This window comes from Chroicocephalus ridibundus, chromosome 2, assembly GCF_963924245.1.
Source record: "Chroicocephalus ridibundus chromosome 2, bChrRid1.1, whole genome shotgun sequence".
NCBI classification, from domain to species: domain Eukaryota; kingdom Metazoa; phylum Chordata; class Aves; order Charadriiformes; family Laridae; genus Chroicocephalus; species Chroicocephalus ridibundus.
Window position 1 is genome coordinate 611,134 of NC_086285.1, and position 60,948 is coordinate 672,081.

General features: G+C 62.7%; 5 protein-coding genes across 8 annotated transcripts; 3 read left to right on the forward strand and 2 right to left on the reverse strand.

Annotated features, from left to right (window-relative positions):
• Window positions 1-2,129: 2,129 nt before the first annotated feature.
• LOC134510945 (GTPase IMAP family member 1-like) lies at window positions 2,130-4,993 on the forward strand. Of its 2 annotated transcripts, XM_063324165.1 has the most exons (3): window positions 2,130-2,306; window positions 2,349-3,224; window positions 3,632-4,993. In XM_063324165.1, the coding sequence occupies exons 2-3, from the start codon at window positions 3,034-3,036 to the stop codon at window positions 4,473-4,475; spliced, it is 1,035 nt and encodes a 344-aa protein (XP_063180235.1). In that variant the 5' UTR covers window positions 2,130-2,306; window positions 2,349-3,033; the 3' UTR covers window positions 4,476-4,993. The 2 variants fall into 2 exon arrangements, with proteins under 2 accessions (XP_063180235.1, XP_063180234.1); XM_063324164.1 differs by having other exon boundaries at window positions 2,130-3,224.
• Window positions 4,994-11,145: 6,152 nt separating this feature from the next.
• Window positions 11,146-15,864, forward strand: LOC134510941 (uncharacterized). The gene is given in 6 exon segments (XM_063324159.1): window positions 11,146-11,223; window positions 12,465-12,591; window positions 13,391-13,504; window positions 13,983-14,087; window positions 14,418-15,520; window positions 15,522-15,864. Coding segments are annotated over 6 exon segments (1,560 nt in total). The 5' UTR covers window positions 11,146-11,205; the 3' UTR covers window positions 15,615-15,864.
• Window positions 15,865-28,684: 12,820 nt separating this feature from the next.
• On the forward strand, window positions 28,685-39,445 carry LOC134510933 (zinc finger protein 777-like). The gene is made up of 7 exons (XM_063324147.1): window positions 28,685-28,774; window positions 29,801-30,088; window positions 30,984-31,110; window positions 32,137-32,325; window positions 33,376-33,696; window positions 34,389-34,505; window positions 36,452-39,445. The coding sequence occupies exons 1-7, from the start codon at window positions 28,751-28,753 to the stop codon at window positions 37,519-37,521; spliced, it is 2,136 nt and encodes a 711-aa protein (XP_063180217.1). The 5' UTR covers window positions 28,685-28,750; the 3' UTR covers window positions 37,522-39,445.
• A 1,628-nt stretch (window positions 39,446-41,073) lies between these two features.
• Window positions 41,074-48,888, reverse strand: LOC134510938 (zinc finger protein 398-like). Its single transcript, XM_063324154.1, is given in 6 exon segments — window positions 41,074-42,639; window positions 43,402-43,521; window positions 46,175-46,301; window positions 48,284-48,616; window positions 48,618-48,671; window positions 48,865-48,888. Coding segments are annotated over 6 exon segments (1,707 nt in total). The 3' UTR covers window positions 41,074-41,590.
• A 1,901-nt stretch (window positions 48,889-50,789) lies between these two features.
• On the reverse strand, window positions 50,790-57,963 carry LOC134510940 (zinc finger protein 268-like). 3 transcript variants are annotated; one of them, XM_063324157.1, is made up of 6 exons: window positions 57,796-57,963; window positions 55,801-55,927; window positions 53,518-53,631; window positions 53,070-53,192; window positions 52,838-52,972; window positions 50,790-52,296 (listed from the first exon to the last, which is right to left on the reverse strand). In XM_063324157.1, the coding sequence occupies exons 1-6, from the start codon at window positions 57,940-57,942 to the stop codon at window positions 51,386-51,388; spliced, it is 1,557 nt and encodes a 518-aa protein (XP_063180227.1). In that variant the 5' UTR covers window positions 57,943-57,963; the 3' UTR covers window positions 50,790-51,385. The 3 variants fall into 3 exon arrangements, with proteins under 3 accessions (XP_063180227.1, XP_063180226.1, XP_063180228.1); XM_063324156.1 differs by having other exon boundaries at window positions 50,790-52,299; XM_063324158.1 differs by lacking the exons at window positions 55,801-55,927; window positions 57,796-57,963 and adding an exon at window positions 55,586-55,718 and having other exon boundaries at window positions 50,790-52,299.
• Window positions 57,964-60,948: the final 2,985 nt, after the last annotated feature.

Consider the following 60,948-nt stretch of genomic DNA (forward strand, 5'->3'; position numbering starts at 1 on the left):
GAACCGGGAGGGGGGGGGGTTTCGGGGGGCAGGCGCAGCCACTGCTGGGGTGCATCCATGGAGGCCGTCCCTCGGCGAGGACGGAGCCGCTGGCACACCGGCCTGAGCAGCTCGGCGCCGCCGGCGAGGCACGGGACGCGTGGCCTCGCTCCCCGAGGCACCGGCTCCACGCGGCCGCGGCGTTTGCCCCCATCTCCCGCTCGTTTTTCCACCATCTCCAGGCTGCCGAAGCCCCCACGTCGCTGGCGGGATGGTGGCGGAGCGAGACCCCCCCCGGCTCAGCCTCCCCTGCCAGCCCCTCGCGGGCGCCCGTCCCGGCCTCTCCTTGCCAGGATCGCCGAATCCCGCCCCAGGGATCGGCAGAGCCGGTGCTGCGCCTCCGCCGTCCCAAGGGAGGGATGTAACCAGGACAGACGGTGGCCGGGAGCTGGGAGACCCCCAACGCCGGCCCTACCCAAGCTTGGGGACCACTCCGCCGGCTCGCGCCGGGGCTGCGGTGGGCACGAGGTTTCCCTCGCGGCACGTCCCGGTGCCCTCCGGTCGTCTCTGCCCCGCAAACGCCGGCAGCGCGGCCGCCATCCCCTCCCTGCCCTGTCCCTCCCGGCTGCCGGGCTCTGCCTTCCCCCCGGCCCCGTCACCGGTTTTATGGCGGCGGTTCCCCTTTGCCCGACGCCCACCCACGCCGCCGGTGGGGAAAAACGGGGCCCCCGCACAGCACCGGCATCCCGGGTTGTCCCCAGACGTGGGGGGCAGCCCCATGTCCCCGGGTCCCTGGGACCGTCTGGCCCTCGATCTCTAGATCCTCGGCATCCCTTAGTCCCTGGATCCCTTCGTCTCCGAGGTCCGTGGGTCCCTGTGTCCCCACGTCCCTGTGTCCTGAGTCCCAGTGTCCCTGACACCCCATGTCCCAACGTCCCGGGTCCTGATGTCCCCGACATCCAGCATCCCGATGTCCCCGTGTCCTGGGTACCGACATCCCTGTGCCCCGGGTCCCAAAGTACCTGACACCCAGTGTCCCGACGGCCCAAAGTCTCGGGTCCCAATGTCCATGTGTCCTGCGTCCTGATGTCCCTGACACCCGCTGTCCCCATGTCCTGGTGTCCCCTACACCCGCTGTCCCCGACACCCGCTGTCCCCGTGCCCCAGCCCGACCGTTCCCCACGCCGAGACCGGGTGTCACAGCTCCGGGAGCTCCGTGGCCGGTGCTGCCCCCCCCCCGGCCCCGGGCTCCCTGGGGTCCAGGGAAGGTGCCAGCGCGTCCTGACACCTTCGAGCACCCGGACGTGGCCACGTCCCCACGGCAGGTCCCAGGGGGCCGCGGAGGCTCCGGGCCCAGGGGGAGGCGGGAGGTGGGTCACGTCTGCGTGGATGGGAAACGGGGGAACTTCCCTCCCCGCTGCCCCGGCTGCAGAAGTGACAAACACTTGTGACCCCCCCCGGGGACGTTTCGGGGGAAAACCCCCCGGTGTCACAGGACGGGACACCTGCGGGTGCCGGCGGGACGTCACCCCCCCCCCCCCGGCGCGGGGACCCAGCGCGGGGGGCAAGGTCTCGCTTTCTCCTGCCCACCCGCTTCGTTTCCAGTAACGGGCCGAAAATCGGCCTCTTCCCCATTTCTCTGTGGTTCGGTGCTTTCGCCGCACGTGGCCGGGGCCCTCCCCGTCCCGCCAGGCCAGCGGAGCCGCGGGGGGCTGGAAGCCCCCAGAGGGTGACGGGGGCAGGGGGGGGTCAGGACATGCCAGACCCCCGGCGGTGCCCGAGGCCGAGCAGGTCTCCTCCGTGGTGGGACACGGATGCCATGCGGTGGCTGCCCGGCAGAGCCGTGCTGGAGGGGCACAGCCCCACGGCAGCACCGCTCGCCCCCTGGGGACATGCAGGACCCCCCCTTTCCCCCTTTTCCACTGATGGTGGCATTCAGAGGTACCAGGAGCGTGGCACAGACACCCATGGTGGCATGTAGAGGTACCGGGACCATGGCACGGACACCCATGGTGGCATGTAGAGGTACCAGGAGCATGGCACGGACACCAAGGGTGACATGCAGAGGTACCGGGACCATGGCATGGGCACTGATGGTGGCATGTAGAGGTACCAGGAGCATGGCACGGACACCCATGGTGGCATGTAGAGGTACTGGGAGCATGGCACGGACACCAATGGTGGCATTCAGAAGTACCGGGAGTGTGGCATGGACACCTGGACACCCACGGTGGCATTCAGAGGTACCAGGAACGTGGCACAGATATTTACGGTGGCATTCCGAGGTACTGGGAGCATGGCACGGATGCCAATGGTGGCATGTAGAGGTACCAGGAGCATGGCACGGACAGCCATGGTGGCATTCAGAGGTACCAGGAGCATGGCACAGACACCCGGGCACCCATGGTGGCATGTAGAGGTACCAGGAGCATGGCACGGACACTGATGGTGGCACGCAGAGGTACCAGGAGGACGGCATGGACACCCATGGTGACATGCAGAGGTACCGGGAGCATGGCATGGACACCCACAGTGGCATTCAGAGGTACTGGGAGCACGGCACGGACACCTGGACACCCATGGTGGCATTCAGAGGTACTGGGAGCATGGCACGGATGCCAATGGTGGCATGTAGAGGTACCAGGAGCATGGCACGGACACCGATGGTGACACGCAGAGGTACCGGCAGTGAACCGGCACTCCGGGGCACACCAGTCCTGCCCACCCCACAACTTTGGCTTCTAATCATCACGTCAGCCGCGCGGCCGGGGCTTTGTGGTCGGCGCAGGGTCACGCTTCAGGGCGAGCGGAGGGGCAGGCAGGAAGCGGGGGGCCGTCTGACGAACCTTCCCCCCGTCTGCCACGTGCTCCGGCTCTGCCCTTTTTAGACCCCGTCTTCCCGCAGCCCCGGCAGCGTTTCGGCAGCCTCGCGCCGTGGGGAGCAGCCGGCGCCCCGAAGGGTCTTCGTGCCGCCCCGGCTTCAACCCGAGGACTTCGCCACAGGCTGCCACCGCCGTCGCCGCGCGTGGTGGCTCCAGCAGCCTCCGAGGGGACATGGTCTCTGCCACCCTCCAGCTCTCCGCCGGCACCCCCAAGAAGGAGCCCGAGCCCCAGGACAAGCCTTGCCCCCATGGGCAGAGCAAGACCCCGTCCGGCCTCGCTCCGAGCGCCGGCAGAGGGGCACCAGGAGAAGGGAAGGACTCCACGGCTGCGGGGGGGAAGCCCCGGCTGGGCGCAGCACCAAGGTACGGGGTTGGAAGGGGCAGGGGAGGGAGACGTGCGAGGCTTCACACTGCCTGGAAGGGATGGGGTTTTTTTTTGGGGGGGGGGGGATGGCGGTGGGGGGGAGGAAGGGAGGCCAGGCGTGCCCGGGCAGCCAGCGGAGCCGCGCGAGGAGGGAGCTGGTTTCTCCTCGCTGAACTCTTGCCTGCGCAAAGCCTGTTTGGCAAGCGGGAATACCCAGGGGGGAGCAGGTTGGGCAAGACGGCACGCTTCAAGGGTCCCCAAGGGATGGTACCGGCGTCCCCACACCCCCCCCCCACACCCCGACAGCCCTGGGGAGGGTCTCCTGAGGGGACAGTCCCGGGGACGCGGCCTGGGCAACACCGTGGCACTAACGGGAGTCGTGTACGTCTGTTTTTTGTCCGTGCAGCGTGGCCGTGGCCATCCAGCGCGTTCCCATTCCCGTGCTGCCCGGGGACAGCGAGGGCTCAGGGCTGAGGCTCCTCCTGGTCGGGAGGAGCAGGGCAGGGAAAAGCTCCACCGGGAACATCCTCCTCGGAGAACGCGTGTTCAGGTCCAACTTTGGCACCCAGACGGTGACCTCGAGCTGCTCCCAAGCGCAAGGGCGCTGGGGCGACGAGGACGTCACGGTCATTGACACGGCCGATATCCTCAATCCGAGAATTGCCATCGGCCAGGCGTACAAAGAAATTAGTCATTGCGTCAGGCTGTCCTCCCCGGGCCCCCACGCGCTGCTGCTGGTAACCAAGCTGGGCCAATTCTTCGAGGAGGACACGAAGGCCGTGCAGAGGCTGCAGGACATTTTTGGAGTCCACGTTTTGAGGCACACCATCGTCTTACTCGCTCACGCAGAAGAGGCGGCGGAGGGCTCGCTGCAGGAGCACCTGTGCTCTGACAGCAGCAACGCGCTCCTGGACCTGATCCTGCAGTGCGGGAGAAGGTACTGCAGCTTCCACACCAGAGCAGTCGGTGCCCGACGGGACCAGCAGGTCGCCAAGCTGATGGCAATGGTCTACCAGGTGGTGCGGGAGAACGGGGGCAAGTGGTACGGCAACGCCATGTTCCTGGAGCCCTCTTTAACGCAGGAGAAAGTGGAGTATCACATGGGGAGGCACAAAGCGGAGAGGAAAATGATGGAGCGATCCTCAGCTCTGCCATGCCGCATGCTTGTGGGTTTCAAGGTACTTTTCTTTGTTTTTGCTATGGTTTTCCTGAATTTCCTTCTTGTTCCCAAGTCCCGTATTTTGTGGTGATGACGAATCAGAGAGACATAGGAACATGGAGGCTGGCAGGGACCTCTAGAGATCGGCCAGCCCAAGCCCTGCTCGAGCAGGGTCCCCCAGAACTGGTTGCTCAGGACCACGAACCCGTTGGGTTTTGGACACCTCCAGGGATGGAGACACCACCACCTCCTTGGGCAGCCTGTGCCAGCGCTGCGTCACCCTCAGTGAAAAAGCTTCCTGACGCTTAAATGGAATTCCACACGTTTCCGTTTGCGCCCACCCCGTCTCGTCCCGACACCGGGCACCACTTGGTCCCCATCAGGTGCGGGCAGGATCCCCTCGGCTTCCTCTTCTCCAGTCCCGGCCTCTCCCCATCTGTCAGATGCTTCGATAGCCCGGTCCTCTTTGATGGACCCGCTCCAGCGTGTCCACCTCCGTCTGGGACACGCACTCCGCTCCACGGACACGCGCCGCGCTCCAGCCCAGGGAGTCCTCATGTAATCACCACGTATTTCCGAGGGAGATTATAAACTAAATAAACTTCTCTTGGAGAAGCCACCGGTCGCTTGCTTGTGATGCGTGACGGGGACACGAGGGCTGGTTGGGGAGGAAGAGGAGGGATGGCCAAAGCCCTTCTCCACCGGGCGGGGAGCGCGAGAGCGGCTGTGGGAGCTGAGATGTTCCTCGGGTCAAAGCGGCGCCTGCCCCAGGGCACGGTGTTGGGACCCGTCACCCTTCCCCTGCCACCGGTGTCCATCGGGGAGCTGCAGCTGGGGTCAGCCGGGAAGGGGACGCTGTGTTGCCCTCCCCAGGTCAACGCAGGCAGCCTGGGCTCTTCCATCAACGCCCGAGGTTGAGGTCTCTCCTTGGTGTCTCGGGGCTTTCAGCTCTGCCCTGCGGTGCCGGTCCCAGGGGTACGGGCGTGGGAGAAGACAGAACGTTCCAGGTTCCACAGCTCATCCGGGTTTCCTCTGCGATGCGGCTTCATCTTAGACTGGCTTAGACCGGAGATTAGGAAAAAAAATCTTCCCGGAAAGAGTGGTCGGACACGGGAACAGGCTGCCCAGGGAGGTGGTGGAGTCGCCATCCCTGGATGTGTTTAGGAGTGGTTTAGATGCGGTGTTGGGGGATGCGGTGCAGGGGAGAACTCTGTAGAGTGGGGTCGGTGGCTGGGCTCGACGATCCCGAGGGTCTTTTCCAACCTGAACGATTCTACGATTCTGTGATTCATTACCGCAGCCTCACCAGAGCCACAGGTGCCTTTGAGGGTCAGCAAAAGGTTCTGCAGAGCCGGGAGCGTCAGCAAAGCACCAGGGTAAAAGAGTGTGGGGGGACACCCTTCCGGAGGGACCCACTGCAGGGTGGGCAAGCGATGGGTCTGTGGCATCCGCGGCGGCTCCCGGAGCAGCACCGGGGACGTTCGCTGCTCCTGAGACCGGGAAAGTCCAGCAGGAAACCAGCCCAGGGCGTCAGCCCTCTACCAAAAGTCCCGCGAACAGGTTTTTCCCCTGGATGCAGCGATAACGAAGATAATTGCAGATAACGAAGCTCAGGGCGGGCGAAGGGAAGCACAGATAACCTCGGCTTTTTCACAAAAGGCAGCTCCCCTTTCTCATCCCCACCCCATCCTCTCTGAACATCTCATCCCGACCGGGTTCTCCGAGAGGGAGGATGTCCTTCGGCTGCCCGGCGGCTCAGGACGTCCCCCTCGCAGCGCGGCGCCTGCCGAGTCCGCAGGGCTGAAACTCCTCCGTTCCCCGGGGAGCGGGCACCCACCGCCTCCCGGGGCTCCGCGCCGCGGCCAGAAACAGCTGAATAAGGAACCGGCCACAGCCCCCCGTCGCAACGGGGAAACGCCACCGTAAAACCTGACAGAACAAACCGTAACTAATAAAAAAAAACAAAACAAAACAAAACAAAACAAACAACCCCCCCCAAAAAAAAAACAAAAACAAAATCGGGACAAGAATTGCATTTCTAAACCCTGCAAGACAAGGTCAGCCCTGACACGGTCGGGCAGTTGGAGGAGATGATCGTTGCGGGTCCCTGCCAACGGAACCATTCTATTCTACCCTGTTCGTTTCTGCTTCTGTTTATTCTATTCTAATTTGCCTTCTGCAAAATAAGCAAAGAATTAAAAATGGCGTAAATAGTGCGAAAGCACGTGAAAGACTCGTGCGACGACTTCAGAGGAAAATCGATTTAACTTCACGGGAGTTAACATAAAGGAATTTCTTTCCAAAAACGTTCAGGCAGGACAGAAAACCGTTTTTTTTTCATCCTTTTGAGACCGATATTCGTAAGGTGACGTTAATGCTCCTGTAATGACCCGCTGCGCGCTACCAGGGCAGACAAACATGAAAACACGGAGTTTATTAAACTACCATTATGGAAACGCAATAAAAATTTCCATCCCTGTTGACTTTCAGCTCTCGTTTGGAAAGAAATATCGGCCAAGCCTTATTCATGGAAACCATAACCCACACCCTAAAAGCAGGTATTACAACTTCTTCTTTTTTTTTTTTTTTTTTTCTCTTTTCTTTTCCCTCCACCCTGGGATAACAGCGGCAGAATTTAAAAGGATTTACCAAAGGCAGCCGGGCGCTTTGTCCCGCCGTTTGAATTTTGCGGCTTCTGGTGGTTGTGGATTTTTTTTCTTCTCCAGACACACGGGCCGGAGCTGAAGCGCCGCCGGTGAAGCGCGGCGGGGCCTGTTAGCGAGAGCCCGCGCGTGGGAGGAGGTCTCTCTGAACTGCAAATCAGCCGCGCCGAGCAAACAGCCTTGTGTCGGCTCTCCCCGCTCTCTAACAGCGACGAAAATCGCAGAAGCAGGGAAAATATCACCTCCTCCCTGCGGGATGCGCTTTCAGTTGGGGGAACTTCTTCTCCCCACCGCTGCGCGCCCGCAGCCCACGCGTCAGCTCCGTCTTCCCCCTCCAGGGCTCCCGATTTTCCTGGCTCATCGGACCGAACAGGTTGTTACTAGAACAAGGTTTGGCTTCCAAGTTGCCAGGTTGGGCGTCCACAAAATAGAAAAGCTATTCATGAAGCGGCCGCGCCTCCGGTAAAGGCTGGGCACTGGAAAACGCTCTCATTTCCCACGTGAAAACACCGAATCCTGAGGTCCATCTAGTGGCTGGTCCCCGAAGACAGAGCTGGGGGCAATCGTGCTGTTAGGGGGTCCCAAGGAAGGGGCCGAGCGGGGTGCTGACGGGAAGAAGAGGGTGCAGCCATTGAACATCATCCCCCACGGCACCAGGGATGGGGCTTGGCACCGTGGGCACGCTCCGGTCTCCTGATGGTGGTGGCCAGCCGTGGTCCTGCTGCCACAGGGATAAAGAGGAGCCGGGCAGCGGGGGGCTGCGGCGCAGACGGAGCAGTCGATGAGGCAGAAGGGGAGAATATGGCCCAGTTGCCAGAGCAGAAGGAACGGGAGGGCGACTGGATCCTTTCCACTGCCTCTGTCGCAACCAGGGGATGATCCAAAATCCTCCCTACGTGGAGAGATCCCTGCAACCCATGGGAAGCCTGCCTGAAAAATACCTGGAAAATCTGGTGGAGGAGGAGGAGTAGGAGGCAAGGAGTTCTGTGTTTGTGTAGAGAGCGGCGGAGGGAGCTGGGGGTGTTCAGCCTGGAGAAAAGGGGGCTGAGGGGAGACCTTCTCGCTCTCCACAGCTCCCTGAAAGGAGGGAGTAGCCAGGGGGGGGTCGGGCTCTTCTCCCAAGGAACAGGCCATGGGACAAGAGGAAACGGCCTCAAGTTGCGCCAGGGGAGGTTTAGGATGGATATTAGGACAAATTTCTTCCCGGAAAGGGTTGTGGAGCGTTGGAAGAGGCCGCCCAGGGCGGTGGTGGAGTCGCCATCCCTGGGGGGATTTAAAAGCCGGGCAGACGCGGTGCTGAGGGACATGGGGTAGTGGTGGGCTCGGCAGGGCTGGGCTAACGGTTGGACTCCATGATCTTAAGGGCCCTTTCCAACCTAAACGATCCTATAATTCCATGGTTCTATAAACATACCAAGATCCTGATTCAAAACAGAGCGTCGGTGCCCAAAGGTGACACGCTGATACACCGACCGCGCCTGGCGGCACCACCCTCCTGCCCAGATGTTCCTTCCGAGCCTCCACGGTGCTCCTGCAGAGTGATCCAAACGTTCCCAGGCTCCACTTGGGTGGGCAGAACTGCCCCTGCACCACCTGCCGAGGGCACAACGGAAGCACTCGCCGCACCAGGAACCAGGGGGTGTGACTCCCTCTCCGCAAGGGGCCCCTCATTCCGCCGGGTTTATTCGCCAGAGTACCGGGATCCAAAGCCCAGCTACGACACGGCCCTGCTGGGTGAATTTGCCTCAGGCTGCTGCGAAAGAGCTTTGAGCCGTGGAGAGATAACGAAGGCAAAAATTAGCCCCCGAGGCAGCGCTGTTGAGACGGGATCTTTGGTAAATCAAGGTGTCAAGAAGAAAAGTACCATCACGGGGAGACAGAGAATCCGAGGAAAACAAACAGCTGACGAAGGCGGTCGTTCGCGTAAGGAGCTGGTCAGGAATCCTTGGGTCGAGAGCGCTGCTGACAGAGCTGGGGGGCAGGTGGCAGCTCAGCGACACTGAGGGTCTGTTCCAGGGAGCTGCAGACACCGATCCCTCCTCACTGACGGCGCCCGGACGCCGGAGAGTCCCCGGGTGCCAGCTCGGGGGTGGTGGGCACACACGTGTACCCTGACAGCTTAGAATCACGGAATCATAGAATCATCCGGGTTGGAAGGGACGGCTTAGAAACAACCAAAACCAACACCGGAGCGCGTTTGCTGCCGAAAGAACAAAGTTAAATGCCTAACAAGCAGTTTGGGTTGGGACGTGGTTGAGACGTCCCAGAAGGTGCCTGACCATGAGCAGGATGTGAAAGGAAACCACGTGTCTTACGTGTTCTTTTGCAGTCGCCGACTTAGCCATAAGACAGCAAAAAATGCAACTTCTGGACCGAAGTCGAGCCAAGAGTGTATCCCAACGGAATCCTGGGCAATTGTAACGCTAAAACACACACCCTCTACGAACAATGAGCGTGCTCACCAGGTAGCCGAAACCCTAAATGTTTTAAACGTGAGCTCAGATGCGTACGTACAGTTCGGAGCAGCGAACGAACCGTTATTAACCAATCCGCCGTTATTTTATCCCTACAAATATCGGGCGGTTCGAAACGTGGGGCGCGCTGGCTGTTGTTAAAACGTCGTTAAGCCCCATTCTGCAGCACCGAAATAAAACCGAGTCTCTCGGGCCAGCGGGCGGATGGGCCCTCCCGCAGCGGGCGAGGAACCCTCATTTCGGGATAGCAGTATCCCGACATTCCCACCCCAAACCCGAGACACAGCGCTACACCAGCGGACAGTAAGGAAGTCGGATCCATCCGCAGGGCACAGGAGCTGGGGGGGTGGGGGTGTCACCCCACCACCGTCCGCCGATCCCCTGCCACACCTTCACCTTAAAACCCCCCATTGACGCCCCCCCCCCCCCCGTAATTCACCATAAAGAAACAATTATCGACCCTTATCAGAAAATATGGTCGCTAATCGTGAGTATCATTGCCGAATAATTAGCAATAAGGTAAAAATCACCTTAAAAACCCCCCGTTGACAGGGCTCCCCCGCCTGTAATTCACCATAAAGAGCTAATTAGCAACGCTTATCAGAAAATATCATTGCTATTAACGACGATCGTTGCTAAATAATTAGCCATGAAGTAAAAATCACCCCAAGACACCCCCGCCCGCATTGGCAGGCCACCCTGCCCGTAATTTGCCACGAAGCGCTTATTATCAACCTTTATCAGAAAATACGATGGCTAATAATGACTATCACTGCTAAATAATTAGCGATGAGGTAAAAATCACCTTAAAACCCCCCACTGGTGCCCCCCCCCCCCGCCCCGTTAACTCACAGTAAGGAGCTAATTATCAATCCTTATCACAAATATGACTGCTAATAACGACTATCACTGCTAAATAATTAGCAATGAGGTAAAAATCACCCCAAGAGCCCCCCCCATCGGCGGGCCTCCCTGCCCGTAATTCACCATAAAGACCTTATTATCAATCCTTATCAGAAAACACGATTGCTAATAAGGACTATCATAGCTAAATAATTAGCAGAGGTAAAAATCACCGTAAAATCCCCCACGGACTGGGCCCCCCCGGCCCGTAATTCGCCATAAAGAGCTTATTATCCATCCTTATCAGTAAATATGACTGCCGATAATGACTATCACTGCCCAGTAATTAGCGATGAGGTAAAAATGACCTCAAAAAACCCCCATGGACAACCCCCTCCGCCCATAATTCACCGTAAAGAAACAACTGTCAATCCTTATCGCAAAACATGGCTGCTAATAACGACCCTGATCGATAAATCACGAGTAATGAGGGGCAAATCCGGGAGGAGGGGGAGGTGGGGCATCCCGCACCGGAAGCCGCCCCGAACGGACCAATGGGAGCGGCGCTGCCGGTCACGTGGTGCTGCTCAAAATGGCGGCGCCCACATCGCCGCGCTTGGGCGGGCGGCGGGGGAGGGGGGCGGTCACGTGACAGCAGACCACACTTCCGGCCGGCCCTTGACCACATCCGGGAGAGGCGGGGCTGCGGCCGGAAGCGCTTGGTGGGGGGGGGGGGGAGAGCGGAAAGCGTCGGGGCGCTACGTCACGCGGCCTACTTCCGGCCCGTACCGGAAGCGCCGCCTGCAGGCCCCGGCGGGGAGCGGGGCCTCCCCCGGGCAACATGGCGGGGTGGAGGCAGGTAGGAGCCGCCATGACACTTCTCCCCGCCGGCCCCTCCACGGTGTCTCCCCCCCTCCGCCCCCCCGCACTGCTGCCCCCCAACCCTGCATCCCCCTCCCTGCATCCCCTTCCCTTCCCCCGGCGCCATTTTCCCCCGCCATCTCTCTCCCTGGATGTGGCGGAGCGGAGCTGCAGCTCCTCCGTACCTGCCCCACGGCGTTGGTGGGGTGGGCCGTGGGGGGGGGGGGGTTACTGCGGGCAGCCGTGAAAATAAACCCGAGCTGCGGGCGAAGCGTCTCCCTGAGGTGTCGTTCTGCGAAGATCCAGAATCATCAAATCCTAGAAGAGTTTGGGTGGGAATTGTTGGAAGAATTTGGCCTTTAAAGGTCATCCAGTCCCACGGGCAGGGGCGTTCGCAAAGCTGTGGGGGGGGGGAACTGGCCATGGGCTGGCAACGTGCGCTGGCAGCCCAGAACCCCCCCGCAGCCTGGGCTGCATCCCCAGCAGCGTGGGCAGGGGGGCGAGGGGGGGATTCTGCCCCTCTGCTCCGCTCTGGGGAGACCCCCCTGCAGTGCTGCCTCCAGCGCTGGGGCCTCAGCACAGGAGAGACACGGAGCTGTTGGAGCGGGGCCAGAGGAGGCCCCGGAGCTGCTGGGAGGGCTGGAGCCCCTCTGCTGTGGGGACAGGCTGAGAGAGCTGGGGGGGTTCAGCCTGGAGAAGAGAAGGCTCCGGGGAGACCTTCCAGCCCCTTCCAGTCCCTCAAGGGGCTCCAGGAAAGCTGGGGAGGGACTCTGGAGCAGGGAGGGGAGCCATGGGACGAGGGGGAAGGGTTTTCCACTGACAGAGGGGAGACTGAGATGAGATGTGAGGCAGAAATTGTTGGCTGTGAGGGGGGTGAGCCCCTGGCCCAGGTTGCCCAGAGAAGCTGTGGCTGCCCCATCCCTGGAGGGGTTCAAGGCCAGGTTGGACGGGGCTTGGAGCCACCTGGGCTGGTGGGAGGTGTCCCTGCCCAGGGCAGGGGGGTTGGATCAAGATGGTCTTTAAGGTCCCTTGCGACCCAGACCAGTCTGTGATTCTATAATCTTGGACTAGAGCAGGTTGCTCTGGAAGAGGCCGTCCATTGGTGCCCCAAACCTCGCGTTTTGGTAGCTCTGCCGCTGGTGGTAAATGGCACCTGGAAAATAAAAGTTAGACAAAACCCTCCTCCCCTGCGGCTGCGGGTCCCCACGTGTGACTGAGGGCGCGATGCTTGTCTGGCAGGAACTGGTGACCTTCGAGGACATCGCCATCTATCTGAGCCGCACAGAGTACGATGCCATTGAGGAGGAGCAGAGGGAGCTGTACCGCAGCGTCATGCTGGACAACTACAAGCTCTTGATGTCCTTGGGTAAACCTGCAGTTTTAATGCCGGGGGGGGGCACAGGAGGGGCTTCCGTCATATTTGACTCCATCCGAACCATGCGACTTCCAGCACTTTTGAGGGGCCGATCGGCGTGTTTTGACCTACGGCAACAGGGTTGGGGACAACTCCTCCAGGCACCTGCAGTCCCGGTGTCCTGCAGTCTCTTTGGGAGACCCAAACGCAGGATTATTTGGGTCTCTCTGAACTCACGGCCTCCTCGGAAAATGGAACCGTGGGCGAGCAGCCCGTCCTGAGGTCAGGCAGGGACTTTTGGGGGGGGGGTTCTGGCCACGGGTCGACGACTCTGGTCCCTCCCGCGGGCGCTCAGGCTCCAGCTGGGCAATAGTAGCACGTACGAGGTGCAGGGGAGCAGAGGCGTCAGAGTTCCCTGCACTGAGGAGGTCCCTTCAGAGGACTTGCCCACAGCCACCGGGACGGGACGGAGATCGTCGGTTACCTGGGAGGACATCCCACACCTAGGAGTTTCTCCCAGGATGAGCAGCAGATAATGCCTCGCTGGGCAACCTGCCAGCAGAGTTGGGAGTCAGTTCCCGTGCTCCCATCAGGGCTCTGCCCTTCTCCTTGGGGATAAACTCATCACTGCCAGCAGCTCCAATGTCTCTCTCCCTTTTTTTTCCCCTGTTCCGGTGGTGTTTCTGCTTGGGCTCTTCTTGTCAGGGTGAAGTGCAGCTTGGTGTGTGTCAGAGAAGACCTTTATTTTCTCACGTTAACAGTTTATTCCTACAGTCCGTGTTAGAACAACACCCTCTGCTCCAACCCCCAGGTTACCCAGGCCCCAAACCCGACATTTTATACCGGCTGGAGAACGGGGAAGAGCCGTGGGTCTGCACGTCGCCGACCCCGGTGAGGTGGGATGGACCCGACAGCCCCTCTCCAGGTGAGCAGGAACGACCCAACCCCCGTAGGACCACTTCCCTCCACAGGGATTGGTGGCACCTTCCAAAGGCCGCCCCAAGCTCCTCTGCTCTGTAGCTCCAACCAGCGTGTCTCGGGGGTTCCCACTTGCCCTCCTGCCCAAATCCCTCCCCTCCTCGCTGCCTGTTTTGAGGCGTCTTCCCCCATGTCCCTCTGGCCTTGCAGCCCTCGCCGCGCAGGGCAGCAGCAGTGCCGAAGGGAAACGGAGGCTGCCCGTCTCCCTGCAGGGAGGGCAGCTCCACAGAGACGTTGCTGATCTGCTGCTGCTCGTCCCCCTTGACCCACGGAGGATCCTCCCTCCGGTTCAGTCACCTGTGAGCAGGGTTGTTGTGGCTTTCTGGCTCCTGGTGGCGGATGGGCCTTTCTCCTCTGGCTCCGTGTCTGTGGCACGGAAGGGCTTCCCCAACCAGGGAGGTGACGTCCGTCTGGTTTCCCTGCAGGATACGAGGAGGACAGGAGCCGGCTGGAGGAGCCTCTCTCAGACTGGTGGCCTGGTGCTAGTGAGCACCGTGTGCCGGAGGAGGGGACGGAGACCCCCTGCCAAGGTGAGTCCCGGTCCTTCCCTTTCCTCACCTCTGCAGCGAAGAGCCCGAGGCAGACTCCAGCCCCGTCCCTGTCCCCAGCTGCCTGTACCGCACCCGCTCATCGCTGCCAGCGCTTCTCCCACCCTCGTGCAGGCAGCATCTCCGGGCAGGGCTTCACTCTCCTGCCCATCCAGGCGGAGATCGGGAATGCGGAGCCCAGGTGTTCCCTGAACTGGGGAGAATGGATTTTTCTTCCTGGCTGTCAGCGTCTTCTCCCCCAGTCCCTCTCTCCCTGTCCCATCCTGATGCCCCAGCCAGGAAGAAAGCGAACTCTTTCCAACCTTCTCTCAGCAGGAGGACGGTGCACGCAGTGGCGTCTCCGGTCTAGGAGACTGCTGAAGAAGTTCGGGTGTCTCGGGGACAGGAGTGAGTTGCCGGCTGAGGTGGCTAGCACAGGAGTGGGGCCAGCTGAAAGCCGAGACCAGGCACAGACGGTCTTGTGGCCTGGGAAGGAAGGAGAAGTAGAGGATAAACGAGAGGTCACAGCAAACGTCAGCCAAAGCAGAGGATTGCCGCTTCATCCAGTGCCGGAACAGCAGAACAAAAAGGCAAATCCTCAGGAATACCGGCGTGGTGACCGCAGGGAGAAGTTTCAAAGGGGTGCCCCAAAAAGTCAATGCCCGTCGTTGCAGGGAAATTCGGAACTGTCTGTCGAGGAGCTGAATGAGACCATTTTCAAAGACCACTGTTACTGCGTGTTGAGCGAGGCACCGCTCGTGTGTTGCACCCTGCGTCCGTGTCCTCTGAGAGAACACGACTACTGCGGAAACCACAAGGACGGCGTCTGGGCCCTTAAGGACCACGATTACTGTCACGTGCAGGGGATTCGTTCCCAGGGCAGAGTTAATAAAATCGTTCATCTCACCGGCAAGGCTCGGGCCGTGCTTCGCAGGCTGGCAGCACGAAAATCCCGCATCGGGCGAATCGTCAGGAAAGCCAGGCGAATTTTGTGGCATTACAGACCTTGGGTCAACAAGAGGCTGGAGTTCCCTGAGAGTTTGTTTAGCACCTCTGAACCTCCCGTCCTTCCTGCCCAGGCAGAAGATGACCCCACGAAGGGAACCCCTGGGGCGTTTTGTTCTCCTGCAAAGCGGGAGGCTGCGTCCCCCCAGCCTCGGAGTGAGGGAAGCTCCCAAGGGACGACGGCGGAAGCATTTTGCGTCCCTGTGGTGTCTTCTGAACTGGTGGCTGCTCCCCCACCCTCAAACGCAGCCACAGAGGTGAAGAGAGAAGCGACGCGCCCCGAGGCATCCATACGCTGCGAGGCGCAGAGGGCCCAGCTTAAGCTGCTCCATAGCCCGGACGCCAAGCAAAACGACGAAGGACAAGAAGCCGTTAATTCCGATTACGTATCGCTGCATGACGCCTATAAAATGGTGATGCGGACCGTCGACCAACACGCCGGACTCCGTTTGCCGGAACTTCGAGCTCGGCGACTACTCGCAGCGTAAGGATCTCTGGCCCCTCGTCATTCAGACGGGCAGCTGAGCCGCGGCAGGACGGCGGCGGCGACGCTCGGCTCTCTCGAGGCGAACGCTCGGCACCTTCTTCCCTGCAGCAAAACCCCCCTGGAGCCATCTGAGAGAAGAAACGCCGTGAAGGGCGTGCAGAGGCGGATTAATGGGTATAAAACGCGATATGCGGCACCCGCTGGGGAAGCTGGGATCATCTGGGAGGTTTTGGGGAAAAGGCCAAGAGAAAAGGCAGGATTGGTTTGGATAAAAGGAGGAAACAGGGGAAAACGGAGCCAAGCAGGGAGGACGGGCAGCCGTGTGGGAGCAGGTAGCCGGTCGGTACGTTTTCTGGCCGGGCTGTGCCTGATCGCTGCAGTCTTTTCCTGCATTCTTCTCAATAAAGTATTACAATTCTTCTAATTAAAATAGTTTAAATTACTGTCGGTGTTGTCGCAGACGCTGGTCTGTCCCATCGGCCGCGCTCGCAAACAGCCGCTCACGGGGCCCAGCGGGGGAGGAGGAATCCCCTGGCGTCTTCGGGCCACGGAGCCCCGCTGCCGTCTGTGCATCACTCTGACGGGCGCAGGCAGCGTGCCCGCCTTTGCGGGTTTCCCCACTATTCATTTAAGCAAAGCGAACGGAGAGAGATTTTTCGGGTACAAAATTCAAGGGGGGCTTTATTTCTTGATGAAAATTTGCCGCTGTGGCTTACAAAAGCAGTCGGGGATGTGCCGTACAGAACCCTGCAGCGTTCGCTGTCTAAAACTGCTGAAGAAAAGACCCGTTCAGTTTTCTAGCGTAACTAGGACGAATTTGTAGTATTTTGTGTCAGGAACAGTGTGGCCAGCAGGAGTGGGGCAGCGACGGTCCCCCTGTCCTGGGCACTGGTGAGGCCCCACCTCGAGGGCAGCGTCCAGTTTTGGGCCCCTCACGCCAAGAAAAGACACGGAGGGGCTGGAGCGAGTCCGGAGAAGGGCACCGGAGCTGGTGAGGGGTCTGGAGCAGGAGTCTGGTGAGGAGCGGCTGAGGGAGCTGGGGGTGTTCAGCCTGGAGAAAAGGGGGCTGAGGGGAGACCTTCTCGCTCTCCACAGCCCCCTGAAAGGAGGGGGCAGCCAGGGGGGGTCGGTCTCTTCTCCCAAGGAACAGGCCATGGGACAAGGGGAAACGGCCTCAAGTTGCGCCAGGGGAGGTTTAGAATGGAAATTGGGAAAAATTTCTTCCTGGAAAGGGCTGTCAAGCATTGGAAGAGGCTGCCCAGGGCGGTGGTGGAGTCGCCATCCCTGGGGGGATTCAAAAGCCGGGCAGACGCGGTGCTGAGGGACGTGGGGTAGCGGTGGGCTCGGCAGGGCTGGGCTAACGGTTGGACTCGAGAATCTTAAAGGTCTCCTCCACCCTGTGAATCTGTTCTTCCCCGAGGCACCGGACACCTCTCTCCACGGTGGTCCACTCGCCTGGGTAACAGACCAACGTCACTGATAGCTTTCCCTCACCCCCGACAGGAGTCGCCTCCAGAGGCCGAGGGTTTGTGTCCCTTCCCCAGTTCGCCGTCCCCCAACAGGGACCGCAGCGGCGGGGCTGCCCTAACGTCCCATTCCAGCCGAACACCCCCAGCTCCCTCAGCCGCTCCTCACCAGACTCCCGCTCCAGACCCCTCACCAGCTCCTCTGCCCTTCTCCGGACTCGCTCCAGCCCCTCCGTGTCTTTTTTTGTCCCGAGAGGCCCAAAACCGAACACAACAGTGGAGGTTCTGAAGAGAATCCTCCCGGACCCCCACAGCCCCCGCTCCCCCCGCGCGAGAGGCCTTGTGTCGCTGAACTTGGCCCTCAGCCGGCCCCTCGCAGGCGCCGCCCGGAAGCCCGGGGCCGGGCCGTGCTCTTGGCGGTCGGGAGAGCCCGGTGGAGGCCGCCCGGAGCCGCCTGTGTCCGGGGCGGGATGGCGGCGCGGAGCCCGGCCCCGCCGGGCCGTACAAAATGGCGGCGCCGGACACGGTGAAGGGGGGAGGGGGTAAGAGCCAGCCAATGGGGGCGGCCGGCGGGCATCACGTGGGGCGGGGGCGCGGCGCGGGGGGTTATGGGGCAGCCGCCACAGCTTCCGGGTTACGGGAGGCGGGCGGGGCTAATATCCGGAAGTGCGTAAGCGGATGTTTACAAGGGAGGACACGCCCTTTCCGCCGCCGTTGCCGTGGTAACGAGGGACGCGGCCTGGTGCTGCCGGCAGAGGCGGGGCCGTCTCTCCCCTTCCCCCTCCGCCCCCCGGGGCTGCAGCGGGACCGGCCGGGGGATCGGACCTCCCCCGGCAGCGACGGGCCCCTGGGAGCGGGGCCTGCACCGGGGTCGGGGCAACCCCCGGCCCCAGCCCAGGGTGGGGACGCGGGGATGGAGAGCGGCCCCGAGGGAAGGGCTTTGTTACCAAAGACAGGCCTCTGCTGTGTTTGTAACCGTATGCGAACTGAAAGGTTGTTTGTTTCTTCCTGACCTTCTTACTGTGTGAGAAAACAGCTAATTGCTGACCTTATTGCGTGAGAAAACAGCTAATTACTGACTTTCCTACCGCATGAGGAAACAGCTAATTACTGACCTTCCTACTGTGCGAGAAAATAGCTAATTACCGACCTTACTGCGTCAGAAAGTCGTTAGTCGCTGAGCTGGTGTTGCAGATAGTGATAACGAGGAGGCAGCCAGGAGTCGCTCACCGCCAAGGACGGGATCACAAGAAGGAATTGATCACTTCAAGGTTCTTTTATGCGTCAGGTATGCGCTCCTGGACCAATTGGGACGGAGCTGGGGCTTCTTCAAGGAGCATCCCCACCAGCCCCGAGATGTTGGCAAACTTACAGTAAATTTTTACTGCCCCGAGGTGGCTCAGCACCTCAAAAGGATGATGTGAGGGAGGGTCTCCTCACCCAAACGACCACCGAGACCCTCACGCTCGCGCAGAAGTGTTTTGCCGACGCAGCAAAACTTAATACTCACGTGCAAAAAGGCGATTCGGTCATCCTAATGAATCTATAGGGTGGAGTTATGTGTTAAGTGGGCGGAAATATGAGAATATTTAGTGTATAAATAACGGGTGAATATCCCCGGTGAGGTGTGCTGGATTTGTGGGTTTTCCCCCTTGCACCCGACGTCGAATGAAGCGATACCTTCTCTCTAAACGACTTTTGGTTTTGAGAGCTTTGATTTCAGGTAACAGCTTGGGGGTGCTGGGGGGGGGGGGGAAGGGAAAAGCCGGCGGTGGGCCGGCAACGTGCGCTGGCGGCCCAGAAACCCCCCCCTGCACCGCAAGTGTTGGGCGGAGGAAACGTCCCTCAGCACGGAGAAGGGCTGGGTCGATCGGGGAGGAACGGGTGAGGTGGGGCGACGTCCTGATACCGTAAAAGCGGCCAATAAAACTCTTAGAGGTTTGATTGGAAACTCTTAGAAAGCAGGCGGGCAGGGGATCGCTCCGCCTGGTGTGCCCCCGCCGAGGTGCTCGACTACAAAAGTTACACGCGACCAGAATATACGTATTCATTACATTTCCAAGAAGTGATTAGCATATTCATCCTATCTCCTGGAGCTCATTAATGTACGAAAATGTCCTTGACGCAGGCGCACGCGTGTCCGTTGGTGGTCTTCCAGGGTCCTCTGGTGGTCGTCGATAGTCTTCCTCGCCGCGTCCCACTGATTGAACGCAGTCTTCGCGCACGCTCGGTTCATCTTTCGGCTTCGTTCACAACTCTTCTTTTTTGCAAAAACTGGCTTGGTCCAGCGTCTCTCCCTTATCTACTCTACTCAAGGACACAACGTCTCAAGAATTCCTTTTATCTCACGGAACCCAGCAGACGTTTAACCCACCCGCTTCCAAACTTTGCTACCTTATTCCAGGAAGGAGGGAACAACGTGTTCTTTTTAGCTCGGTATCAATCCCGGATCCACTCGAGGAGTTTGGGAAGCGGAGAGAGGGGATTTACGGGTGTCGGCGCTCTGTGGGTTTATCCGAATAAACAACTATATCCGAGTACTTTTTCCCGGCTGAAAATAGAGGTGCTGAGAGGCTGCATGGGGCGGGAAGCTGGAAACTTGAGTGGGACGTGAAGCTTCGGTGGGTTTGCGGGGGAAGGAGGAACTGGCCATGGAGGAAGTTTTTCCGGAGCAATGATGGTTTTTCCATATTTTGAAGCCCCCACATTTGGGCTGGAGACCCACCGTTAGCCAGCCCCAGCCGTTCCGCTCACTTCCCCCGGGACAGGGTGAAATACGTGGGCTGACGTTAGGCTGGAGGTCGGATTCAACGGATTGCCTGATTGTTCTGGCGTTAGTCTGCCAATCCGAGCGCTAGACCTCGACTACGAAGAACCAAGAATAATTCTGGAAATCAATCCCGTTGCTTGAGCGTCTGTAAACGCTCTAACGTCTCCCAGCTTTGGATTAAAGTGGCGCATGAGCAATAAAATCTCCTTTTCTGAGGCAGCCGAGCACCCTGCAGCCTCCTTGTTATCTTAAAGGTAGTTGCTTCTCCCGACAATCATGAAATCTGCAGTTTTTTGCTACAGATAATCTTAGATCTAATGCAACGAGACCTCCAGGCTCAGGGTTTTTCCTAACTTATTTCCACACTGAGATCGGAGCTCGTGTTTTCCAGCTGCTCTCTCTGCGACCCTCAGGCTTCCCTGTAACCACTTTTCTGGATTTCTTTCTTTTCTTCGGTCCAGACAAACTTCCTAAAGATCCCGGGGTCTCACGTGTGTGGCTCCTCCTGAATTCAATTCTCTTTTCCACGGCGTTGTGCGAGTTGTTCTCTCAGTTTATCCTCTCTTTAACTCCCCTCGCTGGTGGGACTCTTTATTTTGCCTGTAGCGAGGGCAAGGGCAGAGCAGTTTTTTGGGGAGCTCAAGGCTCCCCTGGCACCCGCAGCTGCTCCGCGCCCAAGACGCCGGGATGAAGAGGTGGTTGGAGGAAGAGGATGAGCCCCAAGATACCAGTTTCGGGGAGATGTTTCCTCCAACCCATCCCACCCAACCCAACCTTTGGGGTAGCGGAGGGGTCTCTGCCCCGTCTCTTGTCCAGAAGCGATGGCGCTGCCCACACCTCCCCATCCGTCCGGCTCCACTGATGTCCCTCCTTCTCCCCCCGGTGTCCAGCGGTGACAGCTCGCTCCAATCGACCGTGGCCGGACGCCAGCTGACATCAGGGGACAAGGTCCAGCAGTGGCACCGGGACGGCCCCGCGCCGGGCAGCCCTGACCCCGCGCTACGCCATGAGGCTGTGGCTGCTCTGCGGCTTGGCTGCCACCGCGGCCCTCGTGGCCGTTGCCGGAGCTGACCATGGCGACTCCAAGAAGGTCGCACGGGGGAGAGAGGTTGGTCGTGTGCGGAGAGGGGTTAAATTTGGGGAATAACCGGGCTGGGAGTGGGGGAGAATGCAGGGAGGACACCATGGGGAGGGGGAGACGTCCCCTGGCACGGCACGGCTCTGGCACCATGGGGAGCAAACCTTGTCCCCAGGGAACACCGGACTCTGTCACTGGCACCCTGTGCCATATGGGGACAGTCCAAATCCTGGGAGAGCAGCTTTTCCAGCCTCCTTCTTCCTTGTGCCGCTCCAGGCGATGGTGGGGCTGGGAACGGGCTCGGGGCACCAAGGTCCGGCCACCCCCGAGGGCCGACGCCGCGGAGGGGCTGCGCTCTGCCCTCTGCCCTGCCAGGGCCCCTCTCGCAGCCCCGGCGCTTGCACAACCGGCAAATATTTCACCGGGGGGGTGGCAAGGGGATGAAGAGGAGGAGGAGGAGGAAGAGGAGGAAGGAGGTGGTGGTGGCCACGGGTGGTCCAGATGCTGGTGGTCCAGACTCTGCACAGGGGGATGGAGGCTACAGCACTTCATTGTGGTGACGGAAAGCAGGGAAAAGGCCGGGAAGAGGGAAGGAGAGTGGCAAAACACAGCCCAAAACGCGGCCAGGGATCGGGTGCCTGAGCGGGGATGGAGCTGTTGGAGCGGGGCCAGAGGAGGCCCCGGAGCTGCTGGGAGGGCTGGAGCCCCTCTGCTGTGGGGACAGGCTGAGAGAGCTGGGGGGGTTCAGCCTGGAGAAGAGAAGGCTCCGGGGAGACCTTCCAGCCCCTGCCAGTCCCTCAAGGGGCTCCAGGAAAGCTGGGGAGGGACTCTGGAGCAGGGAGGGGAGCCATGGGACGAGGGGGAAGGGTTTTCCACTGACAGAGGGGAGACTGAGATGAGATGTGAGGCAGAAATTGTTGGCTGTGAGGGGGGTGAGCCCCTGGCCCAGGTTGCCCAGAGAAGCTGTGGCTGCCCCATCCCTGGAGGGGTTCAAGGGCAGGTTGGACGGGGCTTGGAGCAACCTGGGCTGGTGGGAGGTGTCCCTGCCCAGGGCAGGGGGTGGCACTGGATGATCTTTAAGGTCCCTTCCCACCCAAACCAGCCTGTGATTCTGTGAGCGGGGGAAGGTGGGGAGATGGCCTGGGCACCGCTGAGCATGTCAGCAATCCTGTCCCCATCCCGGGGGGACTAGCCGGCCATTTCCCCCTCGGCTCCTGCTCCCTCCACAGGTGCCAAAGGGACCCTGGGTGGCCGGGGCTCTGCCAGAGCTGGTAACGTCCCTTCTCTCCGCAGGGGACGAGCGTCGGGGGGCGGCGGCGGCCCCACAGACCCTGCTCGGGGTGTTTCTCCGTCCTGAGCGAGGTGAGCTGGCAGCGCCGGGCCATGGCCACGCCACAGAGCCGAGGCGGCCACGGCAGGGGCCAGGGGAAGCAGGGTGTGGGGAGAGGAGGACACTTGGTGCCACCGGCTCCTCGGTGTCACCCAATGGTGTCTGGTGGCACTGCGGCACCAGCCGCTCCTGCACCCACCTCTCTTCCCGCAGGAGTCGCGGTCCATGTCCTGGCATACCGGAGAGGACGATGAGGTTCAGACGGGCAAGCGGGTGCGTACGGAGTTACGGCGGCGGAGGGTGAAAGGTCCGGAGGTGCCACAACGCACCAGACAGTGCCGGTGGGGATCATCCAGACTCTCCAGAGGGCCCTGGACAGGCTGGATCGATGGGCCAAGGCCAACTGTAGGAGGTTTAATAAGGCCAAGTGCCGGGTCCTGCATTTCGGTCACAACAACCCCAAGCAACGCTACGGGCTTGGGGCAGAGTGGCTGGAAAGCTGCCCGGCAGAAAAGGACCTGGGGGTGCTGGTGGACGGCCAGCTTGACATGAGCCAGCAGTGTGCCCAGGTGGCCAAGAAGGCCAACAGCATCCTGGCTTGTATCAGGAACAGCGTGGCCAGCAGGAGCAGGGAAGGGATGGTGCCCCTGTACTGGGCACTGGTGAGGCCTCACCTCGAGCGCTGTGTTCAGTTCTGGGCCCCTCTGTACAAGAGGGACGTTGAGGTGCTGGAGCGTGTCCAGAGGAGAGCGACCAGGCTGGGGAGGGCTCTGGAGACCAGGGCATGTGAGGAGAGGCTGAGGGAGCTGGGCATGTTTAGCTTGGAGAAGAGGAGGCTGAGGGGAGACCTCATTGCCCTCTACAACTCCCTGAAAGGAGGGTGCAGAGAGGTGGGGGTTGGCCTCTTCTCCCAGGGGAATAATGACAGGACCAGAGGAAATGGGCTGAAGCTGCGGCAGGGGAGGTTCAGATCAGCTATTAGGAAGAATGACTTTACTGCAAGAGTGGTCAGGCACTGGGACAGCCTGCCCAGGGAGGGGGTTGGGTCACCATCCCTAGAGGCGTTGAAGAAACGTCTGGATTTGGTACTTCAGGGCGTGCTCTAGTGGCAGAGATTGTAGGGGTTTGGTTGGACTCGATGATCTCAATGGTCCTTTCCAACCACGGAGATTCTATGATCCTATCATTCTATCCCACCCAGCCCTTCCCGCAGGCAGTCCCCAGCCATGTCCCCTCCCAAGGACAGGTTGGTCCCAGGCCACCCCATCGCCCGGGGCTTGGTGTGACAACGGAGCTGGTGAGGGGTCTGGAGCAGGAGTCTGGTGAGGAGCGGCTGAGGGAGCTGGGGGGGTTCAGCCTGGAGAAAAGGGGGCTGAGGGGAGACCTTCTCGCTCTCCACAGCTCCCTGAAAGGAGGGGGTAGCCGGGGGGGTCGGTCTCTTCTCCCAAGGAACAGGCCATGGGACAAGAGGAAATGGCCTCAAGTTGCGCCAGGGGAGGTTTAGGATGGAAATTGGGAAAAATTTCTTCCCGGAAAGGGTTGTCAAGCGTTGGAAGAGGCTGCCCAGGGCGGTGGTGGAGTCGCCATCCCTGGGGGGATTCAAAAGCCGGGCAGACGCGGTGCCGAGGGACGTGCGTGGGGTCGTGGTGGGCTCGGCAGGGCTGGGCTAACGGTTGGACTCCATGGTCTGAAAGGTCCCTTCCGACCTCGACGATTCCGTGAGTCTATGATTCTGTTTTCTGACGCAGGAGAGAGCCAGGAGGGAGGACAAGGGACCGGCACGGTCCATGAGACACGTCGGCAGCGTCCTGCTGCCGCGGCAGGTAACGGCACAGCCCTGGTGGGATCCCCGTGCGCTGGGCAGCGGCGAGACCCCGGGGACGGGGACCCCGGCCGTGGCGGGGACCCCCCAGCAGACCCTGCCGTGTCTTGCAGGAGCTGCTGAGCGCCCGGACGGCGCGGCGAGGAGCGGTGCCGGCAGCCGGGCACGGCCCCATGCCTGGGGAGAACCGGGGGTCCGGCCGGCCCAAGGACGTGCCGTGGGGTCCACTCGCCCCCTCCCAGCTCTGAGGCAGCCGAGGGGACCTGTACCCCCCCCCTCCAGGGCACAAATGAGCCTGTGCCCGTGCAAGCTCAGCCCTGCTGCCCCCCTCCATCCACCCCCAAAGTGCTTTTGGGGGCAATTCCCCCCCCTCCCGCTTTGCCAAGCCACCAAATAAAGAAGATGAACCGGAGGGAGTAGGCGCATTTTGGGGGGGGGACACACAGGACATGGTGGGTGACTGGGGGTGCTGCTGCCACACCGGCCCAGCTCCTTCACCGCCCGGCGTGGGGTGCCCGTCCTGGCCCCCCCCGCCCCGGCCACCTCTCCTCCCCGGGGGTCTCCTCGTCGGTGCGGCCGGGTGTTTTGGTTTGAGGAACCCACACCAATTTATTGTCATTTAGACAATTATTCTCTCACCCGATGAGCCCTCCCCGCCCGGGAAGGGGAAGCGGGGAAAAACCAAGGAAACCCCGGGGTTGAAATATTAATGGATTTGACGGGATAAGACTAAATAATTAACTTTACTGACACTAAAGAACCAGTCTTGATCCCGATCCCAATATAAAACACCCCCGGCCTGTCCCCAGCCCGTTCCACCAGCAGGAGCCGTGCCCTCCCCGCAGGGACAGCCCATGGGGGACCCTGCAAGGAAGGGAAGGGCTCAGGGCTCCGGCACCGGGGCGAGGAGTGCTCGGGATGGCAGCCGTCCCGGGGGGGAGAGAGAGAGAGAGAGAGAGAGAGAAATCCTCAGCAAACTCTCTAATTTCTCTGGAATGTGCCGTTCACGGTATGAAATAACCCTGTTGGCAGCTGGGGGCAAGTGCCCGGGTCTCGCTCCTCCTCCTCGTCCCCGCACCAGAGGAGCTCGAAAACACCGAGACCTTGAATCCCGCACACCGGAGCTGGCTGTAAAGGAAACACTGTCACAAATTCAGACGCTCGAATCTTCTGAAAATACAGTTTGTCCCAAGAATTAGAAGAGAAATTAGTCATAGGTTGCTCAAACCGGGACGCCGGGACCCAGCCTGAGCTCACACCTCCCCGGCACCACCGAGAAGCTGCCTGGCTCGGGCGGTGCGACGCGTCGGGGTCCGTCCGCTCCCATCGGCACCGTGTGCCCGGGGGAGGGCACGGTCGGGAGGGGACAAACCACGGGACCCCCACCGTTGTGGGCAGCATCCCCCCCACCGCCTGCTCCGCACCCCGGCAACCAACCCGGCTGAGCCGCACGGCGCTTCCCAGCCCTCCCTGGCACCCGTCGGGGACACGGAGGGGACGGCGGCAGCGTCACCATCGCTGTTTTAATGCAGGGACCGGGGGGGACAACGCATGCATGGACACCCACAGGGACTGGGGGGTCGGGGGGAGCCGAGCGTAGGGAGCAGGAGGTGTTCCCCCGGGAAGGCCAGGAACGGGGCTGGCTCCTCCGGCGTGGCCAGCAAGATGGCCGGGCCGCCCCCTCCCCGGCCGGAGCCGCATCCTGCCGCGAGCAGCCCCTCCGCCCGGTTCCGGGAGCCAACACGACGCTGGGACGGGCTGCGGCGGGGGAGAAGGATCCGGCACCCCCCGGGTCGAGCTCGGTCACGGCCCCACGGAGGCCCGGCCATGGCCGGCAGCGGGGCAGCGTGTGCCGCAGGGTGGCTCGGCCGCCCTCCAAACAAACCATCCGGCGGCAAGAGGTGCCGGCGGCGGGGGGGACAGGCGGCGGGGGGGACAGGCAGCGGGGACGATGGCGAGGCGGGTGCCGGCTTAGCCCGGGGGGGGGCTCAGGGCGGCGGCAGCAGCACCATCTTGTCGGCGAAGCGGAGCGGGCCGAAGAGCCGCGGCCATGCCGGAGGTGCCATGGGTGAAGGCAGCCATTTCCCGCGCCCGGCTCCGCTCCGGGCTGCTCCGCGTGCCCCACATTTCCCGTCGCTCCAGCTCCTCTGCCCGGACGGCGCGGACCCAGCCCACCTCTGCCCGTGGGTCCCAGACCTCGCCGGGGGGGGGGTCCCGTGAGGGTCCCCCCGAGACACCTCTTTTTGGGCCAGCTCGCCCCGCCGCAGCCACCGGGACACACGCCGGAGCCCGGTGGGGACACGGCACCCGCCTGCCCCACTGCAAGGGTGGGGGGCTCAGCCCGTGCCCTGGTGCCTGCCCCCCACCCCGGTACCTTCTGCAGGGGGTCTCTTGGTCGCCGTCCCCCCCCCCCGGGGGTGGGGCGGTGGGGCAGCGATGTCCCGCGGGGGGCTCTGCCCCACACACCCGGCCGGCGAGACCCCACAGCGTCACCCCGAGGTGCGGGGGGTAGAGGGGACCTTCACCACCACCCCCCCGCAGTACAGGGGTACCCCCAGGGACCGGACCCCAGCGCGACACCCCGGTTCTGCAGGGTCGCCCCCAGGGATGGGACACACCCCCCCTCCCGCCCCCAGGGATGTCCCTTGGGTGCCCCAAGGGACTGGACACCCCGAGGATGCTCTCTCCAAGCCCAGACCCCCCCCCCACAGGGATGTCCCCCCCCGAAGCCCGGACCCCCCACCGCCAGCTCCTCCAGGCTGCGGAGCGGGCAGATCTCCCCCAGCCGCCTCCGTTTTATCCGCAAAATCCAGTTCTAATCCCCGGACCCCAGCACGGCCGGGTCCCCGCCGGAGCTGGCGGGGGCTGCAAGGTGGCTTCACCCCCAACACCCCCCGCAGGGCAGAGCCCCCGCGTCCCCAGGGCCTGGCAGCGGGACCACCGCCTCTGCCCGCCCGCTCGGAGCCCGCTGCCGTGTCCTCACCGCCGGCGGCACTCGGCTCCACGCGGCCTCGGGGCCGCCGAAGAGGGACTCGGGGGTCTCCTTCACCGAGGGCCAGGCTGCCGGGGGGTCCCGGGGGACACGGGGAAGGGCAGCCCCCCCCCCCCGGCAAGCCACCAGACCCCGAGTTCTCCCTGGGCAGAGGAGCAGGACCCGCGCGCCATCCCTGCTCCGACTGGGACAAGCACCATGGCAGGACCCTCCCGAGGGTGGCCAGCAGCCAGGATGTCCCCTCCGTCACCTCCCGCTGCCATTCCTCCAGCAGCTCCCGCTCCTCTGCCAAGAACCAGGCTGCCACATCCGTCCTCCAATGTCACCGGCGCCTGCGGGGATGACACCGGGGGGTCCCTGCTGGGAATAAACTGCACGTGTTTGTGGGGAACGGGGCTTTGCTGCCGGACCCCCCCCTGGGGGGTGGCACCAGGGGACCAGGACAGTCTGTGGGGTCTGGAGATCAGTGGCACCAAGGCGGTCCAGGTTGGTGGCACCAGGGAACCGGGACAGTCAATGGTGCCCTGGGCTCGGTGGCCTCGGAGGGTCTGCGGGAGTCTATGGGGTACGAGGTCGGTGGCACCGGGGGACCAGAGCAGTCTGTGGGGTCTGGAGATCAGTGTCACCGGGGGGTCCGGCAGTCTCTGGAGTCCAGGGTTGGTGGCTCTGGGGGTCCGGGTTGGTGGCACCAGGGACCAGGACAGTCAATGGTGCCCTGAGGTCGGTGGCATGGGGGAGTTTGGGGCAGTCTATGGGGTGTGAGGTTGGTGGCACCAGGAGACCAGGACAGTCTATGGGGTCCGGATTGGTGGCTCTGGGGGTTCTGGGGGGTCGGTGGCACCAGGGCACCAGGACAATCAATAATGTCCCGGGGTCGGTGGCCCTGGGGTGTCCAGGGGAGTCTATGGGGTGCGAAGTCGGTGGCACCGGGGGACCAGGATGGTCTATGGGGTCCAGGGTTGGTGGCAACTGAGGATTCTGGGGGTGGGTGGCACGGGGGGGGATCAATGACACCGGGGGACCAGGACAGTCGATGGTGTCCCAGGGTTGGTGGCCTCAGGGCGTTCAGGGCAGTCTATGGGGTGCGAGGTCAGTGGCATCAGGGAACCGTAACGGTCTATGGGGTCCAGAGCTCGGTGGCACCAGGGGACTGGGACAGTTTATGGGATCCGGGTTGGTGGCACTGGGGTTCGGGGGGTTGGTGACATGGGGGCGGTCTGGGATCAGTGGCACCGGGCCACCAGGACAATCAAGAATGTCCTGGGGTTGGTGGCGCCGGGGGGTTTAGGGGAGTCTGTGGGGTGTGAGGTCGGTGGCACCGAGGGACCAGAGCAGTCTATGGGGTCTGGAGATCGGTGGCACCGGGGGCGGGGGGGGGGGGGTCCGGGTTGGTGGCACCAAGGGACCAGGACAATCAATGGGGTGCGGGGTCGGTGGCACCGGCTTTTCTGCAGATCGGTGGCCCCGGGGGTTCGGGACATTCAGCGGTGTCCCGGGCTGTGGGAGCGCTCGGTGGGGTACCGGGGGGGGTGGGGGTGGCCCCGGTGGCCCCGGGGTGTCACCGGCGCTCGCCGGCCCCGCCGCGCCTCCTCCCGGCCGCCAGGGGGCGCCCCCGCCGCGCGCCCGGCCCCGCCCCCTCCTGCAGCGCCCCCTCACGGCCCGGCGGGCGGCGCGGCCGCGGGGCGCGCGGGCCCGGTGGCGGCGGCGGCGGCGGCCATGTCCCGCCGGGGCCCCCCTCAGGTGAGGGCCAGGACCGGGCCCGCGGGGGGCGGGAGTCTCCCCCCGCCGGGGTCTGCCCGGGCACGGCGGCGGTACGGGCCCCGCCGGTCGCCGAGGCTGCGGCCCGCGGCCCGGGGGAGGGAGGCGCTGGGGGGGGGGGGGAGTGTCTCCGGGGTGCCGGTTCTGAGGGACGGGGTGGGGGGCTGGGGACCCCCCCGGGGATGAGGGGAGGGGGGTCCCTTTGGGGTGGTTCAGGGAGGGTGGGGACACCCTGGGGACGAGGGGGGGGGTGTCCCTTTACGGTGCCGGGGGAGGGTGGGTTGGCGACACCCCGGGGATGAGGGGCGGGGGGGGGGTCCCCTTGGTGGCTGCCGGTTCAGGGGGGCTGGGGACACCCCGGGGTTGAGGGGGAGGGTCCCTTCGGGGGGGCTGTGGGGCAATTCGGGGACAAGGAGGGGGTCCCCTTGGGGTGCCGGGCGGGAGGGGCCTGGGGACACGCCGGGGATGCCGGGGGGGGGTCCCTTGGGGGAATGGGGGAGGTGGGGCCAGGGGACACCCTGGGGCCGGGGGTCCCCTTGGGGGGACAGTCCCTGGGGGGACAGGGGTCTGGGGGTCCTCATGGGGGGACGGTCCTGAGGGATGGGGGACACTTCGGGGACAGAGTCCCCTTGGGGTGCCGGTTCAGGGGGGCTGGGGACACCCCGGAGCTGAGTGGGGGGTCCTTTTGGGGTGCTGGGGGAGGGGGGATTGGGGACATCTTGGGGTTGGGGGGGGGAATCCCCTTGGGGGGATGGGGGAGGTGGGGCCGGTGGACACCCTGAGGTCGGGGGTCCCCTTGGGGTGCCGGGCCCTGGGGGACAGGGGGCCCTGGGGGGCACCCCAAGGATGCTGGTCGTGGGGTCTGGATGGAGGTGGGGGGAGTCTCCCAAGGGTCCTGAGGGATGGGGGTGGTTGCAGCCGGCGTCTGGCCTATCCCCTGTGGGATGTGGGGGTCCCTTGGGCCTCCCCCTGCTGCGCTTGACGTCTCTTTTTCACACCCCCCCCCAGGTCTCAGGCACCCCCCGGCGCAAGGCCATGGGGCCACGGGCCACGGCGGGGCAGGTGGAGGCCCAGCAGCTGCAGGAGCTGCGGAGCCGGACGGAAAAAGCCGAGCGGAGGCTGCTGGCCTGCGAGAACCTGGTCGGGGAGCTGGGCAACAACCTGGCCGCCCTGGGCAACCTCCTGCAGGACTACGGGCACCTCCAGCAGCGGCTGGACAACGTGGAGAATCTCCTGAAGAACAGGAACTTCTGGATCCTGCGGCTGCCCCCCGGATCTCGGGGAGAGGTCCCCAAGGTAATGGCATCTGGCCCGGCCCCTGGAAGCACCGGTGCCACCACCAAAACCACCTAAACCATGGGGTTTAGGGAATGCCGGAGGGATTTTAGCAGTGGGCTCGGGGGCTGAGTGCCTGCGAGGCTTGGACTTGGAACCACAGACTGATTTGGGTGGGAAGGGACCTTAAAGATCATCCAGTGCCACCCCCTGCCCTGGGCAGGGACACCTCCCACCAGCCCAGGTGGCTCCAAGCCCCGTCCAACCTGCCCTTGAACCCCTCCAGGGATGGGGCAGCCACAGCTTCTCTGGGCAACCTGGGCCAGGGGCTCACCCCCCTCACAGCCAAGAATTTCTGCCTCACATCTCATCTCAGTCTCCCCTCTGTCAGTGGAAAACCCTTCCCCCTCGTCCCATGGCTCCCCTCCCTGCTCCAGAGTCCCTCCCCAGCTTTCCTGGAGCCCCTCGAGGGCCTGGAAGGGGCTGGAAGGTCTCCGCGGAGCCTTCTCTTCTCCAGGCTGAACCCCCCCAGCTCTCTCAGCCTGTCCCCACAGCAGAGGGGCTCCAGCCCTCCCAGCAGCTCCGGGGCCTCCTCTGGCCCCGCTCCAACAGCTCCGTGTCTCTCCTGTGCTGAGGCCCCAGCGCTGGAGGCAGCACTGCAGGGGGGTCTCCCCAGAGCGGAGCAGAGGGGCAGAATCCCCCCCTCGCCCTGCTGCCCACGCTGCTGGGGATGCAGCCCAGGCTGCGGGGGGGTTCTGGGCTGCCGGTGCTCGCAAGCCCTGATGTGGCCAGACACGCTTTGCTCTGTGCCTGCCCGGAGCTCCGGCAACCAAAGCCAAGCGCTGACTTGCACGCGCCTGTTTTCGTTACCCAAGCGCACCAGGAGTCACCGAGCGCGTCATACTTGTGATTCCAGGTACCGATCACCTTCGATGACATTTCGGTGTACTTCAACGAGCAGGAGTGGGAGAGGCTGGACCGCTGGCAGAAGGATCTGTACCGGGCCGTGATGAGGGGGAACTACGAGATGCTGATCTCCTTGGGTAAGGCACAGGGGCTGCGCCGCGCCGGCGGGGAGGGCTGGACCCCGACCCACGGCCTGGTTCGGTGGGGCTGGAGGCCCATCGCCAGCAGAACCCCTCCTGGCAGTCAGACCCACGTATTTTCCCTCCTCCCTGCTTGTAAGGAATGAGCAATGTCTGTAAGAGATGGCTGTAGGAAATAATAGTGGCGATAACAGTACGAACAATATCAATTATACAAAATATCCACGTGAGATGCTGTTCCTGACGACGATGTAAGTGGATTCCAGGGTCAGGGAACCATCTTCCAGCACAGTTCAGGAATTCTCTGGGTGAAGTCTGATAATCGCACCTTGAACTTGTTTTTCTGTCTGTTAAAGCCCCTCTGGGAAGCGACAGGGACGTTTCCATGTACCTGCCTAAAGAACTGACCGAATCACGCTCGGTCTTTCTGAGGCCACCTGACGTTCTTGGGTGATTTGGGCTGTAAGACATTCCCCACCAAAAGCCGTTTCTTTGGCGTGACTCGTACCGCGCTGGTCTGTGCAGCTGCTCACGTTGAGGCTTCGCTTTTCTCGGTAATATTTTGTAGAAACAGAACAAACGTGTTCCCCTCCTGGTCCCGCCTGGCACCGACATCTCTACGGAGCAGGTTGGTTTCTGTCCCTGCTCCGGAGCGATGGCTCGGAAGAGTTGCTTTTCAAATCACTGCTAAAGGCGAAACGGGAGGAAAATGTTAAAGACAGACCTTCCTCTTTCCTTTAAGATTTTAGGTCACGTTCTGTTATTTAGATACTCTCTGTACTTGAGCTGCAGCTCATGGGCGAGTCCCAACACAGGACCAAGGAACCGACGTCACAGTTTTTCCGTGTTTCCGTACGAGTAATACGTTTGCGTCTGTCGGTACTGCTGCAGGCTCCGGGGTCAGGGAGAGAAGGGGTGCTCAGAGAACGGGTGCTCGGAAACGTTTGGGAGTTCGACCTAATGAAGGGGCAGCCAGTTTCCTAATTAACCACGCTGTCCTCTGCTCCTCCGCCCCGCGAGCAGACTATGCCGTGTCCAAGCCTGACATCCTGTCCCGGATCGAGAGGGATGAAGAGCTCTGTGTCCGAGACGGTCAGGAGCTCCTACTGACCGGTGTCGGAGACGATCAGGAGCTCCCGGGGGCACCAGAAGAGACGGACCAGATGAAAGAGGCTTTGGGAGAAGACGAATTCCCTGTGGAAGCTGACACAGGTAAGTCGGGGGTGCCAGGAGGAGGTGGCAGCTCCTGTCTCGGCTTTGTCAGGACATCTCCCAGCAGTGTCCGTGTTGGGAATGAACTGCTCTGAGGGTTTGTTGACTGCGTTGACTAAACCTCCACGGAGTACCTGGAATCTTTCTTCCAAGAGGAACGTTTGTGCTTGGTCAGATGAATCCTGTGGAGAAAACCAGACAAAGCCTGTCAGGAGGGGCTGGGATGGAGTCTGGAGCGGTGGGATGGACCTCTTGTGATCCCTTCCAGTCCTCTTTCTGTGCAGTTGGGCAATCCTTCTTCACCCGATGCCGTGCGTGAGCCCTAGGGCTTCCAAAAACACTCCTGGTGCCTTGGTTGAGAGAGGAGACGTGGTGGGAAGTGAGGAACCTGGGAATCTGGGGTGGGAGGAGGAGGCGGGAGCAGCTCCGCTGGTCAGGAGGTCAGGAGAGCCTTGGGGCATGGCATGGGACAGCTGGAAGAATCAATGGTTAAAGAGCGCGAAGGCTGGGCTAGAAGGTCGGAGACGCTGGAAAGGGCCAGGCAGACCCTGACAGAGGCAAGAGGAGAAGAATTGCGTGGGCTCTTTGCTGCAGGACTGAGGAGTTGGGGGCTAAAGAAGCCCCAGGTGAGCGGTGGGGGGCGGGGGGGGCGCAGAGGCAGGGCAGGCTCAGTCCCTCGGGAAGCGTCACCCACGAGTGTCACGAGCCCCGAGCGTGTGTTCGGGGGTTGGTTTGTCGAGTGCTGACGGGTAGAGAGGAAAAAGACGTTACGTAGGCAGAGGCCGTCCCTCTCCTTTGATATTTTAGTTCGTGTGCTGCTATTTAGGTCTTCTCTGGACTTGAGCTGCAGCTGCGCTCCTGGCTGGGCCCTGCCACGGGGCCAAGACAGCAGCACCGCCTTTCCTGTTGGAGCACGGATAATTTCTGTGTGTCTGTCCGTACCGCTGCTAGCCCTGGGGTTAGGGAGGGAAGGGGCACCTTGAGAGTTTGACGGAATAAAGGTGCAGCCGGTTCCTGGTAAAACACGATGCTCCTCTGCCCCGTGAGCAGGCGGTGATGTCTCCAAGCCTGACGTCCTGTCCTGGATGGAGAGGGATGAAGAGCTCTGCGGCAAAGACGGTCAGGAACCCCCGCTGACACGTATCGGAGACGGGCAGGAGCCCCTGCAGACAGACATCCGAGATTGTCAGGAGTCCCCGCAAGCACAGGTGGGAGACGATCAGGAGTCCCCCCAAACAGGCGTCCCAGGCGATCAGGAGCCCCTGCAGACAAGCGTCCCAGACGGTCAGAAGTCCCCGCGGACACCAGAAGAGATGGACCAGAAGGAAAAGGCTTTGGGAGAAGATAAAGTCTCCACGGAAGCTGACACAGGTAACTTACGTCGGTGCCGGGAGGACTTGCTTTCCCGGGCCGTTCCTGTCCCAGCTCTGTCAGGAAGGTCTCCCAGCAGTGTCTGTGGGACACAGCATGGCAGGTCACCGTGCTTCCAGGGAAAACGGACGGGGTTCCAGGTCCTGAACGCAAGGAATACTGCCTGTAGAGTTGCTGGGGAGGGTTTGGGAGGGATGAGGTTGCTCTACAGAGGTGACAGCACGCAGCACCTTGGTGACTTTCCTCCCAGCCCTCTCTCTGCTTTTGGTCCTCGTGTGTGGCTTCACTCCGGTTCCTTCTAACACCTCACGTGCTTTCCGTAGAATCACTGAGGTTGGAAAGAACCTTGAGGATCGTGGAGTCCAACCGTTAGCCCAGCCCTGCTGAGCCCACCACTACCCCACGTCCCTCAGCACCACGTTGGCCCGGCTTTTAAATCCCCCCAGGGATGGCGACTCCCCCACTGCCCTGGGCAGCCTCTTCCAATGCTCGACAATCCTTTCCCTGGAGAAATTTTTCCTCATATCCATCCTAAACCTCCCCTGGCGCAACATGTCATGGCTTCTTGAGCCGTAGCTCCCTCTGGCTCTTCGGCACGCTCCCAACACGCCTTGGGCGAGCATCACACCAAAGCAGGAAGGCGTGAGCTCCCGCGTTAAAAAAAGTTGCTAAAAATTGCTCCTCTCTGCCAGCGGAACTCCCCATCCTGGTGATGAACGTCATGTCCCTGAGCGCGCAAAAAGGGGAGCTGCGCAGGGAGGATCAGCCCGAGGAAGAGGTGGAAGAGGACCCGGCCGAGCCTGGCAGCCGTGAGTAACCCGGCGCAGGGGGGCCACGGGGCCCCGCAGGCAGGAAGCAACTCGCTACCCTGCTTGAAACGGGGAAGGAGAAGAAACCTGGAGGCCTCTCTTCTGGCACCGAGCAAGGGAAGGGGCTGGCGGTGGGTGTTTCGACCCTATCGTCTCTGCAGAAAGAACAACGGTTGGGGTTCCTTCTCTCAGAAACGGGGGGAGAGCTGGCAGCAGCGGCACGCTTCCTGCCTCCAGCTCCGCTGCGTTACGGTAGGGCTGGCCTCGAGCTCAGGTGGCTTCCCGTGGCACGGCCCTCTTCTCCGTGGGGAGCAGAGGGCGTAGGAAGGGGCACGGCCGCCTGCAGACACCCTCTGTTCCGGTCCTGACGTTTTGTCAAGCCGATGCGCAGAGCGCTTCCTCGTCCAGGGACTCGGAGCCCGTGCCTGGCACTGGTGCGCAGTTAAAGGGCACGGGTTGTGGGCATGGCTTACGCCGGCCAAATGGGCCACAGCGGGGTGTGGAGAGCTCGCCACAGCCCTCGGCGTTGCACAGCCCCCGCGGGAGATGGTTCTCCCGCAACGTTTGGCGTTTGCCGGCGTAGTCCCAAGCTTAGCAGAAGCGAAGAGCCTGAAGTACCGCAGTCTGTCGCTCTTCAATGACCTTTTTTCCGGCTACACCTCGTGGCCGTCGGTGGTGCCCTGGTTCTAGAGGTGGATCCCTTTGCGCCACCGGCCCTGATGGCCCCGCAGCAAACCACAGCCTGGTTCTTCCTGGGAGCAAGAGATCTGCCCCCTGAGACCACGTTGGGTTGCTCAGGGCAGGTGGGCAGGACGCTGTGGTGGCACCCGCGCCTTTCCAAACCGCGTTCCCAGATTCAGCGACTCGTTCGGGATGTCATATCCAAGCACGTTCAAGAGCAGGAAGTTAGTGGAAGTGGTCAACATGGATTTACCAAGGGTGAATCATGCTTGACCAATCTCATAGCCTTCTAGGACGTTATAACTGGTTGGCTGGACGAGGGCAGAGCAGCAGATGTCATCTACCTTGACCTCAGCAAGGGCAGAGAAGAACCTCAGGAGGTTCAACAAGGACAAGCACAGGGTCCTGCACCTGGGGAGGAAGAACGTCAGGCACCAGCATAGGTTAGGGGTGGACCTGCTGGAAAGCGGCTCTGAAGAAAAGGATCTGGGGGTCTTGGTAGACAGTCAATTATCCGTGAGGCAGCAACGTGCCCTTGTCGCCAAGAAGGCCAACGGAATTCTGGGCTGCGTAGGGAAGAGTGTGGCCAGCAGGTCGAGGGAGGTCATCCTCCCCCTCTACTCTGCACTGGTGAGGCCACAACTGGAGTACTGTGTCCAGTTCTGGGCTCCCCAGTTCAAGAGGGACGGGGAACTGCTGGAGAGAGTCCAGCGCAGGGCAACGAAGATGATGGAGGGGTTGGAGCATCTCCCTGATGAGGGAAGGCTGAGAGAGCTGGGACTCTTCAGCCTGGAGAAGAGAAGGCCGAGGGGAGACCTTATGAACGTTGACAAGTACCTAAAGGGTGGGTTGAAGGAGGATGGAGCCAGACTCTTTTCGGTGGTTCCCAGTGACAGGACGAGGGGTAACGGGCACAAGCTGGAACATAGGAAGTTCCCATCAAATATGAGGAAAAAACTTCTTTACAGTGAGGGTGACAGAGCCCTGGGACAGGCTGCCCAGGGAGGGTGTGGAGTCCCCTTCTCTGGAGACTTTCAAGCCCCGCCTGGACGCAGCCCTGAGTGACGTGCTCTGGGCAATCCTGCTTTAGCAGGGGGGTGGGACGAGGTGATCTCTAGAGGTCCCTTCCAGCTCTGAAAAATCCCGTGATTCCGTGATTTGTTGGTAGCTCCTTTATTGCTAAAAGCCTGCTCGGTGCTTTGGATAAACCACAACCTGGGTTTATCCTGGGAGGGTGAATGACCAGTGCCTGCGTTCCGTTCCAGAGAAAGGCTTTTTACTGGGAAGTGAAGCAGCGCGTGAAGGGGCTTCTCCTCCTGAAAACGTCAAGGTGAAGGAAGAGGAGCCTGAGGCGTTGCAAGAGGTTTCCGCACCCTCTCCCAGCCCAGAGATCCAGAAGTGCCCCAAAAGTGAGCAGGGCAAGGCCAAGAGCAAGAAGAAGCCGAGCAGATGTCCAAGCAGCAGGCTGCTGATGGGCAACTGTCGGCGTGGCGACGTGCGCGAGTGGTCGCACCCCTGCACCGAGTGCGGGAAGCGCTTCCGCCTGAAAATCAACCTCATCATCCACCAGCGGAGCCACGCCAAAGAGGGGCCCTACGAATGCACCATGTGCGAGATCAGCTTCGCCGACAAAAGCCACCTGGACCTTCACCAGAGCATCCACATAAAAGACAGGGCCTTTGGGGCCAAGGTCTGGGGGAACGTCCACCCAGAGCTGAGGATCCGGCCGAGGAGGAAGTTCTACGGGGCTTTCTGTGGAGGTGCCAACAGTCTGAGCAACGGGACGTACGCTGGGGGGGCCTGGCTGGGCCAGGCCAAGGAGGAACCGGACAGAGGGAGCCTGTCCAGCACGTGTTTCTCCCGACAGCAGAGTCCCAAATCTCCTAGGAAGCCTTTGCTGAAGTGCAGCCATTGCAAAAAGATTCTCTCTTGCACCTCTTCCCTCCAGCGGCACCTGCAGATCCACTCGCAGGACAGGCCGTATTGCTGCACCGCCTGCAAGAAACGCTTCACCCGCAGGACTCACCTCTCGCGCCACCAGAAAATACACGAGCGCCAGAAAGCCCTGGCCGCCCTGCAACAGCCCGCCACCGTCGCGCCAGCGCCCCGGCAGCCCCAACCGCGGGCAAGCCCGGAGGCTCCTCGCTCAGCGGCGCAGGCATCCGAGAAAAATGCGGCCAACGCAGGCAAAGGAGTTCCAGCAAACGTGCTCCCGGTTGGTCCCGGAGAACTCGGACCGCCGGACAGGAACTGCCAGGACTGGGGTGGGAGAGCCGCCCAGCCTGTGGTTAGACTGGGAAATAGGGCGGTGGTTTCGGGGGTGACAGAGAAATGACGACGGGAGGGATCCCAACTGTTGAGAGAAACTGCGCGAGCGTGGATTTTTGCACATGGCGGGGGCGCTGGGGCTGCGAAACCGTCTGTCCGCTGGATTTTAGGAGCTTTCCTGAATTGTAGAAGGAATCAAAAGGTTGGATACCGCCACGACAGAAGCCTCCGGTGATCCAAAATGCTTTATCATTCCTCGGACTCTCGCGTCCGCTGGCTGACGCGTGAAGTTTTTTCAGGCTGACCTTGCTGGGAGGTTACCGGGTACAAACCCTGCAGCCCAGCGAGAGGAATCGCCAACAGCCGTCGAGCTCACCCGTTATTTGCTGTCGGAGCTGACCCCCCCCCTCGCGTCTGGAAATCCAGCGACACCGGCGAAGAGGACACAGAGAGAAGGGAATGAAGCTGGCGAGCCAGGCGGGATTCCCAAGGAGCTTTTCGCCTCACTGACAAAATTTCTTGACCCAAGACGCCGGATGAAGAGAGCGCGGCATCTCCGAGACCCCACCGCGTCCTGGCCACGCTTGTTGAGTAACTCGCTCTCCTGAGGAAACCTGCTGGATCAGGCGGGGAACACCCGAGCCTTGCGTTAGGAGAGACCTCGAACAAATCGCAGCGCGACGTTTTCGGCTTGCGCCGCGGGCGTTTCCGAGCTGCCAGCGGCGCTCCTTCCCCAAGGGGGTCGTCCCGCGACAGCCGGGAACGCCCGCGAGAGCGAACTCCCTCAGGACCAGCCTGCACAGATGGAGAGTCACTTTAGACATAACTCAGGGGTGAGATTACCCCTGCGCCGCGGCAGCGGCGGTCGGCGCCAGGACCCCTCCTGGGGGGCTCAGGCGCGTCGGCTGCGGAAGGAACCCCCCCCTCCTCCCCACTCTCCAAACCCCCCCCCAACTCTCCAAACGGACTCACGTGCGAAATCCCACTGTAACTAATCCTGTGTGAAGACTAGTTCTGCGAACTACCTCAAACGTCTCGCGGAGTGAGACCTGCCCAAGGGGCCCGCGGGTCAGCGGAGCCCGGCGAGCGACGGCAACCAGCCCAGGTGCGGCTCCGGCCTCCCCAGGAATCGCTCCCAACTGCTCGCGTCCACGGGCCAGAGCCCCGCGTGCGTCACGTGCGCTGCTGGGTACAGAGAGAGGAAACCATTCCTGGTGGCATGGAATCGTGTACAGACAGAGAGAGGAAAATCATTCCTGGGGGCATCGCCGTGCAGACCAAACGGAGCAGCGGTTAGAACTCTTTTTGAGTTTAGTTTTCTGTGTGTCTGTGTGTGTTTTGTTTGTTTGGGTTTTTTTTTTCCATTGAGTTGCTTGATGTAATTATTTGATGTCACTGTGTCTCTGTCCCTCTCCCGGCGGGGAGCGCGAGGAACCGGTTTGCTGCTCGGATTTTTCATTCCTGGCCCTTCGCGAGGTCCTGGTGGGCTGCTGCGGGCAGCGCGTTTTGGGCACCGAGGAAATGCGCGTGCCGCGTCCTGCTGTAACCCTCAGCGCCGAGAGGTGCCCGGCCACCCCCCTGCCCCGCGGGAGGGACGGCGGCGTCAAAGCTGCTCCTTGGGGACGACACACCACGACGTCCCACTGCTCCTCGGGCCTGGTTTCTCGCAATCCCGTCCCCCCGGGATTGCGGCGCATGCCTGGACCGCAGCCGTGAGGAGGTGACGGTGGCAGACACGTTGACCCCGTGTCCCCAAGGGATGACGCTGCCTCCTGCCAAGCCCGGGAGGATGCGGGGATGGTTGATGCCTTACGGTGGCGCGGTGACGGTGGGTCTGGTGCTCCGGCACAGCCTGTAGTGGCCAAACTGGTCATCCCAGCCCAGGTAGAGACCCCCCCCGTCGATCCCAGTGACGGTGTGACGGTATCGCTGGTGGGTGATGCCTCCGCCTGGGTGGCGTGGAGGGGCCGGCCCCTCCCGGGGGCCAAGCGCCCCAGCCCAGAGCTTTCCTTCTGAAGCCGTTGGGACTGGGACCGGCGTTTCCCGTGAAATCCCAGACCCTTTTCTCAGGCTACGGAGTCAATAAAGTATTTGTCTGTAACCAGCTGCCCGGTTCCTGGCGGGGGGTGCTGAGCTGGCCCCCTCGCGCGCTGCCGGGGATGGGGTAACCAGGCAAAGGGCAGCTCCAGCCTGGGGGAGGGGGCGCAGGGGGGGGCATGGGGTCATCGCCAGCAGCTCCCTCACCCCCTCCTGCGCACGGTGGCCAAGCCCCCAGGGAGTGTCCCAGGGGCGAGGGCGCGGGGATGGCTTGGGACCGTCAGCTGCCGTTGCAGCGGGGGCCGGGGGAGGCCCGAGAGCGGGGCTGGGGCAGCGGGACCACGAGGCCCCCCAGCCTCTGTGTCCCCTCCTGTCACCGTGAGGAGTCCCTGAGCCTCCGCGGCCACATGGGGCCACGCAAGGGGACGTTGTGGTCCTTTGCCACCATCCCAGGCCTTGCTGGACACCCCCCAGTACATCCCAGCCCCTTGCACTGGACCCAGCACCCTGGCGTGAGCCCCAGGGCCGCGCAGAGGGGCAGGACCACCCCCCGCTGCTCTGCCTGGGGCAGTCCAAGCCCTGGGGACCCCCCCAGCTCCCAGCCACGCTGCCCGCAGGTGACGTGGGTGCCCTCAGTGGAAACGGCCACCAAACCTCAGCCCATGGCAGCAGCCACGCTGGGGGAGGGCAGAGCCACAGTAGGGGTGTCTCCGGGGTGTTGTCGCCCACCACTGTCCCCCAGGATGTCACCATCACCCTGGGTGCCACCAGGACACCCCCAGGATTGTCAACCGCACGCCCCAGGGATGTCACTTGTCACCCCCTGGGCCGAAGCGCGGGGACAGGGGCACTGTCTGTGCCCCGGGGTGCCACTGCCTTGCGAATGCTGCCCCCGTGGACCAGGGCAGGTCCATGGGGGGACTCAGGCTGCCGGGCCCCACGGAGCCGTGCTGGGTGCTCCTACATGGGGACAAACACAGCGGGCGCAGGGGGCCGAGCCCTGGGGACACCCCGACCACGGCCAAGAAGGTCGAGCCCTCCGCAGGGGACAGGACGGGCGGCCAAGGGGACCGGGGAAGGGCAGGGCCGCAGGCAGGAGGGAGTCCCGTGGGTCCCTGGCATCTCAGCCCCCGCATTCCTGCGGGGCGGCTCCTACATTCCTATGGGGCAGTTCCCATCAGGCAGGTCCGCATTGCCGTAGGGCGGCTCCGCGTTCCTCCCCTCCTGGCCCGTGGCCTTCTCCTCCCTGGCAGCGAGTCCAGGGGCCCCTCAGGGCTCCTCGCCTGCCTTAATCACGGCCTCATTAAGGGTGCCCGACACCGCCGGGGGCGAGGGCTGGGCTCTTCCCCGCCCCCCCCCAGAGCAAAGGACCTCGCGCGTCACACGGATGGGATGCCGGGGCAGGGGGGGGACACGGGGTGGCTGCCCCTGGGGTGCCGAGCAGGAGCCGCACCCACGGGAGAGACGTATGTTATGATTTACAGGGATCGCGTACCCAAACTCCCTTCGGCGCGATCCCAGTCGTCCCCTCCCCGAGACCACAACCGGAGACCACAACCGGAGACAACCGTCAGCCCAGTCTTTTATCCGAGTCTCTTCCCGGCTCGTCTGATTGATGCTTTGGGGACAACACGATGACCCCGGCTGCTGCCCGGCCGCAACAGCCCCTTCCCGGGCCACCCAGCGCCCCCTCCACGCTGGTAGTGTCTGAATAACCCTGAGTTCGACCGCGCCGCTGCCCGCCCCGCCGGACCCGACGCAGCCGAATCCGGCTCCTCAGCCGAATCCCTCTTCCACGGGGCAGCGGCACAACCTGGCTCAGCCCCGGCTACTGAACCTTCTCCGTTGCCTCTTGGGCCAGTCTCTTCACCCCCGGCGCGTTTTCCTGCCCGCGCAGCACATCAACCTGCCTCCATCCTCCTCCTCCTGGAGACCCAGCGGTGCGGAGCCCCACAGCAGTGCCACGAGCCCCACGGCGGTGCCACGAGCCCCACGGCGGTGCCACACCAGCTGCCGGGCGTGTGCCGTCGTCGCAGGCTGCTGCACCTCTGCGGAGCAGCCCGGAGAAACGCCGCCCCTTCCCTTCTCCAGCCCTCGCGCTACGGATTATCCTGGGTCAAAGCTTTGCAGGGGCTGGTCTCGTGGATGGGCAAGCTGACGGCAGGCGAGCTGGCCACGGCGTGAACTTTTTGGTGGTGGTTCAGAGACTGCCGGTGCCGGAAACTCTTGCTGCAGCCGTTGCACTGGAAGGGCCGCTGCTGGGTGTGCCGGCGCTGGTGTTCCTCCAGCGAGGCTTTTTGGGGGAAGCTCTCCGTGCACTCGATGCAACGGTAGAGCCGCTCCCCGGCGGCACTGGCCCGCGCCGGCCGGCCGGCCCACCCGCCCCGCAGCTGCACCCCGTGGATGCGCTGGTGCTTCTGGAGGTGGTGCTTCTGGATGAAGCCCTTGCCGCAGGCCGGGCAGCGGTAGGGCCGCTCCCCGGTGTGGATGCGGTAGTGTTTGTTGAGGTTGGACTTCTCGTTGAAGCTCTTCCCGCAGGCAGGGCACTGGAAGGGCCGCTCGCCCGTGTGCAGGCGCTGGTGCCGCAGCAGCGCGGCGTGGTGGGCCAGGCTCTTGCCGCAGGCCGTGCAGATGAAGGAGCCGTTGCTCTTCCTCGCCTGGTGGCTCTGCTGCCGCGCCAGGAGGTTGCGCTTCAGCCGGACGCTCTTCCAGCCCAAGGGGAGCGCGCGGGGCTCTTCCCCCACGGCGCAGGGACGAAGCTCCTCCAAGGTGGGCTGCGACGAGGCCGTCTCCGTGGTCACGTCTTCTCCCAGCGGCATTCCCTGGGGCAGGGCGAAGGGCTGGTCAGTCCCCACGCCGAGCACGTGCTCCGCCGGGAAAGGCAAACCCGGGGCAGGGTGAGCTTCCACCGGCACCACCACGGGCTTGAATTCAGGCTGGGCGGCCCCGTGTTTGCAGAAGTCCCCGAAGGCCTCTCCTGCCGCCTTCTGCTCGTCCAAGCCGGCGTGGCTCTGCCAGGGCACCGGCTGCTCCTGGCTCAGGGGAACCTCCTCCTCCAGCCTCCCCGAGGGTGCCTGCGGCAGAGCCAGGAGTTCAGCTCCTTCCTCCTGGGGCTGCTGCTCTTCGGTCTTGATGACGATCTTCTCACCTGCCGAAGAGACAGAGGTTCATTCCCGGCAGGGAAAGCTCTCCCCGTGCCCGCAGTGCCAGCGCGGGAGCTGAGCTTCCCCCCGCCCCGCCGCCGTGCGCCGGCGCGTTGGCGACACGAACCAGCAAACGGGCCGTTAGAAAAGGAGCGGGAAGGTTTCACCGAGAGCAACGGGGGAGAAGGGCACGCGAGGGGGGAAGGGGCGCTGGCACCTCGTGGGGGTGACCTGGTGGAGCTCAGGGACGGCTGCTGGCCTGGCAACGCCAAGACTCGAAAGGAAACCAAAACTGAGGAAACCCGAAGGCAAAAACTGAGGCCGCAGAGTCCCGGGTGGAATTTTGTCAGGAATGGCAGAGTTCAGGTGGGTGAATCTGGGGAAAAGGGTCAAAGCAAAACCTTCCGGGAGCAGGAAGGAGGGTCTGTCTGCAGGCGTGCAGCCGCAGAGCCACCCTCGCGCTACGCTTTGCCCCGGGTCTCCCTGTTTTCCGCTCTTTTTGGCTCTTCCGGACTTAAAAAAGATTTGGTCTTCAAAGTTTTAAGGAAGTCCCAATGGCATGGCTTCAATTCCCGACAGCTCCTGACCCCGTGCAGGGCTGGAGACGCTCCCGGCAGGGGCGTGATGGGCTCCGCTGGCCCCCGGGGGAGGCAGGGGCACCGCTGCAGGCAGGATCCAACCCCCGGCTTTGTGGGGAAGCAGCGGCGGCGGCAGGGACAGACCCAGCCCAACCCAAATGCTCGTTCTCAGCCTTCGCTGTGACTCACCCCCGCCGAGGTGCCCCGACACCGCTCCCTTCTCCGACAGCAGGTGGGTCCTCGCACCCGAATCCTCCCCGTCCTCGGCCGGCGGCGGCGCAGCGGGTTTGGAGCTGGCGTCCCCAGACCCTGGGAAGGAGGAAGCAGCGGAACAAACCGCTGACACCGGGGACCAGCACCAGCCCCCGGCCTCGATAAAGGGCTGCTCTCGCGCAGCGGGAGCCGGGGGGTGTCCGGGGGAGGCGTGGGGGGGTGGCGGCCCTGGGCTCCCAGAGCAGCGGCTCGGGGTTCCCAGGACCGTCCCAGCAAATGGGGTGGCGTCAGCCAAAGCAGGCAAAATGACTTCGGTTACCCCAAGAAGAAGCGACTGTCAGGCACTCAGCCTCCAAAATTTCGCCAAAAAATAATTAGTGCTAAAATTTAGGGCTGTCCGCGGCAAATCCCTGCGGGGGGAGGGTGGGGGGGGTGTATGTACGGCCCGTGTCCTGGCAATAAAGCGTGCAGGATCGCAGGCTGCCGGGGACAGCGTGGGGACGTCACCTGAAATCCCCACCACGCACCGTCCTGACCGCGCCGGGAGGGCTCTCCCTCCGCTCCCGCAGACTCTGCGCGGAGTCCCGGGATCCCAGCGGACGCCCGCTCCTCCCGCAGTGCTCCCGCTCACGGCGCGGGGGGCGACGGTGGTGGTGGTGTTTTGGGGGGAAGCCTCGCGGGGCTGACAGAGGGACAAACCCCGGCAGCGTCCCAGCGCCCCCGCTGACGCTGGCACCGCTGCGTTGGTGTGCGTCGGACGCACGGGGGTTGGGGGGGGGGGGCAGCACGAAGCACGGTTGTCACCCGCAACCGACAGACACCAAACCTTCGAGGCGTTCAAGGCGTCGCCTCTCGCTGCCCGTTCTGACACCCAGAGCGCGCGGCAGCCCACGAGCCACCGCAAGCCGGATTCCCAGAATCCCAGAAGCGTTCAGGTTGGAAAAGACCCTCGGGATCGTCGAGCCCAGCCACCGACCCCACTCTACAGAGTTCTCCCCTGCACCACATCCCCCAACACCGCATCTAAACCACTCCTAAACACATCCAGGGATGGCGACTCCACCACCTCCCTGGGCAGCCTGTTCCCGTGTCCGACCGCTCTTTCCGCAAAGAATTTTTTCCTAATGTCCAGCCTAAACCTCCCCTGCTGCAGCTTGAACCCATTCCCTCTTGTTCTAGCGCTAATTACCTGTGAGAAGAGACCAGCACCAACCTCTCTACAACGGCCTTTCAAGGAGTTGTAGAGAGCGATGAGGTCTCCCCTCAGCCTCCTCTTCCTCAAACTAAACAGTCCCAGCTCCTTCAGTCGCTCCTCGTCAGATTTATTCTCCAGGCCCTTCACCAGCTTCGTTGCCCTCCTCTGCGCTCGCTCCAGCACCTCGAGATCTCTCTCGTATTGAGGTGCCCAAAACCAGACACAACACTCGAGGTGTGGCCTCACCAGTGCTGAGTACGGGGGGACAATCCCCTCCCTCCTTCTGCTGCTCACACCATTTCTAACACAAGCCAGGATGCCATTGGCTTTCTTGGCCACCTGGGCACGCTGCTGGCTCGTGTTCAGCCGCTTGTCAATTAGAAGCCCCAGGTCCTTTTCCAGCTCTCCGGCCACGCTGCCCCAAGCCCGTAGCGCTGCACGGGGTTGTTGTGGCCCAAGGGCAGGACCCGGCGCTTGGCCTTGTGGAAGCTCGTGCCCGTTAGCCTTGTGGCCCGTTGCGGAATTTGGATGATGAGGTGAAGTCTCCGTGCTCGAAGAGCGATTAAGGCTGGCTTTGCCCCCTCTCGCGCAGCCCAGGGGAGGGAAGGCTTGTCTGGCCATCGCAGGGCACGTAAATAACGGGGGAGTCCTGGGGAGCCGGGACAGCCCTGCTTTTCGCCAGCAGAGCCAGTAAAAATCAAGAGAACCGAGACTTTGTGCAGGTCCCCGTTTCCTTGAGGGACCACGTTGCCCGGTAACTGGCTTTTGCCTCGTTACCTGCGAAATGCGTATTAACGTTGACACCCCTGTATACGCTAACGAAGATTTTGGAGATCGTGCTAAACGCGTACGGCTATAGCACTCCTCTCTCCACCCAAATCACACCACGCGTCACCTAGGGGAGGGAAACCTCGTAATCCCGGGGGATAAAAGGACGGAGCAAATGGGAGAGGAGAAACTTGATCCCCGCGGGAGCAGTCGAGGGGCTGCGTTCTCTTCCTGCGCCCCAGGCCGGGACGCCGTGCTGGGCAAGCACTGCGTCTTTCCCCCCGCTGGGCAACGTTACCCCGGGTTGTTGTAGTCGCGTTATTTTTTGCGAGCCGTATTAAGCTCGAGTAATTAGCGCTACCGTCGTCAGTGACTTTATCGACGGCACTCTTGAATCTGCGACCGTCGCTCTCAACAAAGTAACCGACTTCGGCTGTTTGTGAATCTGAGTCAGTGAGAAGTCCCTTGGCGGGACTCTGATCCTAAATCAGCGAAAGTCCTGGGTCTCTGACAGACAAATACCGGAACTACAGTCTTTTTAAGGCGACACCCATCGATCCGATCTATCCGAGTCTCTCCGTAGAGCCTCCCCACCCTCGTGCGGATCAACGCTCCCGCTTAACTCGGCGCCACCTGCGAGCTGCCCGACGCTACGCTCTACGTCCTTATCGGGATCGTCAATAAAGACGTTAAACCCAAACGGCCCCAACACTGAGCCCTGGGGGGCGACTGGGCCCGGGGGGGTGACGATTATGTCCGACCGCGCCAGGAGAGACGGATCCTCACCAAGGGAGACCACAGCCTCGCCGCTCCCCTTCGTCGCCACCCTGCAGAGCTCCTTCTGCCGGCTCTCCGCCCTGCCCCACTCCGGCTCCGGCAAACCCGCCGCCTCATCCGCGCACGCCGCTGGCACCTGAAACGGCAGGAGGCACCTTGGGCGCGTCCCTGTGAGCCGGGGCTTGTCCCCCTTCGTCACCGTGGGCACGTCCCCGTTACCTTGGGCTCATCCCCACTGCCTTGGGGACATTCCCGTTACCTGGGGCTCGTCCCTGTTTGTCACCGTGGCCACATCCCCATTAGCTGGGGCTTGTCCCCGTTCGTCACCGTGGGCACGTCCCCGTTACCTTGGGCTCATCCCCACTGCCTTGGGGACATTCCCATTACCTGGGGCTCGTCCCTGTTTGTCACCGTGGCCACATCCCCATTAGCTGGGGCTTGTCCCCGTTCGTCACCGTGGGCACGTCCCCGTTACCTTGGGCTCATCCCCACTGCCTTGGGGACATTCCCGTTACCTGGAGCTTGTCCCCGTTTGTCACCTGGGACACGTGCCCGTTATCTGGGGCTTGTCCCTGTCACTTTGGGCTCATCCCTGTTAGCTGGGGCTTGTCCCCCTTCGTCACCGTAGGCACGTCCCCGTTACCTTGGGCTCGTCCCCATTGCCTTGGGGATATTCCCGTTACCTGGGGCTTGTCCCCGTTTGTCACCTGGGACACATGCCCATTATCTGGGGCTTGTCCCTGTCACCTTGGGCTCATCCCTGTCACTTTGGGCACGTACCTGTTAGCTGGGGCTTGTCCCTGTTTGTCACCGTGGGCACGTCCCCGTTACCTTGGGCTCATCCCCACTGCCTTGGGGACATTCCCGTTACCTGGAGCTTGTCCCCGTTTGTCACCTGGGACACGTGCCCGTTATCCGGGGCTTGTCCCTGTCACCTTGGGCTTGCCCCTGTCACTTTGGGCTCATCCCTGTTAGCTGGGGCTTGTCCCCCTTCGTCACTGTGGGCACGTCCCCGTTACCTTGGGCTCATCCCCGTTGCCTTGGGGACATTCCCGTTACCTGGAGCTTGTCCCCGTTTGTCACCTGGGACATGTGCCCGTTATCCGGGGCTTGTCCCTGTCACCTTGGGCTTGCCCCTGTCACTTTGGGTATGTCCCTGTTAGCTGGGGCTCGTCCCTGTCACTTTGGGCACGTCCCCATTAGCTGGGGCTTGTCCCCATTCATCACCGCGGGCCCGTCCCCATTACCTTGGCCTTGTCCCTGTCATCGTGGGCCTGTCCCCCTTAGCTGGGGCTCGTCCCTGTCACTTTGGGCACATCCCCATTAGCTGGGGCTCGTCCCTGTCACTTTAGACATCTCTGCATTAGCCGGGGCTTGTCCCCGTTTGCCACTATGTGCCCATCTCCGTTACCTTGGCCTTGTCCCTGACACTTTGGGCACATCCCCATAGACTGGGGCTTGTCCCTGTCACTTCAGACATGTCCCCATTAGCTGGGGCTCGTCGCATTTGTCCCCATGGGCCCGTCCCCATTACCTTGGCCTTGTCCCTGTCACTTTGGGCATGTCCCCACTAGCCGGGGCTCGTCCCCGTTGGTCACCGTGGGCCCGTCCCTGTTACCTTGGCCTCATCCCTGTCACTTTGGGCACAACCCCATTAGCTGGGGCTCGTCCCTGTCACTTCAGACATGTCCCCATTAGCTGGGGCTCATCCCCATTTGTCACCATGGGCCCGTCCCCATTACCTTGGGCTCGTCCCTGACACTTTGGGCACGTCCCCATTAGCCAGGGCTCATCCCCATTTGTCACCATGGGCCCATCCCCGTTACCTTGGGCTCGTCCCTGACACTTTGGGCATGTCCCCATTAGCCAGGGCTCATCCCCATTTGTCACCATGGGCCCGTCCCCATTACCTTGGGCTCGTCCCTGACACTTTGGGCACGTCCCCATTAGCCAGGGCTCATCCCCATTTGTCACCATGGGCCCGTCCCCGTTACCTTGGGCTCGTCCCTGACACTTTGGGCATGTCCCCATTACCTTGGGCTCGTCCCTGTCACTGTGGGCACATCCCCATAAGCCGGGGCTCGTCCCCGTTGGTCACTGTGAGCCCGTCCCCGTTACCTTGGGCTCGTCCCCGCCGGGTCCCGGCCCGGGCCTGGTTGCCCAGCGGCCGCTGTGCTGGAGCTGGCGCTCGACGTGCTCCAGCCGCCGCGTGTTCTCCTGCACCAGGGCGGCCAAGGCGGCCCATTTGCGTTCCAGCCGGTTGCCGAAATCCAGCACCGCTTTCTCCAGCCCGGACACTTTCTTCTCCGCCGTCTCCGCTCTCCCTTCCAGGCTCAGGAGCCGCCGGGCCTGCGATTCCACCTTCCTCTCCACCGCCTGCACCGCCGCCACCACCGTCCACAGCGAGATCTCGGGCACCGCCGTCGCCTTCTCCCCCTGCCCGGGGGGGGGGACCGTGGGGCTGCGGCGGGACCGGCTGCCAGGCCTCGGGCCCCCACCCGGGCTCCTGTGAGGGAGCGGGGGGGGGCGGTGAGGGGCGGCGGGACGGGACCGTGTGTGTGTGTGTGTCCCCCCCCCGCTTCCCCGCCCCGTGTCCCCGCCGACTCCCCGGTCCCGGTGTGTGTGAGGGGATGGGGGGGGAGGGGGGGGGGGGGGGTGAGGGGACCCGCCGCCCCCCCCCCCCCCCCCCCCCGCGGTACCTGCGCCGGGCCCCAGCGGGCCATGGCCGCCCGCGCCGCCGCCGCCGCCCCGACACAGCGCCCCCTGCCGGACCGACCGACACACCGCGCCGCCCCCGGGTCCCCCCCACGGTGTCGTCGTGGTGTCGTCCCCCCCCCGCCACACCGGGACCGCCGCTCCCAGCCCGGACCCCCTCCCCTCGCCCGGTGCTTCCCCGGCCTCACCCACCCCCCCGCCCCGCCTCACCGGGAGGAGCCCAGCGCCATTCCCGGTAGCCCCCGGTACCGGCCAGGCCCCCGGTGCCGAAGGGAGGCGCGTTCGGCATCTCCGTTGCTGCGGCATCCATGGGCCCTCGCCAGAAAAGGGATGAGGCCAGCGCCACCGCCGTGCCCGGTGCCGGTGTCCCATCTCGTCCCAGCGGCCCACCCGCTCCCAGCATCCCATCCATTCCCGGTGTCCCATCCACTCCCGGTGTCCCATCCACTCCCAGTGTTTCATCTCTTCCTGGCGTCCCATCCACTCCCACCATCCCATCCACTCCTGGTGCCCCATCCATTCCTGGTGTCCCTCCCACTCCCAGTGTCCCGTCTCTTCCCAGTGTCCCACCTGCTTCTGGTGTCCCATCTCTTCCTGGCATTCCACTCGCTCCTGGTGTCCCACCCACTCCTGGTGTCCCGTCTTTCTCCTGATGTCCCACCTGTTCCTGGTGTCCCATCTCTTCCCGGTATCCCACCTGCTCCCAGCATCCCATCCATGCCTGGTGACCCATCCATTCCCGGTGTCCCATCTCTTCCTGACATTCCACTCACTCCTGGCATCCCATCTCTTCCCAGCATCCCATCCACTCCTGGTCTCCCATGTCTTCCCAGCGTCCCATCCACGCCCAGTGTCCCATCTCTTCCTGGCATCCTACCCACTCCTGGTGTCCCATCCATTCCCGGTGTCCCATGTCTTCCTGGCATTCCACTTGCTCCTGGTGTCCCATCCATTCCCAGTGTCCCACTCACTGCCAGTGTCCCCCATCTCTTCCTAGTGTCCCACCAACTCCCAGTGTCCCATCTCTTCCTGCCATCCCACCTGCTTCTGGTGTCCCATCTCTTTCCAGTGTCCCACTCGCTCCCAGTGTCCCATCTCTTCGTGGAATCCCACTCACTCCTGGCATCTCACGTCTTCCCCGTGTCCCATCTCTTCCTGGAATCCCACCTGCTTCCGGTGTCCCATCTCTTCCCGGTGTCCCATCTCTTCCCCGTGTCCCACTCACTCCCAGCGTCCCACCTGCTCCTGGTGTCCCATCTCTTCCCCGTGTCCCACTCACTCCCAGCGTCCCACCTGCTCCTGGTGTCCCATGCACTCCCCCCGTCCCTTGTCTTCCCAGCATCTCACCCACTCCTGATGTCTCATGTCTTCCCAGCGTCCCACCCCTTTCCGGTGTCCCACCTGCTCCCGGTGGCCCATCTCTTCCCAGTATCCCACCAACTCCCAGTGTCCCATCTCTTCGTGGCATCCCACTCACTCCTGGTGTCCCGTCTCTTCCCGACATCCCACCCACTCCTGGTGCCCCATCTGTCCTCAGTGTCCCACCCACTCCCAGTGCCCCATCTCTTCCCGGCGTCCCACCGGGGCTCAGGACCAAGGCCCCACCCTCGTCCTATGGACACGCTTAGACAATCCCTGCAGAGCAACCGGGGCCTGTTACGTTGACGCTTTAGCTCGGCCCATGGGAAGGCGTTTCTGTGCTGATGGCCCAGGGCGCAGGCGGAGAAACAAGAGCTGAGGGGGCTTGTGCGGCGCCGATAACCGTGGGCGCGGCCGGCTGGCGGTGCCGAGAGACCCCGTGGTCCTTCGTGATGCGCGGTGGGGGGGGTCTTCCTGTAGCGACTCGCAGGTGATGGAAGGGTCACGGGTCTCAGGGGACAGAAAAACCACGGCGCGTTAGAAAGCCAGGTTGAAGAGCATTGGTGAAAATAATAATCTGGAAAATGCAACAGTGGGCATTTGTCGCAGCAAACAGAAATTACAGAAAGAGGGAATTCGCAGGTCAGCAGAACGGTTTTGTCCAATGGCAAATCTAGAGCTGTGCCCAAGCAGCTCGGGCACCAGCTGCCTTTTGGGGATGGATTATCAGGAGTCAGGGTTTTTGAGGAAAGCAGGAGGTGCCCAGGGGAGAGGCAGTCTGACCGACAGCTCTGCCTCACCGAGCCGGAGCCGTGTGCCCGTCTGGGGACTACTTGGACGGTGCGAGAGCTTCCTCCGCTCCGCACTGCTCCAAGCTCGCAGAACAAAGACCCGGCCACAGAGTGTCTCCGCAGGCTGGAAGGAGAAGGGGTGCGCCCGCAGGGACGCGCTGAGCTGGCTTCGGTGTCCTGGCTTGGACCCTTGCTTCTGCACGGGCAGGGCTGGGCACCCTCCATCCTGCGCTCCAGCTTCCAACCCACGGTCAAGAGAAGGTCCAACGGTGTCCTCCTGTCCCCGGGAGGACGCTTCCCGCCTTCCCACCCCGCCTTCTCCCACACTTCCCGCTCCCCACGTCCCCGCCGGCGGTTAAACGGGTGCCACCGGCATCGGCAGCTGGTCCCCGTGGGCGTAGAGCCCCCTCTGCCGCACGTGGATCCTCTGGTGGACGTTCAGGTGGTAACGGCGCTTGAAAGTCTTCTGGCAGATGCCGCACTGGTAGGGCCGCTCGCCGGTGTGGTTGCGGTGGTGGCGGACAAAGTCAGAGACCCAGGTGAAGGTCCTGTTGCAGCAGGGACAGAGGATGAGGTGGTGGTTGGTGTGGCGGCGCTGGTGCAGGATCAGAAAGCTCTCACTGGAGAAGTTCTCCGTGCATTCCTTGCAGGAATACATCATTTTTCCAGGCGACAGCGGGTATCTGTTGGGGCTGGGCTTCCCCCGCACCGTGCCGCAGTCCCTGCTGGGGGTTCGGGGCTGGGAAGCCGGGCACGGCGCCCGGCCGGAGCACTCCTCTGCCTCCGAGGGCTGGCAGAACCCCTTGGCCGCCCAGGCCCGGAGGTGACGCCGGATTTTTTTCTTGGACATGAAGCTCCGGTCGCAGTGGGCGCAGATGTAAGGCACACAGTTGCTGTGGCTCCGCTGGTGGATGACGAGGTTGATCTTCAGCAGAAAGGTTTTCCTGCACACGGGGCAGGAGTAGCACTTCTCCCGGGTGGAATTTCGCTGGCAGGCCGCAGTCCGACTCGTGCAGGAGCCCTCCATGGGCTCTCCCGGCTCGGCGACTGCGCAGCCGGGATCTGCCTGCGCCGTCGCGCTGCAGACATCTGGGATCGACGCCTTTCCCGGCTCTTCGGGAACGTCTGCCGCCGGACCCTGGCCACCATTCCCTGAATCTTTCACGTTCTCCTCTTCCAGACCCTTGGAGGGCGTTTCGGGCACCGCCGGCTCCTCTCCAGTGACCTCCTCTTGCGGAGCCTCCATTGGGATCCCCACCTCTGCATCTGCTGGAAATTTTTCAGAACCCGAGGATCACTCTTCCACTTGGTTTTGAGGACAAGGCACAAAGAGCACGGGGCCTTCCTCCCGCCCTCGCCTCCCACCCCCTCCCCAGCCAGCAGCCGGTACAATCTCACCCTCGTTTCTCTTCCAGCTCGGTGTTTTCACACCTGGACTGCATAAAGGCCAGGCGCAGCTACAGCTCGTCCCTCCAGACACCCCAAGGGCCTCTTGAGATGACAAACGTCACCTAGGTAGGACGGGGGGGGTCTCCAACAGAAACATCGGGGCATATCCTTTGACGCAAATCAACTGGGTGGGCTGGTTCACGCCACACCACGCCTCATCCTTTACGGTTTCAAGGCCGGCAGCAGGATTCGCTGTCAGAACCCTTTCTTGGCCCGTATAAATCACGTAAAACCTGTCCTGAAAACCCCAGGCCCAAAGAGAGCCCCGCGCAAACCTCCCGCCGCTCTCCGAGCGTGCCGGTGGCCCCTAGAGGTTGCCGGCCCCGCCGAGGAGGGACGAAGGGCTGCGCGCCGGTACCTGCTGCGGGGGGAGGCGATGGAGACGGGTTCAGATTCCCCGCTTCACGACAGCACGTGGAGAGAGGGCAGGAAGGGGACGGGGTTGGCTGGCCAAGATCTGCCGGCACAGCGGTGGCTTCGTGAGGGACGTGCGCTGCGAAGGCAAGAGGAGCGATAATGACGATGATGATGGTAACAGCCAGGCAGGGGCCCAGGACCCCCGGCGTGGGCTGGGTTTGCCAGCTACTCACGTGCACTGCAGTTTGGCGTCACCGCCAGGCTCCTGCTTTCCTCCGGGTCCCTACAGCTCCCCTCGCGAGACTCCTTTGTCTTCATCTCCAGCAGACCGTCATCGCTCGGGCAGCTCGGGGGCTCTGGGGAGGAGAAGGGCACTGGGCTTTACTGGCAGCCAGCTGGGAGCTCAGCGGAGCGAGCCCAGGGGTCCCCCCCCTTCCCGAGCCCACAGGGCATCAGGATCCCTGCAGCACGCAGCGGCTGCTGGGGCAGGGGAGGGTTTCCAGGCTATCCAGGCGTCCCAGCACACATTCCCCGTGTCCTCTCCCAGCACAGACCATCCACAGCCACCACGGGAGACACCTCGGTCCCTGCGGCTGAGGGCAGGGACTACAATCGTGCCGGTAAGCTGGCTCCCAGTAAGGAGCCAGGATTCTGGCACGGAAGAAGCTCAGCGTCACGCACCTACGGCCGGCTCCGGAGACAGATCTGCTCCCTCCAGGTCCAACTCCGGCAGCGCGCACAGCTCTTCTCCTCTTTCCATCTGAGATAAGAGTTCAGGCTTGGAGAGGTCACAGTCTGTTACGGAGCAAGACAGACATCAGAGGCAAGACGCGACAGTCCCAGCCCCCAGAATCTTCATCCCCAACTGGGGCAGAGTCAGTGCCGGCACACGGGGAGTTACGGACACAGGCAGGGACCGGCAGGCAGCAGTTCTAGGTAGGGGGGGGGAAACGGGAGGGAGCATGAAAAGCACCCTCTGGCATGTCTGACAGCCCCGTCCCGGCAACAACCGCAAGAAAATCCATCCCTGCTCCAGAAAGCCCCGAGAAATCCAGCTTTGCCCTGGTTCGGGTGACACAGGATTAATTCCTCTTTCAGCAATTTCACTTTTCAGCAAGGTCTCTTCTAATGCTTGGGAAAACTGCATTTTTAGGAGACTCTAGTGTCCGAATCTGTGAAAATATTTACTTTACAGCCAGCTCTGGTGTGCGGGATTCAAGGTCTCGGTGTTTTCGAGCTCCTCTGGTGCGGGGACGAGGAGGAGGAGCGAGACCCGGGCACTTGCCCCCAGCTGCCAACAGGGTTATTTCATACCGTGAACGGCACATTCCAGAGAAATTAGAGAGTTTGCTGAGGATTTCTCTCTCCCTCTCTCTCTCTCTCTCTCTCTCTCTCTCCCCCGGGACGGCTGCCATCCCGAGCACTCCTCGCCCCGGTGCCGGAGCCCTGAGCCCTTCCCTTCCTTGCAGGGTCCCCCATGGGCTGTCCCTGCGGGGAGGGCACGGCTCCTGCTGGTGGAACGGGCTGGGGACAGGCCGGGGGTGTTTTATATTGGGATCGGGATCAAGACTGGTTCTTTAGTGTCAGTAAAGTTAATTATTTAGTCTTATCCCGTCAAATCTATTAATATTTCAATGCCGGGGTTTCCTTGGTTTTTCCCCGCTTCCCCTTCCCGGGCGGGGAGGGCTCATCGGGTGAGAGAATAATTGTCTAAATGAACGGTGCCAAGAGGCACTGCCACCAGATGGGCTGGGCGAAGCGGGGTGTCACGGAATCACGGAACGGTTTGGGTTGGAAGGGACCGTGATGACCATCTCGTTCCAACCCGCCCCCCGGCCCTGGGCAGAGACGCCTCCCACTACACCACGTTGCTCAAATTCGACGAATCATGGAAGCATTTAGGACGGAGAAGACCTTTAAGATCATCGAGTCCAACCGGACTTTTTGGAAAGTTCATTTCCAGCTGCCAGGGCCCCGCATTTGAAAATCCAGCTGGAAGCACCCCAAATGCTGCCCCGTGAGACCTTCTCCCCCTGCTCCGAGGGAGCACCACCAGCCCCACTCGCCACAGCAGGACAAACGGACGGCACGGCCTCCACGCCGATGGGAAACCACACGAGGATCCAGACAGACGTGGAAGAGGGAATGTCGGCGATGGAAGGGAAAGGAAGAGGGAACATCCATGGTGCAAGGGAAGAAAGAGGGAACGTTGGCAATGGAAGGGAAAGGAAGAGGGAACATCCACGGTGGAAGGGAAGAAAGAGGGAACGTCGGCGATGGAAGGGAAAGGAAGAGGGAACATCCACGGTGGAAGGGAAGAAAGAGGGAACATCTGCGACAGAAGGGAAAGGAAGAGGGAACGTCGGCAACAGAAGGGGGAACGTCGGCAATGGAAGGGAAAGGAAGGGGGAACGTCAGCAATGGAAGGGAAAGGAAGAGGGAACATCCACAGTGGAAGGGAAGAAAGAAGGAATATCCATGATGGAGAGAAAGGAAGCGGGAACATCCACAATGGAAAGGAAGAAAGAGGGAATGCTGGCAACGGAAGGGAAGGAAGAGGGAACATCTGCGATGGAAGGGAAGGAAGAGGGAACGTCGGTGATGGAAGGGAAGGAAGAGGGAACGTCGGTGATGGAAGGGAAGGAAGAGGGAACGTCCGCGATGGAAGGGAAAGGAACGGGGAACGTCCATGATGGAAGGGAAAGGAAGGGGGAACGTCCGCAATGACAATGCAAGGAGTTCAGAGTACCTGTTCCCCACGAGAAGAAGATACTGAGAGCTCACCACCCCCTCCTGCGTCTACCTGCCAACCTCCGACCGCTGCCGGAGGGGACGGGGAGTCGAGCGGAAGGGTTGAGGGCTGGAGATCCCCAGGAAACACAAAGAGGCAGAAAAGCAACCCTGAGCGAGAGAGGTCCCCGGGGCAGCGCCGCCCGCTGCCAACCCAGCGCAAACGGAGCCTACACAGGGACACCAGCGTCTCGTAGTTGTCCTCCATCACCGTCCTGTAGAGCTCCCTCTGCTCGTCGCCCAGGCCTGCCCACTCCTCCCTGCTGAACCGCACCGCGATGTCCTGGAACGTCACCGGCACCTGGGAGCAGAGGGGCTGGGCTGAAGGAGGGGGCAGCTCCCCGCCCCCACCCCCCCCCAAAACAGCTCCCAGCCCCTCCGACACCACCCCCCAGCCCTTCAACAGCCCAAAAAGCAGCTCCCCAGAAGCCCCCCCCCCCCCCCCCCGCGAAGGAATTCCACACCCTCGCTCCCAGCCCCCACAAAGGCCCCCTTCCCCCGCAACCAGCTCCCAACAGCCCCCTGGATTTCCCCCCCCTGTCGCCCCCCAAACAGCTCGCGGCCCCTCAATGGCCCCATAAGTGACCCCCAGGCTCACTCTCAGCCCCCTCAACCTCCCAACAGCCCCCTAAGTGGCCCCACAGGCTCGCCCCCAGTCCCCCAAACCACACCTCAGCCCCACAAGTGATGCCCCTAGGCCCACTTCCAGCCCCCAACAGCCCCCTAAGTGGCCCCAGGGCTCACTACTAGCCCCCAAACCAACCCCTCAGCCCCACAGTGACCCCATAAGTGATGCCCCCAGACCCACTTACAGGCCCCACCCCAGCAGCCCCCTAGGTGGCCCCAGGGCTCAGTACCAGCCCCCAAACCACCTTCAGCCTCACAATGGCCTCATAAGTGACGCCCACAAGCCCCTTGCCAGCTCCCATTGCCCCCAACAGCCCCCTAAGTGGCCCCAGGGCTCATTACCAGCCACCAGCCCCGCCTCAGCCCCACAGTGGCCCCATAAGTGACCCCCCAGACCCACTTCCAGCTGCCACCTCAGCAGCCCCCTAGGTGGCGCCAGGGCTCAGTACCGGCCCCCAAACCACACCTCAGCCCCACAACGGCCCCATAAGTGACCCCCCCAGACCCACTTCCACCCTCCAACAGGCCCCTAAGTGACCCCAGGGCTCATTACCAGCCACCAGCCCTCTCTCAGCCCCACAATGGCCCCATAAGTGACCCCCCTCAGACCCACTTGCAGCCCCCCACCCCCCCCAACAGCCCCCTAGGTGGCGCCAGGGCTCAGTACCAGCCCCCAAACCACCCCTCAGCCCCACAATGGCCTCATAAATGACCCTCCCAGTCCACCTCCAGACCCCAACAGTCCCCTAACTGGCCCCACAGGCTCACCCCCAGCCCCCCAAACCACACTTCAGCCCCACAAGTGATGCCCCCAGGCCCACTTCCAGCCCCCAACAGCCCTCTACGCGGCCCCAGGGCTTAGTACCAGCCCCCAAACCACCCCTCAGCCCCACAATGGCCTCAGAAGTGACCTCCACAAGCCCCCTTCCAGCTCCCATTGCCCCCAACAGCCCCCTGAGTGGACCCAGGGCTCACTACCAGCCCCGCTTCAGCCCCACAACGGCCCCATGAGTGACCCCCCTCGGACCCACTTCCACCCTCCAAGAGGCCCCTGAGTGGCCCCAGGGCTCACTACCAGCCACCAGCCCCGCCTCGGCCCCACATGGCCCCATAAGTGACCCCCCAGACCCACTTGCAGCACCCCCCCCCCCAACAGCCCCCTAGGCAGCACCAGGGCTCAGTACCAGCCCCCAAACCACCCCTCAGCCCCACAATGGCCCCATAAATGACCCTCGCAGCCCACCTCCAGCCCCCAACAGACCCCTAAGTGGCCCCATGGCTCACTACCAGCCCCCAGCCCTCTCTCAGCCCCACAATGGCCCTATAAGTGACCCCCCAGACCCACTCGCAGCCCCCATCCCCCCCAGCACACCACCCTTCAGCCCCACAATGGCCTCAGAAGTGACCTCCACAAGCCCCCTTCCAGCTCCCATTGCCCCCAACAGCCTCCTGAGCGGCCCCATGGCTCACTACCAGCCCCCTCTCAGCCCCACAACGGCCTCACGGCCGACCCCCCCCCCCCGCCCCCCCCGGGCTCGGTACCTCGGGGCCCCGCAGCCCCCAGGGGGGCCGGTCCCGCAGCGCCGCCTCCACCCGCTCCAGCCGCCGCTCCAGCTCCCGCAGGCGGGCGGCCACGGGCCCCTCCGCGCTCCCCGCCATGGTCCCCGCCGCCGTCGCCGTCCCCGCCATCGACCCCGCGTCCGGCCGCGGCCCGCCCCCTCCGCCGCCCCGCCACAGCGCCCCCTGCCGGCCGGGCGGTGCCGCGCCCGGTGTCGCAGCGGGAGGGGCTTTCCCCGGTGGCCACCGGGAATTTGGGGGGGGGGCGGGGAGGGGGAGTGGGTGTCACCCGCGGGAGAACGGGGGGAAGGCCTTCAAATCAACCGCTTCTCGGTTGATTGACAGCTGTCAATCACCGCCGCCGCCGCCGCCGCGCTGGGGCGAGCGGGAGTGGGGCGCCCCCTGGCGGCTGCGGGGGGCGGCGCGGAGGTGAGCGGGGTCGGGGCTACCGGGAAGGGTCGGTGCCGGTGCGACGGGGACGGGGGTACAGGGAAGGGCCGGTCCCGGTGTGGCGGGGCCCCGGGGCGGTAGGATCGGGTCGGTCCCGGTGTTCTGGGGCCCCGGACGGAAGGGTCGGGTCGGTGCCGGTGTGCTGCGGTCCCGGGAGGATCGGGTCCGTCCCGGTGCGGCGGGGCCCCAGGAGGGTCGGGTCGGGTCGGTCCCGCTGTGCCTCGGGCGGAAGGGTCGGGTCGGTCCCGGTGTTCCGGGGCTCCGGACGGGAGGGGAGGGTCGGTCCCAGTGTTATGGAGCCCCGGACGGGAAGGTTGGGTCGGTCCCGGCGTGCTGCGGTCCCGGGAGGGGAGCCGGGGTCCCGGTGCAGCGGGGCTCCGGGCGAGAGGGGAGGCTCAGTCCCGGTGTTCCGTGGCCCCGGGAAGGTCGTGTCGGTCCCGGTGCGCCGCGGTCGCGGGGCGGGAGAGTCGGGTCGGTCCCGGTGCGGTGGGGCCCCGGGAGGGTCGGGTCGGGTCGGGTCGATCCCGGTGTTTCGCGGTCCCGGTGCAGTGGGGCTCCGGGCGAGAGGGGAGGATCAGTCCCGGTGTTCCGTGGCCCCGGGAAGGTCGGGTCTGTCCCGGTGTGCTGCGGTCCCGGGAGTGTCGGGTCGATCCCAGTGCGGCGGGGCACCGGGAAGGTCGGGTCGGTCCCGGTGTTCCGCGGTCCCGGGAGGGGAGGGTCGGTGCCGGTGCAGCGGGGCTCCGGGCGAGAGGGGAGGGTCGGTCCCGGTGTTCCGTAGCCCCGGGAGGGGAGGGTCGTGATGGGGGCAGCGACGGTCCCCCTGTCCTGGGCACTGGTGAGGCCCCACCTCGAGGGTCGTGTCCAGTTTTGGGCCCCTCATTGCAAGAAAGACACGGAGGGGCTGGAGCGAGTCCGGAGAAGGGCACCGGAGCTGGTGAGGGGTCTGGAGCAGGAGTCTGGTGAGGAGCGGCTGAGGGAGCTGGGGGTGTTCAGCCTGGAGAAAAGGGGGCTGAGGGGAGACCTTCTCGCTCTCTGCAGCTCCCTGAAAGGAGGGGGTAGCCAGGGGGGGTCGGGCTCTTCTCCCAAGGAACAGGCGATGGGACAAGAGGAAATGGCCTCAAGTTGCTCCAGGGGAGGTTTAGGATGGATATGAGGAAATATTTCTTCCTGGAAAGGGCTGTCAAGCATTGGAAGAGGCTGGCCAGGGCGGTGGTGGAGTCGCCATCCCTGGGGGGATTCAAAAGCCGGGCAGACGCGGTGCTGAGGGACGTGGGGTAGTGGTGGGCTCGGCAGGGCTGGGCTAACGGTTGGACTCGATGATCTGAAAGGTCTTTCCCAGCCTTAATGATTCTGCGATTCTATGAGAAGTTGTGGCACTTTAGGACACAGTAGGTTCTTCCCCCACAGTAGGTTCTTCCCCCACACCGAGGTCCACGATGGGGCGGTGGGGGGTCAGGCTCTGCAGAGGGCGAGGTGAGAATATTGTGGAATTCACAGTTTGTTAGCGCAAATTAACAAAGTCCTTTAAACTGAAGAGCTGACTCTCTTTGTGTCACAAGAATGCCCCACAGGGCATTTTTATCTCCTTTCAGCACTTGATACCCGGCAGCAGCAATAAATAGAAACGTTAAATAAATAGGACGTTTCCTCGGGATGTTTCAGTTCCAGACCCGGTGCCGAATGTGTCACTTTTGCCATTTCAGGCCCCCGGCAGCGTTCAAAAGCGACGCCGTTTACTTTTCTGCCCAAGAGTGGGAGAATCTGCCTCTGGAATGGCAGAGGGAGCCGTACAAAAATGTGCTGAGAGGGAAGAAGGAATCGCTCATCTCTCTGGGTACGTGTCAGTCAGTTGTCGCTTCTTCTGGAGCAACTCCCTTTTGGGGACTTTTCCCCACACCTGGGCAGCTGATTTGTAGAAATGTGGAGAAGCTGGTGCCCGCTGGCGTCGTGTTTTGTCCAGTCCCTCTGTCTCCAGCGCTTACTGGGGGTGGGCACTGGCTGCAGCCACCTCCGTGTCACATTCCCTTGGTCCGTGGGGCTTTTCCCTGCTGGGGTGGCATTGGCTGCCAGAGACGGAAGCCGCCGTCTCCCAGTGGCCATGCAGAGGGCTCTCCGTGCTGCCCAGTGGTGGGTTGTGGCCAACGGAGCCGGTTTGGGTGTGCGTCGCTCCCTGTGGACGCAGCAGGCATTTTGAGGCAGCACAGAAACCTTCACGTCTCTATTCCTCACCAGATTACGCCATCTCCAAACCTGACCTCCTGTCCCGGCTTCAGAGGGGAGAAACGCCCTGCAATAGGGACACAGCGGCTTCGAGAGAGATTCCAGCAGAACTAAGTGCAGGCAAGAGATGAATTCATAGAATCATGGAATTGTCTGGCTTGGAAGGGACCCTTCAAATCATCGACTCCAACCATCAACCTAAAACATCCCTAACCCATGTCCCTCAGCACCACGTCTGCCCGGCTGTTGAATCCCTCCAGGGGCGACGATTCCACCACTTCCCTGGGCAGCCTGTTCCAACGCTTGATAAATTCCAGCTTGATCAATGCTTGATAAATTCCAGCTTTATTCTCAGGCGTTAACGTTGGCGTGTTGTTGTCACCAGAGAGAGCACGTCACGAGGTGATAGCCGTGATTTGCTGCGGAGGGGACCTCTCAGATCGCAGGAGGAGCGGGTTCAGGGGGAGT

Bases quoted from the DNA above. Each gene is read 5' to 3' on its own strand.
- LOC134510945 (XM_063324164.1), top strand. From the start codon at position 3,034: ATGGTCTCTGCCACCCTCCAGCTCTCCGCCGGCACCCCCAAGAAGGAG. The intron at 3,225-3,631 runs GTACGGGGTTGG...TTGTCCGTGCAG, and splicing joins CGGCTGGGCGCAGCACCAAG to CGTGGCCGTGGCCATCCAGC.
- LOC134510933 (XM_063324147.1), top strand. From the start codon at position 28,751: ATGTCCCGCCGGGGCCCCCCTCAG. The intron at 30,089-30,983 runs GTAATGGCATCT...TTGTGATTCCAG, and splicing joins CTCGGGGAGAGGTCCCCAAG to GTACCGATCACCTTCGATGA. The intron at 33,697-34,388 runs GTAACTTACGTC...CCTCTCTGCCAG, and splicing joins CTCCACGGAAGCTGACACAG to CGGAACTCCCCATCCTGGTG.
- LOC134510940 (XM_063324156.1), bottom strand. From the start codon at position 57,942: ATGGCGGGGACGGCGACGGCGGCGGGGACCATGGCGGGGAGCGCGGAG. The intron at 53,193-53,517 runs GTGCGTGACGCT...TCTCCTCCCCAG, and splicing joins GTCTCCGGAGCCGGCCGTAG to AGCCCCCGAGCTGCCCGAGC. The intron at 52,300-52,837 runs GTACCGGCGCGC...AAAAATTTCCAG, and splicing joins ATCGCCTCCCCCCGCAGCAG to CAGATGCAGAGGTGGGGATC.